Genomic DNA, 58500 nt, shown 5'->3' with positions numbered 1-58500 from the left:
GGAGAGGATCAAGCAAACAAAGAGGAAGGAGAGAAAACATGGGGGAGGGTAGAACATGAAAAATGCTTCATACAAAACAAAACAGTGGAGATTTATTTTAAAGTTTGCTGTACTTGAAGGTTTCATCGATGTTTTTGCTTTAGAGATCGGCTACAGTTTTCAAGTCCTGTTATTTTAATTTGCACCAAACATAAGCAGTGAATTTAACACCAAAGCAAGCAGGAAATCCAAATTGTTCTTACACTATACCTCTTTGATTATTTTTTCTTTTTGGGGGGACTTTTTCACATCCCATTGATCAGGGCAAAGGTGTGAAAGGTGTATGAGTGAAATACACAACAAATGAGATGGGTATGAAATCTAGATGTTGCTTGTGTTAATGTCATAAGGGAAGGTGGCTCAGGTGGCTTCACATAAAAAAAGCTCTTATCTTTTTTAGATGAGAATGAGAGCATTTGCCTTAAAGCAGGAGCTCAAGAAGTTAATAACTACTCCCTCATATGGAACAGATCATACAGATCACTTCCTTGTTTACAACTTTCAACTGCACATACCATCCATTAACATGCATGGGTCGTGTGAGGGCTGAAATGTGTGTTGCCAAAACAACATAAGTTCTTATAAATTACCTCAGAAGTACAGTCTTTAAGTTTATACTTAGATGAACACTGGGCTGGCAACGTGAGACCCAAGTTCAGACCTAAAATAGAGATGCACTGAAAGAAAGACACACACAGTGTCATCAGTCATCAGGGATGACCATGTTTCATCAGGTACCAATAACAAAATGGCACACAATCCAGGAAGCCCAGTTTGCATAGCACATTTATCTGTCACTCTGCATCTCCCCAGTGCAATTTCAGGGAAAGTTGTTTATCCAAATCACGTGCCAAAAAGCCTTTTGCCAGCTCTCTTGCAAAACCATTTCCTTCCGCGACCCCATCTGTTGATTTTACAGAGATAATAATACACACATGAAAACAGCTCTCATGAGCTCAACACCTGGGTTTTGTGTGGCACCCAAGCTGTCTCCAAGCAGTAAACTCAAGTGAATAACTGAGGAGGTACAACTTTTTTTTAAAAAAGTACTTTAACAGCATCAGAGCCATTTATTTACACTGAATACAAACAAATCATGTTACTGTTGATACAGTTTTCACTATCTTGACAGTGTCCCGTCTGTAAAGAACAACATCCTTTTCAATAAAGTGCACATTCCATTAATAATTTCCATTATTCCTTTATGAATTGAACATTTGTCCAAACAGACTCCAGATACAAGAAAGAAGAATGAAAGACCTCTGAAAGAATCTTCTAGTCAAGCTAGCTAATATAACCCGAAAATCCCCTTCAATATCAAAGAGGTCATTGAAAAGCCCCAAAACTTCTTTTTGAGTGTCAGTTAGCCTAATAAGTTTGACTAGTGTACCAGGCCACATCAAGGTGCATGCACTAATCTCTTATGTTCCAGTTCTGTACTGGGATTACACACAAGAGGAAAATATCCCAGAGCCATACAGGGAAGGATTTTAATGGTCAGCACACAGAGAAGGCACCCACTTGTACTTAAAAACTTGAAATTCTTGAAAGCATTATTTATGAAAGAGGAAGAGACCACCTGGCTTGTTATCACCAGATAGCTCCAAAAGAGGCAGGGTGCAAAAATGGCTTATATTTCTAAGTCACAGTGAAATCAAAAAATACAGTGCTACTAACATTAAATGTACACAATTTTTGAGTTCACAAATCTACATAACAGTTGTGATATTACAGCAGATCCAGTCTGAGGATACAACAAATCATGTGGGTATTTAAACATAATGAGCTGTCAGCTTTCCAACGTAGTCTCCTTAGCCACAAATGATGGATCGGTGTTATGTCAGCTTAGCATGGATCCATGTCTCTGGAAAAGAGTGCTTGGTTGTGCCACGGGACCCGCAATCCAGCTGTGAATCAGAGCAGTGATTCAATTTCCTTGAACCTCTCTTCATATATGCACACCACATAATGCTCAAAACCCAGGAATCACTGCAAACTCTGTCCACCATAGATGCAGCAGAAAACTCACTGAACAAAGGCATAAGTATCTTAACCAATGAAAAACAAAAATGGTCTGTTTTAATGCAACAACTTTTAAATTCAGTACTACTTATAAATGGATCGGTCTGATCTTAGTGGCAGGTTCTTAGTGCCATGGTAATACATGTTTACATATAAGCAGTCAAGCAAATTAGTGGTTAACACTGTTACCTGACAGCAAGAAAGTCCTGGATTCTTGCTGTTTGGATTTTGCATGTCCTCCCTGAAACTGCGTGGGTTCTCTCATGTACTCTTGCTTCCTCCCACACTCCAATGCATGGGGTTAGGTTAACTGGTGGTTCTCAGGTGTTGATGTGAAAGTCAGTGGTTGTCTGCTTCTCTGTCTGTGTTAGCTCTGCAACAGATTGGTGATGTGTCCGGGGTGCTTACTGTCTCTCAGCCTATGGCAGCTGAGATTGGGCCCAGCACACCCGTGAAAATCAAAGAAAATGGGTTAATGGATGAATATGGATGGATGGATGGATGGATAGATGGATGGATGGATGGGTGGGTGGGTGGGTGGGTGGATCGAGCCTATATCAATAGAAATAGTGGATTTGTTCAGAGCAATGCAACTTTCAAAGGGTCATAATCAGGTCATAATCAAACCATAATCAGCTCAACTTATAACAGAGAATACACGTACAGCTGAAGGTAGCTACATCTAGAAAATGTGACCTATCTTGTTTTTCCATAGCAAGCTTAGGAAACACTATCCGTCTACAATTGTCTACAATATACCCAGTTTGTTTAATATACTATTCTTTTGTATTCTTACTCAAACTGATGCCAGTCATTTCTTTAAATGGCACTGGTTGGTCACTGGACAGCTACAGCTTAATAATGCAAATGGGCCATAGTTAAAGTAATTTAACTTAAGGAAGTAAAAGCTTAAACAAAATCAGTATGCCACACTGCAGCCTACACTGTGGATGAAAATGAGTGCCATGAAGCTATGCCTTCAGATGAATTTCTTGGGGACATCACAACAGTGTTATGCTCCTAATTTGACTTGGTATTTTCCAGTCAGTCTGTAAGGCCTTTTAATCATTCCTGCTCTCGTGAGGAAGTGACACATGGGTGTGCAGGGGAGCTTACCAGCTCTGCCCTGTGTGCTGATAGTGATGAATCCTGTTGGAACTCTGACAGCTAATGCAAAGTCAAGGACAAGCTTGTTTATTCCTGCACTCCCCACTGCCACCCACAATCCTCATATAACTCCTTCAGTCATTCCCTTTGTCTAGAATGGAAAAAGGCGCTAAAATAAAATCAAAGCACCTCTTTGTCAGCTTTTGTGGATCTGTCAATATAATTAATAGCACAGATAATATATATATACAAATGCACAAGTTCCTGGATGGTGATTCCTGGTTAAGAGTAAATAAAATCATAAAGCGTGACACAAGGCAATATTCAGTCACTGAGTCAATAATTCATTGGAATGATAAGAGTTTCTCTGCTGTTGGTGTGTATTTCCTTTTTAAAACTAAAAGATAAGGAAATGCAATAAACTCTCCTAAGTATATAAGAAAAACAATCTTTGGCATGGTGCTTAAATAAGGACAGAAAGTAATATGTGGCCAAAAAAAGTTAGGCTTTACACAGACTGATAGTACTGGGGGTGGAAAAAGGCTTATGTAAATAGTATCTTCTGCCAGTGGTTCTCAGGGGTAAGTTCATTTTAATCATCAGAAATGGTCACAAGAACAACAAAATTGAGACTACACTGAATCAAAATGCCAATGATACAAAATCCCAAGTAATACAAAATCTGAGCTGGCAATGGCCTTGTGTCGATATGACATGTGGTTGCTCAAACTGTAGCGGGCACCTAAGCAACCTGACGGATTTAACAGCATTATCTTCAAATACACTAACACATTCCTCAAGTACATTCCCGGAGCTACATGGAGCCCATTAGACCAAAGCGCAGTCACGTCCTACAGTGGGATGACAAAAGGGGAGAGGCGGTCTGCATAGTTTATCCCCATAAAAGTTCATGTTGCTGATGTCCTCCTCACTGATGATGTTAATGAGCAACATGGACATTCAGTTTTAGAAGTTGGAGGCCACAAATCATTGTGCTTCTGAGTGCTGAAGGTGCGTGCGTATGAGTGACAGTTTAAAATATTAACGTATTGCTTCAAAGAAAGCTACTCGGTGCACTGAGCTATGGCAGCAAAATCCTTTTTAAACTGGTGGAGACAAATGCATGCATTCACCAGATGCCTTGACATCAGATAATTGCAGTGATTAAAGTTGCTGTGTCCTCATCAAGCTGATGTTGAAGATAATGCTATGCTATGAGACGCAGACTTTCATGAGACAATCAGCTAGAGCGTAACGTCCCCCGCCCCCTACCCCCACACCCACAGGAAACATCTTGTCTATTTCTCTTAAGTATAAGGAAAGGTGTGGACAAGCCTGGAATCTCTTGTAAACATGTCATACGTGAGAAACTGTATGGTCAAACAGATCACTGGTAGTGTCAAAGTTTATGGTTCCATCTTTGTATTTGTCATCACTCACGTGCCTGTTTTGGAAATACTGGGACATGTTTATTGCCTCATTGTTATGGCTTAGTTTCTACAGTACGTGCAGCACATCAGTGCTCGGCCTGCAACAGCACGTCACCATGGGAACAGTTTGGAAGGGATGGTGCCCAGAGAATGGAGTAATTTAGGAGAAGATGCAGATTGGTTTTCCAAAGTAGAAGTACTAGTTTTTAAAAGAGAAATTTAAAGGTGTAAATGAAAAGTCAAATAAGGAGTTCACGTTGGACTCACTTATTAATATACATGAACACATAGGACACGTCGACGTCAGGCCCCTTTCGACATCTGTCTGGTGATCTGTTATAGCTCAGCTGACACATTTTTCTCATGTATAAACTGCCAACCAAGCCACTGCCAATACCACCCCTCCTCCCCCACACAACCTTACCCTTGACTCCTAACCTCCAGTAAACAACAACAAGTTAGATTTGTACTAACACTGTACACTGATACTAGCTCCTCAAGACCTGGAAAAGAAATTAGGTCAGATTTTTATGCTCCTTGTCCAGGATCCAGGTGGCCAGGTTCTGTCTGCAAGTGGGCTTTGGGTACAAGCCAAGCGGCCGCACCAAGTCTGTTTCACATGATCTGACCCAGACAGTCGCCAGTAGCCCGGCTCCCTCCAGCCCGTGCCCCACATCCTGACTGGCCAACCATCGCATCCAATTTTCGCTAAAGTTAAAGGAAAGTAGGTGTCAGTCTCGGACAAATGGACCAGAATAAATCAGCGCTTGGAGGGAATTATTGAACATCTATAGCTAGGGCAACCTATAACATTTAACACATCCTATCCAGTGCTGCAGAAACCCTTCATCATCCCATAAATCTGCTCTGCACTCACTGCCACCAGCGTTCATTTTGCAGCTTTGTGAAACATAAAATATATGTGATGATGATGATTTTCTGATGATAAAGGTGCAATATTTTTATCTCTATTTTTTATTTTGCACATTCTCTTACTTTTTTCCTTTTTATACCCAGTCACTGGAAAACATTATGGATATTTTTTGTGTCTGAACCCCCCCCCAATATACTTTCATACGTAAGATTACAAAGCATCCTATCAACACAGCAATCCTTGATGTTTTACTGCTCACTGTATCTGCACTCCAAATCAATGTCAACACCTCCACGATTTAAGAGCATGCTGCATGGCTCATGGTTTCTGATGCACATGCAAAGTCTGATGCACGTGCACAAACACACACACATGCACACAGAGATGCACACAAACAATCACAAAGTATACTTCACTGAAAAACAACAAATCAACTCCTCTTGATGCTAATCGCCAACATGTACATTCAGTACAAGTACTGTGGTCATAAGTTTAAAGCCACCATGCTTCCCAGTGCTGTAAACAGGACAAGTGCAAAACAAAACAAAACAAAACCACACACTGTCCACACTTAATTTGATTTTGTGCTGGTAAAAAAAACTTATTCAGCAGATAAGAAAAGTAATGGGTACTTCTTTGTTTTCATGAAATGCAATTTGAACCTCTATGCATGTTCTATTTTGCTTTCTCAAAACAGCAGCGGAGAGTCACAAATATTAACTGCCCTTGACTTCCAACTAAAATCTGGTCTCATGAATGCATTCTTTGAGGTTTACTATGAAGCTGAGCGAAGTTTCCAACCACGAAAATTAGTCCAAATGATATTATCTGTCTTAAACTGTGCAAACTTGCAGGACTTGTTGTGCTGGGCTCTTCCTGTACCTAACTGTACATTAACAAGTTGCATATAACCCAAGTATGCTGAGGTTGAGTGAAGGAAAAAAAATGCTTCTTAAAAACACCCCCTCGCTCCTCCAGTTCTACACGTGTTACACAAGATGTCACGTGGCTTAGAACCATCAAAATGTAGAACCATAATATTTTGATTTTCATGCACACACACGTGCACACTCAAACACATGAGGCATGATTAGTCTGAGCTCTGACTTGTGCACGCTGAAGAGTCAGCCCCAAAACAAACAGCGCAGGGATACAATTACCATTCAAGGGCTTTCATGAAACTCAAGTTTATTAGGGCACATGGAAATAACTCTTAGTTCAAACTGGAGAGGCATGACTGACTTTTTTCTAGTGGTGGTGAAAAGTGAATTCATAATTGTTTTTCAACTTCAAAAGCCATGTACATGAGTGCTCCTGCCGTGTGCAGTGGCCTCCTCACTACTCTGTGGTGTATACCAGTTTTCTTTTTCCAGGAAAAATGGGGTAAACATCATCTGTTAAAAGTCAAATTCAAGACTCCTCCCACTTGGCTGCACACAGTAAGGTTTTTGTTTTTATTCTGCAGATATAAGGGCTTCTGGAGTTCCCTTGCATACCAGTGGTGTCTGAGCTTGTGCGAGTGTGTGTATGTCTCTGTGTGGCACATGTGTGCATGCCTCTGGGTTTGTGTGCATGTGCAGCTGTACGTGTTTGAGAGGGAAGGAGTGAATATAGGTCCTGTCTTCTCATGCTGTGTTATGTAACAGTCCAGTAAATTCAATCTGTCTGTATCTGAACCCCATGACATTATATTGATACAAAGTGCAGGCTGTCCAGAGGTGGCAGCTCTACGAATTCAAAAACACAGCCATGCTGTTGCAACTAATTTCAGTCTTACCATTAAACTGCCTAACCTCTAATTCGTATATGCTGCCCCTGTCAATTCTGACAGTTCAAGCTGGGAGGAGTTTTGAGCATGACTTTGAGCGCATAATGTTTACCTCATTTTTCCTGGAAAAAGAAAGTACATATAGTGGTGAGGACTCGCGTACAGGACCTTTGCACTTTCATTTTTCACCACCTCCAAAAAAAGCAAAAACAGGATTTTATTTTTCACTGCATTAAGAAAAGTTTGGACAGCAAGCAGCCTTTGACAATGATGCAAGTCAAATGCATGGCCTCATGTATCAATCCAGTTAAATGTCTTTAGAACTGCGAACTTTGAAAGAATGTGAACCTCCAGAAGTTATCCAACTCCCTAGAAACTAGGAAATAGTTCAATATTTTGGTGGGAAGTCCTTAAAGGGAGATGCGTCTTAAAGGGAGCTAAAATGTTTCGTTTTAGCTCAAAACAGAGAATTAACTGCAGGGCAAAAAAAGATGATTTTGAGATTCAGAAAGAGATTGTGATGTAGCAGGTTAAGTTCATCAGTCAGCATAAAGGTTTGCTTACATGCCCTATTTTCCCATTTATGTATTCAGTTTTGAATTACATTTGAAATTTACTCAGTCATGTGATGTACTATAAAACTCTCGATGTTTAGTTAGTGACCTAGCCAGTTTGTACTTCAAAACTGAAGACTGAGTAGCCTGACGACTGTGAGAAACCATCAATACTCTATCACATAGAATGGCTTTAAACTAGGCTACTATTGACTTTGGTGCTGCATCTGCTTTTAGTCCTGAGCACTGAAACACACCAATGCAAAAGCTGAGAGTTGATCTGTTTACAGCACAAACCTACAGCCACAAGAAACTGCTCTTTTGCATGAGTCCATAACGAGTTGCTTAAGACATTGTCCAGATGGTGTTGGCTTTGTGGGGCTCACTGCCAATATCGTTCACATCAGCATGTATTTGAAAGTGCCATCACATCCCTACTTACTCTGGTACAAGTTAGAAAAAAAGAGACCAGGGTTCATATGTTCCCAAGGCTGCTGTCAGAAAAGAGTTACTGTGAAGCACTTTGAGAGCATGCATTCCCAAAAGTCCATCTCTGTTCCAAAAACTGAAGTGCAGTTCTTAGTATTATGTTTCTAAGAACTGAATGTTTTTAGTTTCATATCATAGTCTGAGAGTATATCAGAGGAATAAAGTAAAGTAAATGTTATCTGCCACTGCAGAGCATTTTGCTTAGACATCTCTAATCCTAATTCCAAAATAGTTGGGACACTGTGTAAAATGTAAAAAACAACAAAATGCAAATCTCTGCAAATGTCATAAAATTTCATTCACAATAGAACATAGAAAACATATCAAATCTTTAAACTGATAAAAGTTTGAATGTGATGACAGCAACGCTTCTTAAAAATGTTACATTGGGGCAACAAATGTCTGAAAAGTAGGTGGCACTAAAAAGAAATGGCTGGAGAAACATTTAGCAACTAATTACATTTATTGGTAAGAGTTCAGTAACATGACTGGATATAAAAAGAGCTTCTTAGAGAGACAGAGCTTCTCAGAAGTAAAACTAGGCAGAGGTTTACCAACCTGCATCCACAAATTGTGGAACAATTTCTGAATAATGTAAAAGAGTTTCAAAATGTCATCATCTACAGGATATAATATCAACAGATTCTGAGAATTTGAAGAAACGTCTGTATGCAAAGGACATGGCCTTGGCGTTAAGGCCTGCATTAAAAACAGGTATGGTTCTGTCATCAAAAGCACTTCATGGTCTCAGGAAAACTTCTAACACTAGAAATCGATGTCTGTGACCACAGTCTACTGTGCCATCTACAAATTCAGGTCAAAGCTATATCATCAACAGAAATGTTGTTGTTTTCTCCGGGCCAACGTTCATTTATAATGCACTGTCTGTTCTGTCAGACAAATCAAACTTTAAAATCATTTTTCATAAAAACACTGCATATTGCTTCATTACAACAACATAGCTTCACAGTGGTGCTGAAGGCCACACCTTTTAGCAACTGAAACATCTGGCACATCATTATATTACAAAAATGAAAAAGAGGACCCAGGGCTGTTGCCTCAGACAAGAATTCCTCATTTCTCTGCCAAAATTGTTAGCACACATGCTACACAGATGCTACACAGTGGTAAACATTTCCAGTTTATCTAACAAGCAGCAAAATGTTCCTCCGGCTTTTTCTTTGTAGAACCTAGACTTGTAGTCAAGACTGCCTAAACCAAGACCAAGACAATACCAAAACCAGAGGGTATCAAGACCAAGACAAGACCAAGACCAAGACCATGACAGACCGAGTCAAGACCAAGACAAATTTGAGACGAGACCGAGACAAAAAAGTCTTTAAACTGCAGCCAAATGCTGCTTCGTTTACGGGTGTCAGGCATATTTATGTGTTTTTGCTTTGCACTCGCACAGCCCTCCTCACCACTGTCTACTGTCTCACTCACTTACTGAGAGGACAGACACACGCTGTCGCGTCTCTCACCTTCTCTGTTTTTCACATAATGATATTATCCTATATCCTCGCATGCGATTGGCCACAATATGGAGGGATTGGAGCATAGCTGAGCCACTGTGTGAGAACTGAGCATCGAAAGGAAATTAAGTGAGGAGCCGGCTCTTGCTCAATGGGAGTCGACTCTTCTGATTCACTACAAAGCACTCTCTAAGCACAGCTCTTAGAGCTGAAGCTTTTGCGCATGACACATTATCGAACGTCATGTCATAGATACTGTTGACTCCAAGTCTCCCGACCACTATGTCAATCTGAGACAGCAAGACCGAGACATCGAGACCAAGACAAGACCGAGACCAAAGTTTGTCGAGACCAAGACAAGACCAAGACCACGTAAAAGTGGTCTCAAAACCGGTCTCAAGACCAAGACCAGTCTCGAGACATCCAACTCTAGTAGAACCACTTACTGTTCCAGCCCTCTGTTATCCCAACCCAACTTTTTGGAGATGTGTTGGAGCCATCAAATAAAAATGTTTGTTCTTTTTAAGTTTAAACATATTTATGATTTTATGTTCTATTGTGAAAAGAAATGGCTGCATGAGTTTTGCAGATCAGTGCATTCTGTTTTTAGAACAGCCAATTGTATTTCAGATCTCAATGTAAGTTACATGCGCTTAGTAACTTAACTCGAGCTCTTTGCAACATGAATTAGTTTTGTGGAGTGTTACTCTTTCATTTTCAATATTAAACGGTCAGAGCCTACTTTATAACACACTGATTTTAGTTGAAGAAGTAACCCCATGATAGAAGTAAACCTGCAGATTTCAGAGGTATATGTACTGCTGTGTCCTGCAGCAGCATCACACAAAGTTAGATTTCTCTGAACATCCCTGAAAGTGCTGACTCAAAAGCAGTACTTGACTTACCTGAAGTGCGAGTCACTCTTGAAACAAATTGAAACAGGCCAAAAACAGAACTTTGATTAAGGAGAGTGAGTGGCACTTAGGACTTAGCCTCATTGCAAATAGTGGTATCTAAAAAAAGTGGACTGAATGAGAGCTGGCACAACACACATTTTGTATTCACGTGTCACAGTCCTCCCCTATTTTCTAACTACTTGCCAGCCCATCTGCAGTCTGCATGTTGTTGCTCAATAACACATTAGGTTAGTTACTCTGAATCAATCTGTATGCTACAGTGATTGTTCTGCAACACTGCAGTGGCTTTTTTCTGGCCCTGTGTTTTAATGTCACGTTGATATCTAGCCACAGTGAATTGTTCTGTTCATAACTTTAATGGACAGAATACACAGGTGTAGATAAGTGCTCAGTGGTCCTGGGATCAAGTCATTGCTTTATGTAGATGATGTCGTCCTGTTGGCTTCATTGACTGATGACCTTTAGCTTGGGATGGGCTGTTTTCTTTTCAGGCTGCTGCAGCATCTGTAATCTGGGTATCTCTGAGCTCCTGAGCACTTACATATCACTCTAATTGAGGTAAAAACCGAGCCACTGATAAACGTGTTTCCAACCTGGTGCACAAGTTACAAAAATCAACAAGCTAATACAACACCAAAGCACAGTGGGTGTCAATGATGTCATTTTTGGTGCATAGCACTGTTCACAAGCGTGAAAAAAACCAAGTGCTATGAGTATGCATATTTGAAGTGTGGAAATAAGTGATAATAAATAATATAATGAGTTCAATTTACAATCTAAATCAATCTAAGAATCTAAAGAAACAGCTGAGAAACAAAGTCCCTGACATTTATCAGTCAAAGAGTTACAAAGACATTTCTAAGGTTTTGGGCCTTTGGTGAATCACAGCGACAACCATTATCCAGAAACAGAAAACAAAACTTGGAATAGTGGTGTACTTTACCAGCAGTGAACAGCCCACAAACTTTACTCCAAGAGTGCATGGACAACTCATTCAGGAGGTTGCGAAAGAACCCAGAACAACATCTAAAGAACTACAAACCTCACTTAAAGGGAACCCTGGCTAATACCACATATATGTTATTGAAAGCACAGTGCATATTTTAGTGCAAACATGTCTTAATAGCCGGGGTTCCCTTTAAGGTCAGAGTTCATGACTGAGCAATAAGAAAGAGATTGGGCAAAAATGGCATCCATGGGAGAGCTCCAAGGAGAAAATCACTGCTGACTGAAAACGACACAAAGCAAGCAAGCCTCTGTCTGATCTGTCGATGTGCGGTAGAGGAACTCTATAGGGGGCTTTGCTGTCTCCATTCCTGTTCACCTTGTACATCTAAGGCCTTCAGTACAACTTTAACCTGGCACACCTACAGCAATACTCGAATGTTTCTATTGTGGTTGGATTTTTATTGTGGTTGGAGCACAAAGCGCTAGTGGATGATTTTGTGTAGTGGTCTGGGGGGACTCATCTGCTTCTGAGTATGAATAAGGCCAGAGAGAGATGGTGATGACCTGTGTCTTTTATGGCACAAGATGTTGATGTGGTGCACACTGACAACAACTGGAAGACCAACACGGAGGGTGTGTAAGCCCTATTTCCTAAGGAAGCTGAGATCCTCCAAAGTGTGCAGCAAAGGGATGATTGAGATCGACTCAACTGAGATCAACTGTTTTTCCATAACAATCCAGCACTGTCCAACGTGCATGGTTGTCGCCATAGCAATGCATCCCAGTGTCTCATGACGTAATTAATATGCAACATGAACACTACAAAAAAGGTGGAGGTCACGGCAAGAGTATACCTGCTGCTTGGTGTGTGGCTTTTCGTCAGACTCGGAAACCACGGCGTTGTCTTTTATAGTCATTTTCCTCATTGCCAGGTTTCACAAAAGGCGGTTTTAATTTTTGTGAACGAGATGCTCTTATGACTTATCAAGTGATTCTACTGACCAGCTAATCGGTGGCACTGAGTTTGACAATGTCACATTTTAGTACCTTCTCAGATCACTTCGAACCCTGCAGGTACTAAAAAAAACCTGGTACCAGGTATGTGGCGAACTGTGCTGAGTCGATCCGACTAGGTACTACTGGGAAAGGGGCTATTGTGACATCACTGTTACAGGTCTTTCAAGCAGTCCTAGAAGTGTGCATATAATACCAAATTCGCATATAATGGCAAACATCCTCTCGGCAATTCTCAATGTCAGCAATGCCAATTAAGATCTAGCCTCAGCTCAGTACACTTACCCAATTACAGGACCTTGTTTCCATTTTCATATCTTGAACTTCCATCTGCAAGTTTTGGAGAGTGCAGCAACTCGCAAATTTCTCCCTTCCTTGGTTTCCATGTGTCTTTAATGTGGGCAGAAGAATTCAAGAATCTGCAAGGTAAAATCTAATTTAAATGGTCTCTTGCTGCAATCCCCATTCGCCTCAGTTTATTCATAGCAGTTAGCTATGATTAGTCACTTATCTAGTGCTATTTAGCGATCATCTTAATTTTGTCTGGAATTTTCTCTTGTCAACACTAAAAAACCCACTAAATTTCAGTTCAGTTCAATACTTGCTTCAGCTAGTCACTCCTTGTTAACAAACTTAAATTCCTTGTCTAATCATTCAGCCCAATCAATCCAACAGCCTGATCATTCACATTCATCTAGTGTTAAATCTGCAGCAATTCTAGCTAAAACGATTGCATTTAACCCTCCGGAGCTTCCTCCTCGTAAACCTTCTAAAATTTCAGTAGGGTCATGTTTTGAATTAACTGCACAGATAAATGCCTTTTTAGTTCTAAGAGTCATGAGGTGCATTTCCTTAACCCTAACCTGTATAAGCCCACTACACTGCAATAATTATCACATTAAAGCTTTTAAGTTTTTCACTACCAAGTTATATGAAGTAGTCAATGTTTATCTGCAGAATTCAGTTGAGGGGTCCCAGCAACTTTATCGGGTAGGTCTGGATTCCAGAAGCCTCTGTATATCGCAGCTTCAGCCTGTGTTCATATCCTCGTTTTAATCAGGAACACCTTGTTTCCGTATATCCTGATAGGATGATATGTTTAGCTTTGATTTTTATATCCACATGAGCCATTTGTACAGAAGTTCTTTCAGTTCAGTACAATGAGCCTTACATAATAATAATAATAATGATACTTTTCTGTTAGTCTGAGAAACATCTATTAGGTAAATCTCTCTTGTTGTTCACATGTTGATTATTGGCTTACTGACCCTTACTAGCCAATTCAAGCTTTCACCTCATCTTAGGCCATCTTATTTCTTAGATGATTTTGCATACCATGTGTGCAGTTTCTAGGCATTTTAAGTATCCTAGATAATCTTAATGAGTTAACCATCTATTAAACTTTAGCTTCCTCCCCTGTTTGGCCATCTGACTCTCTTTACTCAAGCCATTGTTTGTCTTCAAATCATTGCCGACAATCATTTTCTCGTGATTATTCATCCTGGCTCTCCAGTGCGACTTCTATTACTTTCTGCCATTAAAGGTTATCTCGGAAGGTTTGCCATACCTGCTCAATATTTTGATTTGTATGTCCTTTTCTATGTCTTCATATTTCCTCTGTCTTTGGGGTTTTAAACATTTAGCACCATGTTGCAGGGGTACTATTGTCAGTAATAGTTAGAAGGAGTAGCCCACCTGAGTTTCTGCTGTTTCCTGTCCTCCACAGGAATTATTCAAGCATGCTTCTTATAAAGTCAAGCTGGCAATATGTGCATTCTAAAGATGGATCCTCGAAACGACCTGAAATTAGAACTAGTAAATCAGTATCTCCATCTCTGCTGTTTCATGGTGAAATTTCAAGTTCAGCCTCAGCAGCTTTACAAGCCTTTCCATCCCATTTATTTATATAATGCCAAATCACTCAAGTCTAAAACTCTTGGCACATCAGCACATAGCTGGTAGTGGTATCGCGGTCTCTGTCTTTTCTCCTGCTTCGCCAACTCTCAGCCTCATTACAGTCTCTGTGATCTATCCTGGCCAATAGTGGCCTTGAGCCTTAATACAGGCTCTTTTTTCGCCTCTTCCTTTAGCAACTCTCAGTCTTATCGCAGGCGCTCTGCTTTCTCTGCCTTATTGCATGTTCTGGCTTTGTCCCAGCCTTCAGTGGCCTTGAACTTTAAACCAGGTTTTCCTTTCTCTCCTGACCTTTGCCAAACTCTCAGGCCTATTGCAGACCTTCTGCTCTTGCTGCTGTTTTTGCAACTCTCAGCCCATTCAAAGACCCTCTGTTGTCAACTGGCCTTCAGCGGCCCTGAGCCTTAGTGCATGCTCTTCTCTTTTCTGTCTTGCAACTTGCAGCCTTTGGCAGGCTCTCTGCACTCTGCTGTACATCAGCTCCAAGCCTATCAAAGACTCTCCCTCTCTGTTATGCATTTTACGCCTTGCCCTGTGCCATGCATTACTGCCAACATTCATGCATTAATTTCCCTGTAGGTAGGATCTTCCTGCCACGATAAGACTGCTTTCTTTTCCTTGGGAGTCCTGGTGGCTAATCTAAGGTTTATATCACTTCCACATTCCCACACTGTCAAGCTGATTGTCACAATCAAGCTGATTGTGACAATCAGCTTGTCACAATCAGTATGCAGAGTGAAGACTGATTGGCCTTCTTCAGGCCAATCAGTCTTCACTTTGCATACTTTAAATCTCACTGCACATTTGTCATTCTTCCTTGCAGACGCTTTGTGGAATCCACCTCCATCCCATCACTGCCTCTCTCTCCTGGATCAGGTTCCATTCAAGTCTCCACCTGAATAATAATATTGCCCATAAGTTAAATATCTAAATAATATCTGTGACTATTTGCAAACAGGCTTGCAATAACAACCTGAGGTGATAAGTAACCACTGGACTCATGAGTTCACATTGACTAGAAAAAGTAAAAGAAAAAAAAATCCAAAATCACTTAATGTAGTTTAAGTTTTCATTGAGATACTTATATAACATTGGACTGAAAATCAGCTTGTAGGTTTTTATGGTGACCCTTGTGTTACCATAGGCTGCTGTATTATTGTGTATTTTATATCAGTGGTAATGGTGTGTATAGGACACCTGCAAATGGATTAGATCTGACAGACATGATAAAATGCACGATGCACATTTCCAATAATCTTTGTGAGTAGTCTTAGCATAAATTCTGGGGGCTTGGATTAAATCTGTAGCTAAGTGTTTGTGGGTGCCAGCTCTAAGCTGTAGTGCTAGGGCGCTGCAGTGTTTTTCTGCTTATTCTCAAAGCACGTGATGATTGATGCACGTTTCTGCAGAGGCTGTAGCCAAAGAACTACATTTTCCTATCCCTCCATCCCTCCATCACCCACTCCCTCAAGGTCTCTCTTCCTCTTTCTGCTGATATACAGGACTCCCTCCTTTATCTCCAAAAGTATTTACATAAATTAACATGATTGTTTAAATAGCTCAAAAATCTACCTCTGTCTTCATATCCCTGTATTTTATTGCATAGTATCAAGGTGAGATAATGATAACAAAAAACAAAACAAAACCTTTTTCTCAGTTTTGCAATGTAATGCATTTCAACATTGTTCATTGCATTGCATCACAGATAACCAAAAGCCCAATTTCTTTCTTTAACTACTGTCACTTATAATATTTTTATCATTGAAAGTGGTAGCATCCTCCTACGATTTATTGCAAAACCCACAGCATGGATTACTTCTTTCAAGCATATTCTATCCCATCCCACCTGCGTCTCCCTCTCCACTGCCACCCCTCGCTCTGCTGCAGTGTGGAATTTTCCAACCAGAGCAAGTGCTGCAGTGCCGAGGCTCAGACTGATGGTGTACAGGAAGATGAAAAGGATAGAGGAGGAGGGCAGGGTGAGCGCTACTTAGCACACATCACAAAAAAACTGAGCCATTGTGAGGATAGATCCATCACCTCACCTCCCTACATGAATTCATTGGAAAAATACCAGACACAGAAGCAGCACTGAAGAGTTGGCGAGCACCCACAACATAGGATAATAGATGTGAGCATATTGATGTAAATTGAATAATAAGTATAGCACTATAATTAAAAAAAATGCACAAAAATAGTGCATAATATCCTCATATATATGTGAAAGTAGTTGTAGTTTTCTTCCTTTTTTTATTTATTTATTTTTTTTACTTGCTAACAGGGCCTGCATTTTTTTTTTGAATGCTTTTACTTCTGGCAAAATAACTCCATATGCATTTGTCACATATGACAAACCGCTCACAGATTTATATTATGTCATAAAATTCAGCATCACTATGCGGCCGGAGGATGTGCGGTAATTCTCAGCACTGGTTAGATTAGTTGTTAGGGACGACGAGTTCCCATCAACTGATCTGACGAACAGCAAACAGTCAGATACTGCAGCATCTTTGGTGTAAACGTGGAGGAGGTGATTGGAAATGTGTTAATGACAATCTGTGACTGTGACAACGATGCAGCAGTGAGCATTTGAGATAACGTGGCAATGTCTGCAACTCCGGGTATTTAGTGGCTAAATCATAAGGGAAAATTTCTGCTGCAGTCTGTTGGGCCAGTGTTAAAATGATGACGTTGTAAAAGGTCATCAGAGTGGGAAACTGTGTGTGGGTGTGTGTGTGTGGCTACTCTTTAGATTATTGCCCTGCGTCACCAGATGTGTAGAGCATGACATCATTTACCCAGTGGACATCTCCAGTAACCTCTGTGGTGACATTCTCATACTTTCTGTCCTGCACACGACGAGGCATGCACTCACCCCAAAACATTAACTCTGTGCAGTTAACCATTAGATGTATCATTCTCCGATGAGAGACATGGCAGCATACAGGATTCCGGGAAAATAAAATCAACTTATAACAAGTGAATAAGCTGTCAGTGCAGAGATATACGCAAAGAAAAATCAAACCTAGAAGATCACGCAAAACTGAATATGCCAAAAATACAGTTATCAAATACCACTAAAGAAAGGTTATAATCAGCAAAATATCATGTTTTCAACCAAATTCAGTCCAGTTGCAATAGACTGCTGTGGTAGTGGGTATTGCTGAGTAAATGTATCTGTAATTTGCTTACACTTTCAATTTCTTTATAATAACGATATCATTTGTATTTTTTTCAAGCAGCCTTTTAAAAAGTCTCCATCTTTCAAAAAAAAAAATCATAAAGATGCCAAATGAATGCCAATATTAACATGTAAACAGGGTTACGTTTAAATTTGTGCCACTCTGTTGCTTCCCAGCCTTCTATGCCTGCACTGTTACCAGTGCTCACATAAAAGAAAGAAAACACTGACTTGTTTGGTAATGGTGGAGCAGGACTACCCACTTTAAAGCAGACAGTGGATGTTATTGCCAGTTCTACCAGCCTGTTGTCTATAAAAGAAAAAGGCAGCTGATAGTGAACCTGTCCAAAAAGCTGAGCATCAGGAGGGGGATAAACATTCCTCACACTGTGGCCTTTATAACCTAATAATGCAACACAGGTAGGTTACACTCATCTACAGAGAGAAAATTGATTTAATATTATTTCTGATTGCAAAGATTTGTAATCTACTTCTTATTAGATGGCATCTTATTCTTATTTTAAGTAAACTAGATTTCAGGGCACAGTGTTGAAAGCTTTGATCCAGTCTGCAGTAGTGTATCCTGCAACATAAACTGGAGCTCAGTGGAATATAAAACCAGTCCATATTGGATTAGAAATGTCAAGGCAACTATTTGGCAAACAGCTAAGCTTACATCACATTAACTGAAAGTTAATTAATAAAGTATGACATACATGAGATCTATCCAGGAAAACAAATACGCACCAGTGCGGATATGTATGTATGTATGTTTGAGAAAAACCAGCCACTCCCCCTGAGTCATCCTATCATTTGCTGCTCTTTTTCTGTCACTTTCTGATGCCAAAGGAAACTGGACCCAGTGAGCCTCAGTGACAGGAGAAGTTTTATGAGAATCCTGAGAGGTTTGGGACCTGGGCCAGTCTAGGCCACTGCCACAGATGCCAATCATCTGTCCTTGTATGTAAAAAGTCTGGGACACTGTCAAAACAACCACAAAAGAATGGAAGAGTGGAATGAAACTCTAGTTTAATAAGTAAGCAGTAAGAAACTCACATGTTAATTCATACTAACTTAAGAACAAATCCCTATGTTAGCCCTTTACATACACGGCATAAACCATAATTGACATCACCATCTCCTCTAAGCTTTTAATATTATAAAGTGTATTCTTTTCAGTGATGGCTCTACAGCAATGTTATCTTAAGCCCTGGCCTATGTACAGTCCTTTCAGCCTGTCTGACTCAATTTGTCCCATGTAATAATCGCAGGGTTGCATAACACTGACCCGCAAGCCCATCATCACAACTACGAGCGGTAAATCCCAGAGATCAAGAAAGGGTCCATACAAAAGGAGGACAAAAAGAACAATGAAGAGATAGGATGAAACAGAAGAAGTCATGGATGTAAAGCCGTTTGACTGGCAGGCAGCAAAGGGCATTTGGCTCTATTCCCTGAGCATACAGACAGCTGAGAACATTGTGCTCAGACGAAGGGCACTGCCAGAAAAGATAGCAGCTTACACTGTGAAAACAAATGTCAACACAAACTCTCAGTGAACAGCGTTCCCAGTTACCATTTGCTGTCAGGAACACTAAAGTGACAAGGCTTAAGGAAATAAGTCAAGTGGTAATTATGCCGACAGGTAATGCACTGCTGGGATAATGAAATGAGCTGCTTGAGGAGTCAAGAGATTCTCTAAGCTAATCCGTATTTCCCACCTATTCTCCCTGATTGGGTGCATAGTCTTCATAAAAAGCTCTGCCAAAAAAAGCGCTGGGAACTGGGACAGGTTCTCCCAAGGTGTAAGAAAAAGTATGTGAGAAAAATTAGAAATGAGATGGAAAGTTTTACTAAAGCTTCACATGAAGGAATGAAAGACTGGTAAATTAGTGGCTGTGCAGGAGAACATTTTCTGTTAATGAGAACAGCTTAAATATAGCAGCAGAGGAAGAGGAAGTTGAGACAGAATCCCCCAGAGTTTCCAGTCAGCATGTTTTTCATCCGTGGTCCTGATGATGAACTTACGTATATGTCCACAGTATACCATGTTAGACTTGGAGCAGGACATGGGGATCTTGCACTGATTTGTGTTATGAATGTAACAAATGATCCACATGCAATAATTTTTAGTAGCCCTAACACAATCTCTGTGCCTGTGTTCACTAAATAAATGATCTGAATGGAGGTGCAGATTTGTAGCACAAACAGAGATTAAGACTGTCGGGGTCATTTTATGCTGTCAAAAATTCCAATTCATTACATCATAACTGCTTTTTAGATAGTTAAATAATGTCTGAAGCCCTTGCCAACGACGCCTCTCTGATGTGAGAAAGTAGCAATTTCAGTAGCTTTCCACTGCAAGCAGAGATTTATCAAATGTGTGGAGGTGAGAAAGTGAGAGTGGTTTGGCTTTTTATCTACATCTTCATTCTGTTTATGCCACTCCTTCCTCCCATTGAGCACACTCAGACCCACATAACGTTAGCTTCATAGAATAAGTGCCTAAGTCATTGGACTAAGTCAATGACTTAGGCACTTATGCTATGAAGCTAACGATAAGCCAGTGAGTGCTACTCAGACCTTCTCTTACATAAGTGAGATGTCAGGTTTTCAGCCCGTAGTCAACACCCAGCTTTGTTTTGCTTTAATCATGTCAAGACACTTAAGCCAAGCTTGTTGCATTTAATTATTTTATTCATATAAATGTCTTTGAAGTGTTGATGTTTTTTTTTTCCATGGGTGTGAGTGATTATCTCGTCTAAGTAGAACTTAGCTGACGAGGAAATTTCGGAAGTATCACCACAAGGAGCAAATGTAAGCACAAGCCAAGGGTCAGGAATACTGCTAACATGCCTCCACAGAGATCCTTTGCCTTACATAACGTCCAGTGAATGTTAGTGCTGCACAGTTTGTGACAGATGCACTGAGAAAGATCCTTGATTTTTTTTTTCTTCACAGCCTTGGCTTAGAAAAGAAGAATGAAAATAGCGCTCTGGCAGTGGCTCAGTAATTTTCTGTTCTTTCTACTATGGAGCAATGGAGGATGAGAGATTTTGTGAATAGAATAATTATGTGTAAGACATGTCAGACTGCCTAAATCTAAATACCTGAAGATGATTCTTATGAGAGGGGACTAAAATTAAGAGTAGTTCTAATGGTTATCATACTATATACACAGACAAAAGCGTTTTACAGCAATATTCCATCACATTACATACCTGATGCTAATCCAGACTGGAAGTTATTTCACTTGTCAGCTCCTCTCTCATTGTTCTTAAATAAAGGCATTTTACTGGGACATGCTTTTAACAGAGAAATTTGTTTTTCCATCACCTCCAGCGTAATGCTAACTACTGTTAGCTTGCCTGCAAACACAGATGAATTGCCAGCTGCCTAAAATCACAAAACTAGTTTCAGCTAATTCTCCGAATGGATGGTGTTACATGTTAATTAGCTTCTAACTGGCTTCTTTGTGCAAAATATTTTAAAGTTACATAGTAACCAATGAAAGATTCACACTTTTCATTGCTCAGTAGCTACCCCTCAGCATGCTTACTTGCTAACAGCTTCTGTGCGATGGTCTGGCACTGATCCCGCTTGATAACAGTAATGCTAACAAGATATCTAATATGAAACCTGATCAGTTTTTCTTTTTTGTATCGATATGCAGTATATGTTGGTGGTTTTTTTGTATGCTGTATATGCTGGTTGTTCATTGACCTAAGCTAACATTAGTTTGAAACACTGTTGCAAGGCAGTAAACAAGAGCTAGATAGACATATATCTGTCAAGTCTGTAGATCTCTTTAAAGACATATGCAAATGTTCAGTTTTGTATGTCTGAGTTCTTTCATAATAATTCAATTAAATATACAATTGTTGTAGCCAATCCAACTAAAGCTATAAATTTGTCTGTTTCATCTACCCACCCTGTGACAAGAAAAGCTCAGAATATATTTATAGCGAGCTTAAAATTACAACTCTATGCCCTGGGTACTTTTTTTTGGAGTTGTACTGTAGCTGTAATGGTACAGATGTTTGGTGATATTGCATGTCATTGTGTGTCAGGACTCCTCAGGGAGTACGTGTTTCATTTGTTCATCCTAACCCCTTCACTGTGTGTCCTGAGATCCTGGAATGTGGTAATGCAACACTACACAATCTCGTTGTGTAGACTCAACCAGCTGCTTAACACTTCAGGGCACCTTACACAGTTAACGATCCTGTGTAGGACAACGTGTGTTTCTGCCAGTGAGTGGAAGATAAAATGAGTTCAGAGAGATAATTATACCAACCCTATGGGCTCTTTTGATGCTCTCAAGAGAAACTGTAAGAATAGAATAGAATGATCTCATCACAACCTCGACCTCATTTATTTTCCATCACGTGCGAAAGACGAGAGGACCTCGAGGGTGTTACAATTATCCCACTACTCGGGGTGCCCGTGCTGTCAAGTAGTGATCTTAGCACCAATCTACTTTCAAAGAGACTGGATCGACGTGTAGTCTGCAGTCATCACAGTTGGAATATATTGTGAAGGAGATTAATTTCACTGGATGGAAGTTATATGGAGGACATTCTCTTAACCTATAATAGACGCACAAAATCTAATAATGTTTACTGCAAGAAGAAGTATAAATGAAATATTCGGACTCGACCTAATATTGCCAACTTGTATAGTTTCTTTTTTTGTGTTTAATGAGACAGGCTTAGCAAACTCCCAGCCAAGTGTCTGCTCCTTTCCCTGCCTCTAGAAAATGTCTGATCTGTGTAAACAGCGGGAAGGGCCGGATTACGCACGACATTAGGTCTACATAAATGCATGTAGAGAGAGGGATGATTGGTAGGCTTGCGAAGATGCGGTTGCTTCACCTGGTGTTTAGAAAAGCTTGCTTCTGCTGAGCTAACAGTCCTGCCACACTGTGACCCAGCAAAGACAATGCCAAATGATGGCCCTGACTCCCTGATGGTCGGAGGTTTTTAAGAGATGACATCCCTGTCTCTGCAAATCCTGCAAACATCACAGTTGGAACATCATTGGGGTGCGATTATACCAGATTCCCTATCATCAGAGGACTTATAGGAATAATCACCTTGCTGTCAGATGATATATGAGGGTTTTGAATATAATTTTCTTTTTGCTGGAGTCAGGGCTGAGTAAGACTATCTTACAAAGACCTGCACATGTGCCAACGCCCTTGATGTGTTCCCTCTCGATCTGAGCAACAGGGCACAGGTAGAGAAGAACACGTCGATCACGACAGCAGTCACCCCCAGAGCATTGCAACACTAATTGTGGAAGCACTCCTTTAATGTTCATTCCCATTCTATAAATAAAGATTTTCCAATGCACTAGTCAATGGGAATTCTTACCCTGATATAGAAGAGTCACTCCCGCTGTGGTATGTGTCTCACTGGATTGCATTACACTGTTTTCCATCAACAGCTAAGAGAACGGTGAGAAAAGGGGACAACCTGTAAATAATAACATCAAAGGACACCTCCGTACAGTCAAAACAGACACAAAGTTACCTCATACTTTTATTTGCTCTGCAAACATGCATGGCAGGAGTTTGACCTAATGTTCTGTACCTTTCTAGTTTTAGCTCAAGGTTTGTCTATGGCATTCCTACAATTGACATTTTTTTAAGATGAATTACATCTAAGTCAGAAAAACGATAGAAAGCAAAGGAAATTAAAAAATAAAGACAAGGACGTCTTCTTTTTGTTTCATCTGATAGATATTGCTTCTGTTTTGTTTTAAGAAGAATACACTTACATGTCAAATATAACAACAGCTTTCACTCTGTTGACCTTTAATACAAGTCTATTATGGAAACAATCAGTGGACTTTCTGTTTTTTCCCTACTTCAGTGATATAAATACAAAGCATGATTACAAACAGGTCTTCTGCTGATACATCGGAAACAGCTGCACTTACCAACAACTATCCCACTTATTTCTTTATTTAGTGTTTTTTTCATTGACAGGTGTGGTTGAATTGGATGAATGTTACTTTCTAACATCCCTTCTTAGAAAATGAAACATAGAGCAAAATGAAAGGGAGTGTTTACTGCATGCATCGGTGGTCTAGTTTCGTTTTTAGTTTTCCCTTGTGTCTCCAGGTGTTTTCCTTTCCCCTCCTTCATTCTCTGTCTTCCCGTTTCCCAGTCTGTCTGAGTCACCCCTTGTCAGGGTGCCTGTTTCATTATTCATTATTCCCATGTGTGTGTGTGTGTGTGTGTGTGTGTGTGTGTGTGTGTGTGTGTGTGTGTGTGTGTGTTGGGGGTGGGGGCAGTTACTCTGTTTTGGGTTTCGATTTTTTTTGTTGTTGCCTGTTTGTGTTTTCTTCTTAAGTCACCCTTTGCACTGAATTTAACACTGAGGTGGAAGATTTCTGTCACAAAGAAATTAACAGGCATGTGATAACTTGAACATACACAAGTTGAAAAATAAATAGATGAACACACACTTAAAAAATCTCTTGTCAGTCCCAAAGGAAACAGCTACCCACAAGGTATTTTCAACAATACCACATAAAAATATACACTACTATTACATTAGAAACACATGATATGGGCCACGGTGGCTGTTAGATGCCATTAAAAACTTTAACAGCCAGATGAGTTTAATGTTTACTTGGCTTGCTTTTTCTCTATATGGAATTGTTACCGTGGCACCATTATAATAGCAGACCCAGGGGTTGAAGTGGGACAATCCAGGCATTCGGTCCCCTTCAAATAATGAGCAATTAATCTGATAGGCAGGTGAATGCATATTTCTGTTCAATTATTCATTTTTGGTGTGATGCAGCCTGGAAGTGACTCCAGTAATGACACGAAGATCATCCTTGCATATGGACTGCGTGGACTCTCGATACGTGCTTTTTTTCTTCTCACCTCTGTGATGCGTTAATGGTGCAGATGTAAAGTTGTGGTCATACTACTTTGGTATATGACCACGAGCATAAACAATTACATTTTTAAATGCAGCTTTTCAAGCAACTCAAAAAATATCAGCAAAGACTCAAACTCTCCCTGAAGAGTTTGTCATAAAATGTGCCTGCTAGCTAAAGGTGCACACACTTCATTTAACGGGGGAGAAAAAGAAGTTCAATACTGACAGAGATAGAAAGATGTAAGAAAGAAAGGCCACGGGAGGAAGAAGAGAGATTGTTTTCAAAGCAGGTGAAATTTGGTAAACTGGAAATTTAAATCTTACTGTCCTAATTTACTTTAAAGTTTTCAAATCGGATCTATAGACAATGTGTTGCTGTTATGTTATGTTGTGTTTTTGTGAAACTAATTGCAGTATACAAATGGGTAGAAAATATGATGTGATTTGATTCACTCAATGAATTTGACATTTTATGCCAGCCTTACAGTATCTAGGTTGGAAAATCAGCCATGCAGCTCATGAAACATCTACTTATATCTAGTTGAACTCAGGTAGTTAAATCCACAAAGCACGGGTCAGCTGAAATAAATTACTATTTGACTTTTTTCTAAGTGATCCTTTTCCCCCTGTTGAACGTTACAACCGATCTTAAGGTTCCTTAACCTGCCAAATCCCAAGTGTTAGATAATATGTATTAAAGTCTCAAGGTGGATAAGAAAACCCATCACACAACCTGTCCTTTTGCTTTTGTTGTGATAATGGCAATTTTGCATTTGTGGTAACATGAAACAGCTGCTGACTATCTGGAGCAGGTGAGACTTGAACAGGTAGAGACAGGAAGTCAGACTGGCTTTTGTGCATTTGGCTCCATGTCTGTAACTAATAGACAGGCCAGTGTCTGTGCTCAATGATAATGTGTTGAAAGTAACAATATCAGTGACTGGCTCTTTTTCAGTGTCTGTTTTTCCACTTTCTCAGAGGTCAGTCTCTGTGTTACTCTGGGTTAGAAGTCTGATTTCTTACCCAGTGACTTTGTCATTTCTCTTTTTCAGAGGATCTGAGGTCTGGAAAGAGGAAGCACACTGTGGGAGTGGACTGGGTAAGTACAGGAAGTTAGCAAAACAAAGCACTCATCCTGTCCTCTGCCTGCAGTGCTGACATTGAAATTCAACACAAATGCTGAGTAAACATTTAGATTTTTTTTTTATAGGGGGAAACGCACGAGTGCAGCGAATAAGGATTCCCAACTGCTTTCATTCAGGTCACCTCTGGGCCAGACTTTTAAAAACTGAACACACTCCTTGTCTTTTTCACACAAGACAGTGGAATCAAATCACAATCTAACAGTTTAAGGTGCTGCAGTGTGTTTTGCTTGCCTTTCACTGCTTACTGGGTCATTTCAAAGAAAGTGGCTTATAGTCCAATTTAATGAGTTACCCTGCAGTGACATGTCCAAAGGTCTTCAGTGAGAAAGGCTAAAGCTGAGTCAGAAATTTCTACATAATACAGTACACATCAAGAGTTTATTTTGTTGTTAATATATAATGACTAATCTGACTAACACATCCACAAGCACACAGACACACACTCACACTTCTACCTGACCATAATTGTCCATAAAGTGTTGAAAAGGGGTGAGTTGCACAATTTCTGAGTCATCAGTTTGTTCAGTGTGTTATTAAACTCGCAAAAGATTTGCATCTTTGGTCAATACAACGCTGAGGTAAATATGGGTTAGGATACCACTAAACAAGTAGTATATCTTTCTTTTTTTCAGACTGTTCAGGAAGAGCATGGTTTAGCATAAATACCTTTTTTTTTTTACTCAGGCACTTCCTTGTTATATAATACTCTGTTATATAATAACACTAAAGTTAAATGTTAAAACGCAAACCACTTAACTATTTCCCCCAAAATTCATATGATGCCCTTTTTTGTATCTGTATATCAGAAAAGGGTTGACTTAAACTTGTCAGTTCAGTTCACTGGAGTTTTATTTATATAGTGCCAAGTAACAACAACAGTCATCTCAGGGCACTTTATACGGCAAGTTAAAAACCATATAGCATTAGAGAGAAAACACAAACAATTTGATGACCTTCTATCAGCAAGCGCTTGGCAAAAGTTTGAAGGAAAAACTCCCTTTTACCAGAAAAAAACATCTGGCAAAACCAGTGTAAACAAACAAATACATTTACACAATCCATAAAGAAAGTCTGATTTTAATAGTTCATATTCACTGTTAACTTTTTGAAAATGGAAAAACAATCCTGTAAGCTGGTAAACCTGTTACAAAACATGTTCTGCAAATCAAAATCAAGTACAAACATGAACTCCCTTTTTTTCTTCATGAGCACACAGACACGTGTATTAACAAAAAAGCAAAACAAACCCCCCCCCCCCCCCCCCCCCACAAAAATGCATTCCTATGTCATGTTTACAGAGCACTGGGTTCAGAGTTTTAAGGGAAAAGTGTGTATAAATAAACTAGCAAAGAAACAAAACCAGTTGAAGCTGAAATGGAAGTGAATGAGTTTAGACTTTGATAGAGCCATTTCTACTGTGTACAAAGGTCAAAAACATGTGGTAGATGGAGAGGAGGCAGTGACAGGAAGCAGGTGCCCAGGGTGTGTGTTTACACTTTTTTAAATGTACCAGAAAGGTGAACTCTTTTTTTTTTTTAGGAAAATAAAGAGAGAGGGGAGACCTACAAATTGTAGGAAAAAAGTAAAGGATTCTGTGTGCAGGATATTGTAGGTTTTCCAAGGATTGCCTGATCCTAAATATATGGACATGGTGACTGTGAGAGCTGTCTAAGTGATACCTTCATGCACACAGATTAAAAGCTTTTTATCTGGATCCCATTTGAAAACCCAAAATAAGAAACAGTGAAAATGATAAACAAAAGTGACAGAGATCACTACTGTGTTGAAATACTGAAACAAAAAAAATGAGTGGCAGTAAATTCCAGGTATTTAACGTGTAAAGTGATGTCACAGAAGTCACGTGAGCGACTTTCTTTGCATATAGCTGCTGATAATGGCGCACCTTTATACCCTCGACGAGATAACAGGTCCACAGTGTAAGGAGCCGCGTTGGCATGGTCATATTTCTTCATTGTGCGAGATGAAAGATGAAATATCCAGTTTCAGAAATTTCTGAAGACCACACAGATCCTATAGTTACTGAGGAAAGACTGAACACTTTTAAAACTTTTTACAGAGAAGGTAACTGGCTGCACGGAGGTCGGTACATGATCCAAAAAACTAAAAGAAGAAGAAGAAGAAAAAATAGGATGTGTCTATGCACTAAAATCTGTAGACCAAATCTGTAACTTTTTTTAAACTGTCTGTCATGCCATGCTTTTTTTTGTTGTTTCTACATTTAGATTGAATTGTACTGCAGAAAAATTCATGATCAGCTTAACCCAAAAATGATTCCCACCTCCTGTTCGTCAAATGAATTGTTCTCCATGCACTGAATAAGTAATGCAGGGATGTGAATATACTATTACATCAATGCATTCCACCAATAGATCCTCAAACACCCTGTACTATGACAAGTTTTATGCCTACCTCTAAAAATATGTCTTTTCTTTCCTTCTTTAATATCCTGTCTTCATGCTTTGCCGTTGAATGGTTGCATACATAAATTCTACATTACCTTGAAAACAATAAATTGTAAGACAGAAATAAGAGATGCTATAATATATATTCTTTGTAGCTGGCCTTTATAGCTCACACCACGAGAAATTTGAAGAAATTTAAGTAAACTTAGTGCCTAAACTGTTGCTTTAAAGCAGACATATTATTCTACAAACTATCTATATGTAGACAGGATGGATAATATTAATTAAAGTTAAGTACACGGGCTTTTCCAGATTCTGAATATTCCCAGGAATGCTGGAAATGAATTACTGTTAATCAAAACAAGTCTGTTATTTGAATGAAATTATCTTTTTTGGCGATAAGCGCTTGTACGCCCCTTGTTTACTGCTCTTTATGAGTTTGAAACTTGCTAAACTAACTGTTAATTGCTTTGAGCTCTGCAAGTAAACACTATGATGTTGAGTGATTTGATGACCAAGACCGCCCTCTAGTGGAAATATCTGCGAATTGCAGTGCTGCTGATTTGCGTCGATGCCTAAACATTAGATTTCATTTGTCGGTCGACACAGGACAGAACAAACCCATGCAGCTGGCACATGAAAAATGTGTTCAGATACTAAGATCGTACACTTTTATGTTAATTTATAACTTGTTAGTATAATTAAATGCTCCAAAACTACTGAATATTATTCAGTTAAAAATGATCCAAACCATAAAACAATGCATATTTGTGAAACCTAATATGCTTAAAATAAACAATTTAAACATTTTTATAAAGCTGTGTAGGAGTGAATATGGCATGTGGCTCTTTTGTATTTTTTATGTCGATGAAATGAAAGTTGTTGCTAATACTTAAATATATGCTATGTCATGTTAGGCAAAACGTTACATGATCCACTTTTAGTGGATGCTCATATTTAAATTAAAGTCCTACTAAATAACGCACTGAATGGTCAAAAAGAGGTAAAAAGTCAACACTATTACTGCCGAAACCCGGGATCGAACCAGGGACCTTTAGATCTTCAGTCTAACGCTCTCCCAACTGAGCTATTTCGGCGGTATGTGCTGCAACGTCGTAAATCTATACCAAATGGTTTTTTACCTATGTGACACGTATGAAGTAAATATGTTTGTATGTGAACTTCGTATTCTCTCCCAACAGCTGATAGTTGACGTAAATAGAGCCATAAAGCTATCTAGAGGACTCAGGTAACGGTAGAATTTCCCTTCAAGCCGCTAGACGTCATAGTCCTGAGCCACAGGGAGCCATAAAGCAGTACGAAAATAAAGGTTTTAATAATACCGCCACTGCTATTACAAAGACAGTGAAAAGAACGAAAAACGACGGAAAAGTTTCAGATAATGTTGCATTTCAGCTGTGATCAGTTACAATTGTTCCAACGTTTGGACACAAGATGGCGCCATTGGCGACCATAACATGCTGTTCCCGTTCATTATTATTATTATTATTATTATTATTATTATTATTATTATTATTATTATTATTATTACTGTTGCTGTTGCTGTTGCTGTTGCTGCTATGCTGTCTATGGCTCGTGATAAAAATAGCTGCAAAGTAAAACGGATATCCAGCATCGTAATGAGCTTATTCTGTTCATTTTGTTGGTCAAATCACCATTGACTAGATGCATCATCAATTTGGGACTCTACTTCAATCAGGCCAAATAGATTTTTATTTACCTCAGACTGCTCAGCTGGGATGGGGTGGGATTTATATGAAATGAAGGCAATAAAAATAGTACATATTTACTAGGGAAAAAATAAATATATTTAACAAAATAATTGCAGCATATTTTACGTTTACTAGCATGCTGTATTCCAATGCTCTGACATAGCACTGGATTATTTTTCTGCAATTTGTCCTTCACTGTCTTTTTTCATCTAAAGCCCACATTTCTTCATTCTTAAAGTGCTCCTGATACACATCCTACCAGATATTAATTACATTTACTCTTACACACATTAAAGAAGGCCTTTAGAAAAACTGTGTGAGACTTTGTCATAAAATTGTAGTCTGAAGCAGTATTGTGGGACTCCTCTTGGCCTAAAGTAGAAAACCATAAAGCCTGCTAATCTTATCGTTCTACACTTCTCTTTTTTTCCAACAGGGTTCTGCAGTGATGCAGTGCTGTCCCTTTATTAGTCATACAATATCACAATGCCAGTTTCTCTGCCTCCCGTCCCCTCTCTGTTTTCCCCCTAATCTCCCCTCCATTCTGCCTCTCATTCTCTCTCAATCTCTCTCTCCCATTTTTGTCCCTCTGTCATCCCTCAAGGTGACTTTCCTTCCTTCACAGACACTGCAGCTGTTCCTCGCTTTTGTTCTTGAAGGCCTGAGTGTGGATAAGAGATGAGAGAGATGCAGACCGGCAGAATAAAGAGAAGGAGAGCCAAAGAAGAAAATGGAAGTGCGAAAGAGGAGGGGGACTGATGAGATTATCAAGCAGGATGGAGGAATGTACAGTTTTGACTCACTGCTCAAATCAGTAAGGCAACAAACACAAGTGCATGCGTGACGCGCGCAGACCAATTTGTTCTGGTAAAATTAAAAATTAAGTGTCAACATCAAGCGATTGAGCCGCCTTGACAGATGCTTACCTGAATAACAGGTTTCATCTTCATTATTATTGGATATTAGCACAGTTGTCACATGAGAGTGATGCATAGTGAGGGTTCACTACAGTCAGCACTAAATACTGCAAGTATCTGGGACGGAGTTTCTAAATTTAGGAATCAGAGAAACAGGGAGCGGAAACAGGAGATGTCGAAAGGGAGGAACAGCTGAGGGAAAAGAGACAGATTTGGGTAGTGGGGTCCAGAGAAAAAGGGATGGAGGAATTCCCAAGTTGTCCCGATGAATCCAAACAGTTCTCTGTTAAAACTGCAGATAACTGGGTGCAATTATGATAAAGCCCAATCACATTATTCATGTCTTTCTTTCATTTGTCTTAAAAGCTTTTGCTCATAATTAAAGTGACGCAAATGTCATATTTTATTCTTCTCTTTACAGATCACATCCTTGTCAAATGTTAAACAGTCTTGAGATTTGAGAGACATCACTTGAAGTGAAGACTGTTTGACCTTTCAGTATACTTGTCCGCAATAATTCTGAATGATGATCGAGTCTGTCTGTAGTAAAGGTCTTCTTGGTTGTTCGGTTAGAAATCTGTATCATTTCTATATGATTTGCTCGGCTTTGTGTTCACATTTTCCTCTCCTAGCCAAGTACCTCTAACCAATAGAAAGTTTTCTTATATCAAATATTAGAAACGGACTACTATTTGTATGGTTAGTTTTGCGACAGAATGGCAGTTTGTCCGAGGTGTACCTCGCCTCTCGACCTACGACAGCTGGGATAGGCTCCTTTCCCCCCTACAGCTCTGTTAAGGATAAGCTAAGGAGAATTGATGCATGGATGGATACTACTTGAATGGTGCTTTTCTACCATTTCTGAGCAATCAAAGCGCTTTAGACTACAAGTCACATTGACACAGACATCCCTTAAGTGCTTTCTACCTATCACACTCCCTGTTGATGGATAAAGTAGGGTCATCCCGACTGCACTGACCTTTCAGCTGCTAGACGACCTGCACTACCTGCTGAGCCATAACCACTTTTAAAATAACTCGACGCAGACATGTGGGAAAACAGCTTCTCCCGTGTAACTAAATTGGCTAATAATAACAGTTCAATATTTGAGTGTTGACAAAAACAATCACCTTGGACATGATATGAGTATTGAGTGACACAGATGGACTTTGATCACCTTTTTAATACAGATGCTGTTCTGCTCTATACAATGACACATATTATAAATCTTATACAATACTAATATTTCTCTATACACATGGTCATAAATGTACAGTACAGTGTACACACATACAGTATTAACACAAATTCACTTACATGTATCTTCTCTTTACAGTAACTTTCCAGCTCACCAAGAGTTTATCACAATGGCTGATTTTCTGTCCGGCAGATGATTGTGGCCAAAGTAAAAGATTTTATCATTATTATTATTATTTGGACTAAAACCTAACTCAGACTCTTTATTATTTACATCCCTGAAAAAATGTACATGAATACACAATAATTACTGCCTTCTGTCTGTCTCACAAATAGTGTAAAAGGGGTGAGGATGAAAGAGGAGATAGCCCAAAGCCCTCCGAAGGAGCACTCCAAGTCTTGAGTCCATACAAAGTTAAAAGTTAAACTAACTACTTAGTGGACATAAATCTTTACTTACTGCAACACCCATAATACAACAGTTGATTGAGGGCTGGCTTATTGGTTTTTTTTGTTTGTTTGTTTGTTTCATTTTTTTATTTTTTTTGGTTGTTTTTTTTTTGTCCAACAAGTCTGGGAATTTGACATAAAGCCCTGAGGAGAAAAAGAGACACCAATATTGTGCAACATGTCCAGGACTCAGTCCAGAGGCGGTCTGTCTCTGTGATCATTCAAACCCCTAACCAAAAGCAGTAACTCTGCTAGCCAGAGAAACAAACAGCTAACACAAAGAGGTGTCTCACGTCTGCGGTGATTTCACCATCGTTCTGATCTCTCAAGTTCATCTTGCTTGTTAACCTGCTGTGACTTGAGAGCCTTTTATTATTGAAGTTTTCAGAAAATATTGCCCTTTAATTATCACTTTAAAAGTGAAGTTGATCCTTTTTCAGCAGTATTTTTAGCAGTTTCCTGCCATTTATACATAGTTACATATTCTCTATATCGTTCACTTTTATGTTCAGCTCCCCCCCGTTAATCAGAAGATTTCCTTTTGCCTTTCTGTTAAACATATGTTGAAAGCCAAAAGGTCTTTGTTCACACTCTCTTTGTTCACATCCTATGGGTCATTGCTTTGCTCGTTTATTGCACATAATCAGTGACACACGCACACATTTCTTCATTTACACAACCACGCAGCTTTTGCAAACGCACATGCATACATGCACACTTGCAAACAAACGCTATCATACAAATATTCTCCATAACCGTGGTCATTAAAGTTCATTTTTCCTTAAAAACAAACAAAAAATAAAAACTCATGCCTTTTAGCTTTTGCTTGCACACATTCTTCTAAAACATGGTGTTTATTGAAAATCAGGTCTAAATCAGTTTTTTGTCTTCTTCATTTTTTGCAGTTTCCTGGTTTAGTATGAGCCTGTAAACTTTGAATCTCAATGCTTGCATTTATCTGCCTTTGATTCTCTATATGCAAACAAGTTTACTCGAAGTTGATACATTGTTGTAAACATACAGCAGGACAATCAGCACCATAAGAATACTAATAACTCAATTAAGGCATGAAAAAAATAAAGCAAAGAACGGGAAACAGAGACTTCCATTAATAATTTCGTTTTTGTCACTGAGAATATCTGTGCAGGTAGATATTGATGTGCTTTCACAGATAATGATTAAATATAGATCAATGTGCAATAATTGGATGAGTGTGTGTGTATCTACCTGTGCATATGTACATGCACATGCAAGTTGAAAGTGCACGCAGGAGCAACACTGTACTGTATGTATTCGCGGTTATCTATCCTTTACCCTACATTTGGGGTGGATGTGAGTATTATTAGCAGTCATGGCTATGATGTTGTCATAAAAAGTTTTGACTAGTATTGCCACAGAGACACACTGGCCATCTTGTCAGTCAGAAAGTGGACTAATGACAGCCTTGGTAAGGAGAGCAGACTCTAATAGAGCTCATGTTTCTCCACATCTGTATGTAGCAAGAGGCCAAGAGACTTTCTCCTGACCTTTATATGCTAGCTGGTTGTCAGTTTTCCTCACACCCCATGGATCATTACACTTCATCTATACAATCCATCTCCATTGTCTTGGTAAGATACACATAGTTCTTCAAATTCACACACATATTCATACATCCACACTCTAAAGACCAGCCTCATTCCCTCACTGCCTCTGTGAGGCACCGATCAGTGCCATCACTGCCCTCCACCCGCGATTTGCGATTCTTTCTTTTGCCTCCTCCCTCTACCCAAGAGTTATGAATAACTGTCCCTCCACTAGGAGCTGGGTCCACTTGCAGAAGTGAAACGACCCTTTTCTTAACACGTGTTTTGAGTGCGCGGCGCAGTTTCTGCCTGGTGAAAGCATAGAGCAAAGGATGAAAGATGGTGGTTCCATAAGCCATGGCCAGGAAGCACAGACGGAGCCGCACCAGGCTGTCGCTCGGACCCATACACAGGATTAAAACATTGACTGCAGACAGAGGAGCCCAGCAGCCGAGGAATGTGGATATGATGATTAGGGACATTTTTAGGACGCGACGCTGACGTTCCCGACGGTCCCGGTGCCGCCGCACTGCTCGCCGCAAAGCGATGATGGCAGAAACTGAGGCCTGTACACCCATGGAGGAAGCTGGCAGTGGTGTGTTGGCGTGGGTCTGAGCTGAGGCTGAAGGTGGGGTTGGAGAAACTGGGGTGGCGGGTGTGGTTGCGATGGGGGTGGTCGCTGCAGTGCTGACAGTGGTGACTGTTGCTCCACTGTCAGACATCCCTTGGGGCATGGAGGAGAGTGGCGGGGGTGATGTCGGTGTAGGCGTGGGGGAGGGAATGAGGGAAGGATGACTGAGGTTCTGGTTCTGGTTGGAGGACACTACCTCTGTGGGCAGGCTTAAGTTCTTCTTCCTCTGCCTCCTGCAGCGTATCCTGCAGGTGGAGTCCTTTGCACGGGTACTCCTCATCATGTGAGAGCCGATGCGGATGTTGAGAGCCTGTAGGATCCTGGAGTAAGTGAACAACATAACTGCCACAGCGATAAAGAAGCAGGGCACTTGGAGGAGCAGGTGGTAATACATTGCCAAGCCTGTGTAATACCCCTGCCCTCCAACACAAAGCAATGTCCTGTTCTGCCATACTGGAGGCAGGTGTTGTGAAGGGGATGGAGGTGTAGTTGTGGGTAATAAGGAAGGGAACAGTGAGGAAAAAGTGGTGGTCTGTTCAGTGATGAGCTGAGAGTCATTGTTCTGCCTTTCCAGCTCCTCATGTTCACCATCCTCAGCCCTTGAAGAGAAGAAGTCCCCCTCAAGGAAGGGCAGGAAGAAAACGGCCAGAGACAAGGCCCACACAGTTGCCAAGAGTAGCGCAGCACGTCTGGGGGTCAGCAGACGACTGGCTGGACGCACTGAGATGTCATATCGGTCCAAGCTGATTACTAACACGTTGACTGCCGTAGCCACGCTAGTGAACGTCACACAGGCCTCATGGAAGCAGCAAAGTGTGGCCAGGCTGCTAACTCCATTTTCATTTGCTGGCAGCAGGATCACAGCCACAGTGAGTGGCAGACACAGCACACACACCAGTATGTCGAGCACATGGAGGTTGACTGTGACCAGGTTGCTGACTGAGTCCACCAGGTTGGACTGAGCACAGTACAGCACAAGAACGGTCAGGTTGCTGCTGAAGCCCAACACAAGCTCCAGCATCAGCACAGTGGTCAGAGACACCTGAAAGCCCAGAGGGTAGGGCGTGCTCCAGCCCTCCTCCACGCCCACCTCACTCCCTCCATCCAGCAGGCCTACCCCCTGGCCATCACTGGTCTCCAGGAGGTCACGATAGCCTTCGGTCTCCATTGACGCCGCGGCAGTCCTTTACACATAGCAACAGAGGCCGGCGTACCTGACCATGTTCCCTTCTTCTCTGGCTCAAAGGAGACAGCGATGGAGGAGATGTGGTTGTATCTAAGAAAAATAAAAAGAACAGACATGGAGGAGAAAAGAAAGAGAGACAGAGAGTGATCAAGCAGTTCGGCAGTCAGTTTACTCAAAAATAACGCTGCACAACAAGTACAAGTCAAACTTGTCAAATTTCACAAGCGAGGGGAAGCTACTAGCTGAAGCTACGAGGGAGGTGAAAGTGATCTCGGCAGTCGAGCGGAGTCGTGGGGTGCAGTTCAAGCTGCTGCTGATGACCCATGATGTCTCGCTGGCCTCAACAGTGAAACAACAACATGCTTCATACAGACAGTGGTAACAACTCAGGGAGGATGTGGGGCAGGATGTGTCTCGGGGTGTACGTGAATATACCTATAATCCACATAGTATGCAGAATTAAAAAGAAAAAAAGATTCCCTCATAAACATGAGTGGGCGAATGTTTGATTCATTCTTATGCAACATACATTATGTGGGTCAGAAAGCTGGCTGGATAAAGCATATACAGATAAACAGGAATAAACCAACACACCTGCACCGTCAAGATGTCAGTGACGTACTACGTGTTGTGTCTAACATCTACCTCTACGAGTACCCATTCCTAAGTGATTAACAACCCACCTTGTGAATTTACGACATACCCGTACAAATCCAATAAGTGTCAAGCTTTGTTGTTAAATCATCTTTCTGTTTTTTTGTTTTTTTCACCAGCTATATAAAATCTTCAGCTTCTACTTTCAGGAGCAGAGGTGGCAGGAGCATTGGTAGCAAGGACATTTGCAGTGCATGTCAACATTGCAGGCAGCCAACTGAGGGTGGCAGCAGTTAATAGTTCTCACAGGGAAATGTAACGAAGACGAATAGATCAATGATCCACAGACAGTGGCGCACAAACAATGCTATCAGAGAAAGACCAGCTCCCCTGGCATCCTCTCTCCACACCCCCTCTTTCTCCTTCTCCTTCCTACATCCTCCACATCCCTTTCTACTCTGTTGCCTTTCAGTTTGCTGGCTGACTGCTTTGCATGTACAGCATGTTATTCACGGCTGGTTGAACGCTCTCTTGCATTAGAGGGAATCATACAAAGTGATTAGGTCAAGAGAAGATGCCTTCATGATTTGCTTTAAGGAATTAAAGTATTCCCTCGAGTGTCTGTCTAAAGAGGAGCTACAGATCAGCGGCAGCGCTGACCCAAGCTTTCCTCTGCCACACTTTTTGTTCTCACCCTCTCGTTTGCCCTTTTCTCTTTGTTTTATTTCACAGTTTCCCTCCCATTTGTCATGTGGAAAGCACCTGCAGGCAGAGCAGGACTCAATGCGGAACAGTGGTCTATCTTAATTCGCTAATGGGTTTCATGGGGTTTGCGGTGGTGCTGGAACATTGATTTAAAGCATCATCGATCTGCCAATTTAACAAGCCTGAGGCGAGGGAGCACATAAACACACTTCCTGTCACACCCTCCCAAGTGTACCTGTGGTCTCATTTTGATTTTGAGAGGCCGGATAAAACAGTTATGAGTGACTGTGTTCAATTCCTGTGTTTTAACTACAGTTTAAGATGTTTTCTTTACTTTATCATTATTGCAAGGCAAAGTATCACGCATGGCTCAGGGGACCGAAAGTAAAATGTGGTGTTTCCCACTTTTATTACTGAAGTTTTTATGATTTTTTTTTCAGAATCATAAAAACTGAATCAATTCACAGACCTCATCACAGGAGTGAAACTTTAAAACTAAGTGGGCTTAGATCTTTTAATGTTAGCGATATTGGTTATGTTTGTCTTTGATCAATATGGCGAACAACATGCTGCAACAGAGTGTCATGGAGCTAACACTCGCTTAAACCAATCACAGTGGCAACATTGTCAGCATTGTGCTTTCCAGCACATGTGAGTGTTGTTTAACCGCTGTGGCAAATTAGGGTTGGGAAAGACTTTTAAATCAATAAATGGCTGACAAAAACTGAAAGGTGTAACACAACAGTCACCTGTCACCTAAACTGTATTTTTCACAGACATTGCGACAACAAAACAGAGAATAAAATTATCCACAAGTCAATCTCGTTCAGCAAACACCAGGTCATCATTTTTTACTCTTAACTGTCCTGCCAATAATTACAAGAGGATGACTGTGTAGCGGCCCGGCAAAAAGGCAGACGACATAGCTTTCAACAAGTGCAATTTATCCTTTTCTATGGCTAATGACTCCTGCGACAGAGGATACTTGGGATGAAGCCGTAAGAGTTACAAAGGGACAGAGGCAATAGAGTAGAAAACATCAAAGTTAGCATGTGTTTGCTCCCAGCAAGACAAAATGTCAGAAGGCCTTTATATGAGCAGCTGTGACTTCGACCTGCGGGCACCAAAACTGACAATAACCTAGTTTTTACAGGGACGTGGGGAGAATAAAATTAAAGCAGACAGACGGGTAAACTTTGGGGAGTTTTTATAAAAATCACAGGTGTTTCTGTTCTTTTAGTGAGAACTTAAAACACTAAGGTTCACCTGAGGTTGCTCGTGCAAGTCGTTATCACAGTAACTGAAGAAAGTTGCAAGAATCATCATCATCAATCAATTTATTTCTTTAGTTCTAACAAGTGTTTTGTGTTATTGTGGCATCCTTTTTGCAATCAGTCACAGGGTGTGGGTGTTGTGAGAAAGTGGGTTGTTGGGTTGAGCGAGTTGTGGCAACAGAAGATGGCTGTAAACAAGGGGAAACTTTGCCAGCTGAAATTACATCAACAGTGTGATTGCCAATTTAGACAGGCGGGGGAACGACAGGAAAAACAAACTTAGAGGTACAAATTGTACGATTGCTTGAAAGTTTGAAAAAAGAGGTGAAAGTTAAAGAAAGGAACAGATTTTTGGATTGATTGTAAACCCAACATTAACTGCTAGGATGTCTGTGTATTGTGTTGCATAGATGTCCACTGAAGTTAACCAGCTAGTGCCAGAACCATAAACATAGCCAGCATGACATTACTCGAGCACACACGTAACTGTTAACAACAAGAAAAAAAATGACATAAAATATTAAGAAGATGATAAATAAAATACAGATGTCTGATCACAAAACAATAGGTGAATGTTTTTTGCAATGTCCAAGGCTTGTTTACTTTTTATGTTTCATGTCTTCTTAAAAATCAATCATGTTATTCCTGAAAATTATGCCCATTATTTAAGAAACACCATCTGTGGATAAATTGTTTGGCCATAATAACAAAGATGTGGTACAGTAATTCCCTTTTCCTGTCCATCATTTTAAGACCAAGTTTAATATCGTTAAATTCTAATATGGGTGCTTGATAGTATTTTTCAGAAAACCAATTTTGAAGTGTTATCCAAAAGGTTTGAGTGTAATTACAATCAAAAAACAGATCCTTTGAAGTTTCAATCTCTAAATCCCAAAAAGTACAGGTATTTCTGTTAATGTTGAATCTCTGTCTCAAAGATTAATGTCATTAATGATTTTAAAGTAAGTGGTAGACAGTTATACCAGATACCCTTTCTGGTTTTCAGCTGGGCTTGAACCAGCATCATTTTGATTAACAAAGCAAATACGTAAGCCACTACTGAGCACAACAAAGTGGGCTCAGGCGACGTGGCCCGAGCCCATGGACTCAGAAGGACAGTGCTTACAGAGGAAGACAGAAAGCCATTTCCCTGTATAGAGCTAGCAGTCTTCCTGAAACCACAGCTATCGTCTTCTGGTGGTCTTCAGATCGAATGCAGGGTTAATGCACTTCTGCACTGGCTTAATGTTTGTGCTCCAGAAGCTACGTCAATGTTTTATAGAGTCCATGGCCTGAACATACCCTTGTAGAACACCACTTTGTACTTAAATATGGGACAGTAAGTCAAGTGTCCACTCTGCCCACAATCGAGGGAGGACAAGCGGTTCTGCCTAGAGATAAATTCTTTCCATTGTCTCTGATTTCAACCTTTTGGGCCATCGTTGTGGAGAGCAGGCAGTTGATAAATTAAACAGTAAATACAACAATGTTTGAGAACAGGGTTAAAGAGACAGGGCTGTCTGTCTCTGGTCTGTTTTTCCCTGCGCAACTCTCGTCGCACTTATGCCTCCTTGCACACCACTTACCACATCCTCTCCTCCCAGCCATCATAGTCAAGCCATCAGATCATGCTGTAGCACTGTCTGGCAACACAAACACCAGCTACCCCTACATTAATGCCTTAGAATTAAAGTTTGGCTAAGAAACTTTTTTTTAAGTATTTCTTCAGCCCTGAAACAAAGTATCCCACTTATTACATTTTTAAGGCATGTACAAAATTTTACATTGCAAAACGACTTTGCCTTTAGTGCTAAACCAGGCAAATAAATCTGAGAAGCAATTTTAAAGTTTAATGTAGCAGCACTGTTCAATTCTGCTAAATTGGTTTGGGTAGCCCCATGGGTCTTCTCTTATCAATCACCAGCAGAATTTACAATCATGTACTGAAAGCGAAATACAATGACTGCTTGGTTCGGTGCGGAACTGAATGAGTAGCTGTCATCGGGAGATTTTACTCAGGCTTTACAGATGTTTTCATCACATCTGGTCTCTCATTTACTGTAGCTTGTATGACTCTCTCCAAAACAACAAACTGTGTCCTAGATTTCACAGCTTCCTGGGCCCTGCTGTCGGGGTCGTTATAGGTGTTGGGCAGGAGATGACAAGCTGTCAAGCCTGTTCTCACATTATCAGAGGGTGAATAGTAAAGCAGATCCCGTTAGTGCCAAAAACTTCACTTTCCTCCTTTCTTTTCGAACTTTCCTCCTGCTTTGTGATCTTGCATTCACTCTGCACACAGGTACAAACAAGCTCTCCATGTATTTAATTTGTACTCCTGACAACAAGTTTGCTGCCAGAGGCTTAATTACTTCTTCCCAGCACAAGACAAACAGTCGGCATGCTTGCGTCCCAGGCATCATCTAAAACAACATGGCGTGAGGTGTTTCTTGCCATATTTCTTACTGTGAGAGAGCGAGGAGAAGGAGAAAAATAGATGAAGAAAAGGTTGTATATAAATAATTATAGCAAGAGTACAATACATTGTTCCAATCGCAGCCACCAGGGAGCTGACAAAATCCACTTTGCACAAGTTCAGAGTGAAGCAGTAGCTCAGTAGAAGTCAAGATAAAATTCAGGTTCCAAGTTAATGGCACAGCTCTTTGCCACCTGTGTTTACTCAACCGCTGTTTTTATATTTTTTACTGCTTTCCTTTCATTGAACTTGGCTTCGAGACCCAACTTTGTAAAAACACTATAAAGTCATTTCCATTATGCTACCTCAATTGGTAAAGTCACTTGACATTCACTTCAAAACTAGTAGAACTCCCTGGACATGAACCACACACACATTTTCCTTGCAAGTCTGCAGTGAAGCACAAAGAGTTTATTGAATCTGGTCCTGCGTGTCGTGACCTCAGTCCATCGTGCTGCTGCGTGGCAGGGTATCTGCAGTACCTGCTGCTGCTGAAAGTGCTGATCTGTGCCTAGGATCATGTTCCAATTTTCACCTCAGTCCTAGGCAATATAGAAGTGACAGTGGTTGGTATGTATGAGACTTGGGATGATGGGCCAATTATGTAAAAAAAAACAGAAAGCTTTTAGTGCTCAAACTGCATCTATCTGAGGAAGAAACTAATTTTTACAGAAGACAATATCCACAGAATCTCTGCAGAGAGTTTGTTGTCTTTGGATGATTCATGAATCTGAGTGTTGCTGTAAGTTGGAAAAATAAGACAAAGGTGTCAAAGGCTGAATATGAAGTGGAGGCACTTCAGGATGACAGATATACAGCTCTTTTTTTCCCATGCAGTAAGCAGTACTTTTACTGGCACTGTGGATTGATTTAAGTTAGTCAACTTGGTGTCTCTTACTGCAAGAAGTTCTTAAGTTCTCCTGATGGACTTAAATATCTCTTTTAATCTGTTTAAAACTATTTAACTGTGCTGCGTCACATTGGCGACCTGTCCAGGGTGTACTCCACCACTTGCCTTATGGTAGCGAGGATAGACTCCAGCCCTTCCACAGCCCTGATAAGAATAAGTGGATGAGAATGGATGGATGGATATTTAACTGTGACTCTCTCCTCAAGGATGGAGATCGTCAGATTGTCAGTGTTCTTATGTAAATGTCGAGGCTCTTACCAAAAGCGATGAGAGAAGGAAAATGTTATAATATTAACCTGTACCAAGAGAGCACTGCCTCTGAGTACAAAGATGGAAGCTTCATTGTACTATGGCTTATTTAGATTCCTATCTACAATATGGAAAAACTGTTATCTCCTTTTCTGATGGATTTTTCCTTGTAAAATGTCAGTACAAAATGGTAAAATGTGAACAAAGGCTTTGTTCTTTGATTTGACAAGACTATCACCAAAAGTTGACATTTAGGGAAGAAAGTAAATCAGTAGGGAGAGTGATAGGACAGGGGAGGAGATAAGGAGGGGGGAAAGTGAATGCAAACAGGATGATGGCGGATGCGGCACGCTGACTCATGGTTTTCTTAGGTATTCCTGATGTCCGCAACAAGACAATCGATCAAAGGCTTAACTTTCCCATGTAATTCATCTCGCAGCACTAAGGGCAAGCAGCCACCAGCTGGGCAGCAGCATCCCTGGCAGGCTCCCAGTAAAGCAGCCTGGACAGGCCAGCAATAGATCCAGTTCAGTGAGAGCACCAACCTACCTAATGTGCTCCTCATCAGGACAGCTTTCGGAACTTCGGGAGAAAGGCACACAACAAGATCATTACTGTGTGCTTGTTACAGGTGGAAATATCCACCTGTAACTCAACAACACTTCTCTTAAGTGAGGCCAAACAATCACAAACCCATAAAAATTTCAAAATGGGTTATCATAAATCCTGCCAAGCTTACCAAAGACATACAAGCACACGATGTAGTCCACAATGTATTACTAACTGCCACCCACTGCCAGCCCACGTCTCTGCTTGCTCTCCCTGCCCGTCTGCACTCCACAGATACAGTGAAAGATGGATTGCTATCTGAGGTGAATGACATGTTGTGTGCTTAAGAAACTGCTGAATCCCAGCCACACAAGTGGAGGAGAAAGGTATGGGGGTAGCAGGAGGTAAGATAAAAGCAGGAGGTAGGTGCAGTGAGGGACTGATGGATAGGAGGGAGGCTTAGGGGTGTGCAGATGGATGCTGAGTTGTGTGCTTGCTCGAGGGGAAAGTCTGCTCCCCGCTCACTACCACAATCCATTTCTCCTTTGAATAGTTACACCATCAGCCCCCTACACCATCTATCTTACAACCAGCACATGGCTCTTTGCTTTTATACTCTACAATATCTTTGTGTAATCCCCCAAGACTTTCAGGACAGACTGTGATTTTTAATATTAAACTAGCTTTATAATGCAACTGTGCAAGGAGCCTCCCATGGATTACACAAATTACATCAGAGACGCATAAAATAACACAACACTAGAATATCCAGACATCTTCTATATGATACATTATTTCTGACAGGGTGCTACCTATAAAGATGCCATGCTAGGCAGGTATGTAATCTATTAGTTCAGCTCTGTATAGAAATAAGACTCTGGTCCCTAAACAGCTCTGGTCCACAGGGTGTGAGACATCATTACCACCTGACAGAACGTTCAATGGATTTCATTTGGCCCCCCCCTTTTGTTAAAGATACTCCTCTATATCATCTATCCAGCTCTAAACTGTCAAGCCCATAATTTTGTTATTGCACACACCACCCATCAATAAGCACTAATCAAGGCTGCTGTGCAATCACAGCTTTCTAAAAGAAGCAGCGATTAAAATCAAGTGTGAGAGCTGGTCAAAGCATAAATAAAACACAATAATAACAATAACAATAATAATGATGATGATGACGATGATGAGGTGGAGGAGGAGGCTGTCCACTGCCACATAATGACAGAATGGAAAGGATTAGCAATTATATAAGACAACAAAACAGGATAGATAAATGCCCCTTCATTTCTTATGTGCTCTAAAGTGATTGTGATTAGCAATGTGTCCCTCCACTTTTCCATTTCAGCAGCATTTTCCACCAGGAATAATGGCCAGTCTGAATGGAGTCATCACGCTCAAGTGCTGTGCCCACCTCTCATGATTTATATTGTACTGGAGTGTTGTGAATAAATAGTCAAGTCACAGTGTGAGCTCTGCAGCCACTTTAATGACACTCTGGTAATGCCAAACCAGCAGCTGTGTGATAACAGGCTTAGCGCCACTTATTTAGCACAGAGTAGCTTGAATCCATGTTATTTTACACATATCTACATTGCCACACTAAATGTATCAATTCATAAATGCTCCAAGTCTCAGACAAGCATGAGCTTTTATCCCAGGATGGTGGGATTGGTCTTTCTTCATCCTTTAATAAAAGGGTGACTCTTATTTTATTTATTGCTGAAAACTTGTATCAGATTTACTTACCAAATTATCTAGTACATAACCTGGGGAAACAGTTAGATTATGTCTGCAAACTCAGAAAGAAACATCATCATTTATATCTTAAAGATGACAGGGCTTCGGGCATACATAGCAAAAATTTTGCATTCAAAGTTTTATATCAGGGGTTCATAAATAGTGGACAGTTAAAGATGCTGTTTAGCTGCCTTGGGGGAATCTGGAGTTCCCTAATATTTGGATATTCAGTACGAAATTTCTGTTTTTCTCTGGGAAGGCATCCAACATTGTTTCAACAGAGTAAATCTTGACAAGTGCATTAATTGGGTTTGCACACTTAAGTTTTTCCTCCATCTGGAAAGATTGCTTAACACAGCAGAATAAACAATAGTGTACATGTAAAGAAAAGTATCCCCACACACATGAAGGCTAATTGTGCAAGATTTGAATCAATGATGCAGTGATTGTATTTTTGTTTGTTAACACAAAACAGCAAGTTGGATTGTGGCTCCTTTATTTTCTTTGCATTTGCAAAGAGAGAGAGATAAGATCTTTTTCACTGTGTTCTGTGGAGTCGTATGCTAAACAAGCATATTTTAATGTTATCAATCCTGGCTAGGCTCAGTTTACTGCACAATAACATCGAATTTGATTAATTCTTTTAGGCTTATCGAAATGTTTTGCATGTTTCCCTGCAATCGTTGGCTCATTAAGGTTGTATCAGTGGAAAAGTATAAAAGCATGAGACCATTGTCGCTCTCTGATTTGTGCATGAGCAGCTTTGTACAAGCAAAAACAGCAACTCAAGCATAACAACACTGCTCCACTGCACTACTAATGGTCAAAATCTCAAAAAAGGGTGTAAAAGAAAGTGACCCACTGAAACTGTGTGTCAGCAACAGAGCAGCTTTTTTTTTTAAATTTATTTATCATTCAAAGCTAATGGGACAATTTTGCACTAATGTAGTGCTCCCAGTCAGATTAAACTAAACCTGGCCTTGCTTTCAATCAGTGGCTCTCTCTGTATACAGAGAGCGAAATCTCTCTATGCACTCTCTCTCTCTCTCTCTCTGCTCTTTGAAGCAGATTCACACTCAATGTCCACTCAGTGCCTGAGCTTAGGAGAACTGGGGAGCAGCTCAAGAGGTCCAAAAGCTGAAAATGAAAGAAAAAAAAAGATTTGAAAGCATTTCAGTGCAGTGGAGTAAATCTAAGTGATGATGAAGTTGTCTGCACCAGGTTAAAATGATTGAGCTATCTCACTCTAGAAGGCAATTAAATCTCAATTAATTTCATTCATCTCCTGCAGACAGGACATGATTGGCCAAGAGGGGAAGGATTCACTGTAAGCATCTATATTGATGACATTTAGAAGTTTAATCTGAGAAAGGGAACACAAACACATGCTCAAACATGGTGTACATAACACCATAACTTCTATACACACCTTCAGCCAATGTAGCAGAGGTATATGTACATGTAATTATATTACATCATAAGCAAATATGTTATGTAAGCAAAGCAAAAACAAAAACCTGCAGTGTTAGTATACAGACGGGTGGAATAATGGAGTTCTCTTCCTTGTTGCCTCTGCCTCTCTTTACTTGATAGTCTATTTACACATGCTCACTACATTCTGCTTTTCTAATGATGTATTGTTCCATCCTCACTCTATATTTGCTCTTCGTGTGCTGTGCTTCTACTATCATCACCCTCATCTGCTTCACCTATCTGTTTTTCTGCACTCGCACACATCAAGGAACAGTGTTATTTGGAAATTAGGTTTAGTGTGGATTTTAATTTCACACAGTGACCGGTGGTGCACTGAAAAGAAGGAAGAGCAATCTCAGCCATCATTTATCGCTCTGTGGACAAGGAAGTTAATGGCATTTATTAAGTCTTGAGTTTTCTTTGTTGTGCTATTCCCAAGGCTGCTTTTCTTTAAAAAATATTTTTAATTTCTGACAATTTTATGCACGAATGTGGGCGCATTTATACCTCATGTTCAAAAATAGCACAGAGGTCTGACAGCTTTTATCAATGATTCAGGTTAACCGAAAAAAGGATGTGACCAGTGCAGTGGAAATATTGTTCTAATTATGAACATACAAATATAGACACTGTTTGATTAATTTAACTACAGATGTCCTTAATTACAGCTGCTTTTAAACCTTGCTGGAGGCTTGGACAGCAGTAAATTAGATTTTCAGTGACTGCAAAGTGATTTTGCACACATCCATCAAAACGTATTCACGACAAACAAGCAAACAAAAATTGAATGTGACACTTAAGTCGTTGAAAGTTTCATTGACAATTAAACACAAATTTGACACATTCCTTACATATAAAAAAGTAAAGGGATATAATAAAACAATCAGTTGTGTTAAAACAAGATTCTGCCAACAGAGAAAATGGGAACTTACTATAGCAAAGGAACAGCTCTCCCATAAATCTTGTGTACTTTTCCCCACACTGATGTTGTCCTGCAGTACCCTTTAATCATCTCCACTTCAGTGTTGATATATAAATCAGCATGTCAGATTATAAGTACTCCATTGGTTATTGCGCTGAAACAAATTATTGCTGCTTTTGACTGTGCTGCGACATCTAGAGTGACATGCGTGATGCGTCCCCACCAGCAGCATCAAAGCTCCTCTATAAATACACGCATAATCGCAAACACATAATGACCCATATGCAAAGCAAACATACAAGCTGCTACTATATAAGAGTGAATGGAAATGGAAAAACAATTAGCCCTTTTGAGACTCACAGCGGGGAATGCAAAAGAAACAGAGCTCTTAAATGAGCACACATGTACAAAAACAAGGTTTTCACTCGTAGTTTTTTGCATGCTTGTACTCCTGATACATGACACTCAACATGAAGCTACATGTGAAATACATTTATCTGTCTTGTGTAACATACAATTTAACAACAGAGAGAGTTCATCTTTTTTGTTATTACAAGACTTTTTAAAAACAGGTTTTATTGTTATGTTCCAAATCAAGTTACTATATATGCATCTTTGTCCAAAAAAGGGTTAAAAGTTACCAAAACTGATATGGTTGTGTTCCTGAAGAGTACTCTTCAAGCCCCTTTTTTAGCTGGATTTTGAATGCGTTTTGTTTATCTTTGTAAAAAAATAAACAGTGACCCCCCTTTTATATGTATTTTTTTCTAGTTAGATTCACTGAGGTAAAAACAATGCCCCAGTATTTTAGGCTGAGCTCAGCAGAAATTGTAATTAGCTGACACATTATTGCAGTATATATAGCGCTAGGTGTTACAAGTGATTACGACATGTCAGAGGGTGTTTGAAAGAGGAATTCAGTGCAATAATGCAGGAGAATGTGAAAAATGAGTGAACAAAAAAGTTCATAAAAATTCTTAATTCATATTAATGAATTAATTAATGCAATAATAAAAAGCTTCCTGCTATGCACAAATATGATGCTATGTAGCAAAATATTTTCCTTCATTTTTATCATGCAGATGACTTCTTGCAAACGGGCAGCACCACTGTAACTACTGGAAAATGTGTTGCTTTGCAGGTGCAAAGTTGTTTGGCAGACAGAAACCTATCTCACAAGACCAGCGTACCAGTGCTCTCCTATTTTATATCTAATGAAGAAGAGAGGAGTGTTTAAAACCGTCCTGCTCCTCACTCAAAGAGACAGTCTGCGGGAAACTATCAACATAATAATGTAGACTTTAAAAAAACATTGCTATTTCCTCCAGGAAATTTAAGGAAGACCAGGGAGCTTAACAGTGAGACATCATCACATTTTTTTTTCTTTTTAAATAAAATCAAAACTCTACAGCACAAACCATCCAGTCATTAATATTGATATTTTTCGCAGGCTTTGATGAAGGGCAGCAGCTCGGCCAAAAATATTATGCTATTAAGCATATATGCATAAATGTAAGATATGTAAATAAATGCAGGAGAGCCTTGATAAACTATCTTTTGAAATCATGATATCAGTGGGTTATAACAGTTGGAGACCAACAAAGCATGTTTAATGTGGAATAATTTTATCTGACTAAAACATTAAACGTCAAAACGTTAGTTTATGCACCGAGTACTCGCTCTTAAAACGATCAAACGGTGCACCTTCACCAAGCGTGGCGCATGCATGTGGCTGAAGCATAACAATCACTGTGGGTCTCTGAAAAATGGGGGACTTGGAGGATGAAAATCATCATCTGATCATATTCAAAAAGAATCAGAGAAAAAGAGCAAAAAACAGCACAGTGACCCCCCCCCCCCCCCCCCCCCAAAAAAAAGGAAGAAGAAAAAAAGGTTTGATTTAGATATATTTTTTACTGCAATACAAGAAACTTATTGTCTGCTGTTACTGAACAGAACGATGAAGCCTATCTACACCGTCACAAACTGAATGATTGCTGTCCTGCTGATCACTTTATATTTGAGAGCGAAAAAAAGCGATTAAAAAGATCCCCCTAATGTGCTGTTCTGACACCAGGGTGATTTGTTATTGTTGCCTGTAAGATGCAATAAAACTGTCTTATCCCGCCATAAGAGACCCAGCATTTGTTTTATTTTGCAGTATCCATTTGACAGCCAAAAACCTTTCTAGTCAAATGAGACTAGTATCTTATCCCTAAGATACTAGGAATTAATAAAAGCAAGTCTAATGAGAAAAAGTGCCTTAGACAGATGTTAAACTTACCAGCTTGGTTAATGGGAATTCCCTTTACATCCTACTGCAGGTGTCGGTGCGCTGCGCTTTCTCGAGCACTGGACCCCCGATTCACTCCAGCGCTCTCCAGGACAGCCGGCTGTCAGCCAAAAACGTGACCGGAATAATTTGCCTCCGTTTTGTCATAAATATTACAACGGGAGGGGGGGGAAACCCTTCACGGCTGCAGATACGGGGCGCAGCCAGTGGCTGCTGTGCGCTCACGAATAAGGTAAGATGAGAGTGTGTCTTGGCGTTTTTCTTAGCCTCCCCCATTCAACAAGGCGCGTTACACCTGTCCACTTTTATTCCGCGGACTTGTACAGCATCCCACGCAAGGACCGGCCAAACGCATGATCATGCGCTAACCGCTCGCTGGAGCGCAGTCGCCGCTCCATCCCAGCGACCAATACGGTGATCTGCAAGCGGAGGGTGGAGGGAGGATGGAAAGGGGGGTTTTCGTTGGAAGGGGTGGAGACAGGGATGCAGGGGGAGCGGTGTGTGTGTGTGTGTGTGTGTGTGTGTGTGTGTGTGTGTGTGTAAGATGGTAGCCTTTCACAAGGACGACCTGAAATTCCTCAAGGATGAGCGCTCTCCTGTAGTAATTCAGTGAGATTTCCCATTCTCCTACCCTCCCTCTCGCAAAACATTAGGCACACTTCACATGTCTCCCTCAAAGGAAAATGACTGGATATATTCTTGACATGATAATATCACTTTGCCCCGCCACCATTGTGAGGAGGCTATTTGAGGGTCTGTCTTGGTTGCACTGGGGGCTGTACAGTGAATGTCTGCACAGCTCATATCAGATTCAGAATTTTCATGTGCATGGTGCTGCTGGTGCAGCTGGTAGATAAGCTGGTTAAAGAACAGATTCATGAAGTTTGACATCATAAATCACACAAGACTGCCATCCACTGTAAGCCACATCCTTCTATCTGCTACACTGTGAACAGTGTGCCATTAGCTCTGTGCAGGGATCAAGGTCACCCACTGATAAATGTGCGACCTTGAGCACAGAGTCGATATAAGGTCCCTTGACAGCGCAGTTCTCATGGCACTGTTTGTTTTAGGGGCTTAAATCACAATGCAAGTATCTGTAACATAATGTGCAAAGGTGGATTTAGATAAAAGGTATGTGCACTTGGCAGTCTCTAAAGGGGAGCTGGGGCAGCTGATGTCAGCTGTTCTTTGTTCATAAACTCCCACAGGGCGAAAAAAACAAACAAACAAAAAACATTAAGGCGCTTTCTCATGTTCAAATGTGTTAGGAAAGCAAAAATAATTACTAAACACACTTTGAATAGTTAAGTGCTTCTTGAACCTTTTACACCTGCGTCTGAAATTTCAGCGATGACTCATGTATGCTAGAGGCATACAGATGTAACAGATGGTGGAATCATTTCTGAATGACAAACCTTTAATGTTTCAAAAAAAAAAACTAATTAGTCATCTGTTGGATCAACATATTCTTTAGAGAAGAGTTTAGTTTTTCTTGTTTGAAAATGTTTAGGTTAGTTTGATTTTATTAGTTTTAGTCATTTCATTCAACAATCAAATACTAAAAATAAGAATATTGCATCAATATATTAATTTACTTTAGTTTTCCAAGTTAACAAAATTGTATCAGATAGTTAACGTTGTTTTTTTTTAAATAACAAGATGTGGATAACAAGATGTATACAGCAAATAAATGGACTGGTTCTTATAAAATACTTTTCTGCCCTGTTTGAGCACTCAAAGTGTTTATTACAAGCGCCATTCACACCAGATTTTTTTCTCTATGCTTAAGTGCTTTCTGTCTAACATTCATACACATTACACACATATGGCTTAATAGACTGGTAAGGAGGGCCAGTCTGTCCTGGACAATTCCCCTGATTACATAGAGGTGGTGGGTGAGAGGAGGATGTTAGCCAATCTCATATCCATTATGAACAACACCTCTCACCCGCTGCATTCGACTGTAGAGGCCCTGAGCAGCTCCTTCAGCTGTAAACTGCAGAGTGCTATCACAGCTCCTTCATGTGCATTACACATATTGAAGTTTTTGCCTTTTAAAAAGATAATTTATACCTTTTTCTTATTTATTTACATTTTTAATGTGTCTAATATATCCCTAATTCACTTTTTCTTGCTGACCATTGTGCTTCTGTAACAACTGAATTTTCCCAGTGTGCGATAAATAAAGTCTATGTTATTCACACTCTGATGAACACTATGGGAGCAGGTTGGGGTTCAGTATATTCCCCAAGCATGATTTGGTATGCACATGCACAGAGGGATCAAACCACCAGCCTTCCAATTACTTCCTGAGCCACAACCACCCCACAAGCGAACCGCAACAGTTCACTTAGCTCACGACAAAGGCTGACCTGACTGACCAAAATGGTTGAAGCTTTGTGCAATGACCTAGTGATCTCATTCCTTTTGGTCTGGGACCAACTGGTAACTGTTAGAAATCATCAAAAATCGCAAATTGATTGTCATTTACATACACAGAAACAAACGTCTTACATTCAATATCGAGGCAGAACCTCGTAGATCTGAAACAGAATTTCAGGAATTCCTCAACAAATAGTGGCACAGTTGCTGCGGGACAGCAAGTGCAAAATGACACGAATGCTCGGTAACACAATAACCACAATACAAATACCTGGCAACCAGCTGAGTTGAGTCACCTATTGCAAAGTGAGGTCTATCAGATAAATAGATATCATGTAGAGTCAGTGCAGACTGACTTAGTTTAATTGAAACATGTTGGAAATTGCATTTATCCTTAAATTAAATGGCAATTATTTGCAAACTGTCTGAGAGGGATTTCAGTGTGTCCAAATCAGACCGGGATGGTTCAGACAGAGGCTGCTGTGTTGCAAGCTCAACCTCTGGGTATTCACTTGGTTGCAGCAACTACTTGCAATATGTCACTGAGTGTGAAAAAAATCAGTGCAATCACCAGGCAAGTACAGATTGTTTCTAGTTGCAGTGAGCATGCAGTCTTATTTTTACTCTAGTGTGACTGAGCTTTTAGACAGCTGACTGTGTGTGGCTATTTCCAGATTTTACAAAAGACACCTCATGGTCTCAAAAGAAAAGGGTTGGGACAGTGTCTTTGTTTGTTTGTTTTATTTATTTATTTATTTGCATATTTGGTACCACCCACCACGCCAACCCTACCAAACACATTTAACTTCAGTCCCCTCATTTTTTTCAGTAGCCCACCTTTTCCTTTTCGCTGCACCCAACATTTTACAGGACACCAAAGGCACCCTGTGAGCTCACAGCTGCATCTTCTTTTTTAACAAACAAAAAAGCAGCAAATTGCCCTCGGTAGCAATCTGAATCTCTTGTGAAAACAGTCACATGCGAATGCAAAGCTAGGCAGTGATTACAAGCATCTGCCAAACACCCACATACCATATGCCTGTGTCACTTAGCCAAGGAAAAACAGACACCACACCTAAACATGCACGCACAACTCTAGAAAGCAAAATAAATATAACCATAAGTACCAAACCATAATTTGCATGCTTCTGTTTCCAAGCTGGGATGGGTACAGGCACATGCTCACACTCACATGCAGTGTGGCTCAGACATACTTGGGCCTATACAGCTGTATGATACTATGGCACAACTGCATTTGCCTGCATTCAAGCACCAATCAACTTATATTCTTGTCATTTCCAGGGCAACTAAAGAGTCATTACTATTTTGATCCAGTGTGTACCCCATGATTTCCCATACATCCACCATAGCTTCTCAGAACATTGAGGAAAGGGCTATGATCTTGCTGCATATAGCGGAGCCTTAAGAAGCTTAAACAAAAGCAGAGCATCACCTTGTTTCCAGTTGAGAAACTCAAAACATGAACTCTGGTCCAGCCTATAGAGAATTGCACACATCTCCTTCCTCTATGGAGGAGTCCTTTCCATTCATTTTTAAATGTCAGGTTCAAGACGATAAGACTAAAAATAAACCCTTTCTCTTTGATTTTAAGGGTTGATATCCAAATATGACATTTTTCTCTGATGTGTTAGAGAAAGTTTCCTGTCAGGCCTTTACTGTAGCAGACCTGGAAACATCTCAGGTTGTCTATCTTTGACTAATTATCCCCTGGAATAAGAAGAACAAAAAAAAGCCCCCCAAAACACAAAATGCCTATTTTTGTGAGTAGTTATAATAAGACACAAAATCATTTTAAATGCACATATGCACTAGTTGGTGAGTTTACAGTACTCTCATGTTGTGGACTTTTGAGTACATCCGTGTGTCCTGTCCGACAGCAGGCGGAGCAGCGAGGTGGTCTGCAACCCCGTCTGTCCAGTGTAGTTTCAAGGACACTGGCATGAATTCTGGTAAACCTGGAAAAAAGTCAAGACCTGGGGTCCAGCCTAGCTTGAGCATTGATGACTAGTCAACAGAGAAAGTGGGTGGGCCTGGATTACAACTGCCAGACTACAACACATATGCATGATAGATCCTGAAGAGACTATAATAGGAGATGCCTTTTATATTACAACGTTTTTCCTGTAACAAATAATAATACTGTGAGTCTTGTTTTATGGAATTATTTTAGTGAGACTAGATTTACATCAACAAAGTTTTGTAACCAAAAGGTGAAAGATCAAAGGAATAAAATGTTCATAGTTCATAGATAAGAATAGTGTACCAAATATTACCACAATCCATCCAATAGCTGATGAGACATTTTGGTAGGAAGTAAAAAAAAAAGGTTAGTCTAATGACGGTGCTTGAGGAAAAGTCAAGGGATCAGATGATTCAGTGGATAATAATTACTATAAAAAACATTTCTGGACTCAGATTTATCAGCCTATAGCTATTAATTCATTGAGGGATAGAGGACTGCATTGGGACTAATAAACATTCAAGGAGTGTATGGTTATGTGTACAAAACTTTGTAGAACTCTCTTGAGTATTAAGCTAATTCATTTTTAACCATAAACGTCAACATTATGGTGCTCCCAGGGAAATGGTGGAGATTGCAAAAGTTAGAATAATTTATCTGGGAAAATAAAGGTTGGGGGGGGGAAAGTTCACATAGTCAGGTTCATAGTTTGAGTCCGAAGTCAACAAAATTCAACACTCGTGTGTGAATGTGTGTGTGAATGGGTGGATGACTGGATATGTAAAGCGCTTTGGGGTCCTTAGGGACTAGTAAAGTGCTATATAAATACAGGCCATTTACCATTTACCATTTGAGATAGACTCACCAGCCACTTCATTAGGTACACATTGCTAGTAAAGGGTTGGACCCCTTTGGCCTTCAGAACTTCTTTATTTCTTAACAACACAGATTCAATAAGGCACTGGAATAATTTCTCAGAGATTCTGGTCCATATTGAGATGACAGCATCACCCGGTTGCTGCAGATGTGTCAGCTGCACTTCCATGATGCTGATCTCCCATTCTGCTGCATCCCAGAGGTACTCTATTGGATTGCAATCTGTGACTGTGGAACTCATTTGAGTGCAGCTTTGTGACATCAGAAGATGATTACACTGTGGTTGTAAAGGGATGAACAGTGTTTAATAACTATTAAAAACTCTGGAAGTGGTTGTTTTAGCTTGACGTGCTATTTACCACCACAGAAAGTAAAAAGAAAGTAAAATCAAGATAGTAGTATTTTTTTTCAGTATGTGAATACTGAATTTTAAACACACAGAAGAGCTGTTAAAAAATAAGAACACATTTTAGAGATGTTTAGACGCTGACTTACATTCAGACTCAGTTAGGTGTGCCTTTGAAAATCACTGAAACCTAATAGCTGTTCTTATTACAGCAATACTACTAAATTGATGCAGGCAAGCACATAAATATATAAGGACTAGGTGAAATTAACTTTCAGAATGCATAACCTGGTAACTGCATGCATGAGATGGAATATAGAGGCAAAGGAGACACGTGAAAGACAGTTGCATTGTTAAAAAATAAAAACTGAAGCCAACTGTGGCTTGACAAAATGACCTTGAGCTGAGGTTTGAGAAAAGCTAAAGCCAGGGCGTGGGGGAAGACATAGAGGATTATGGGTGAGGTGGAGTGAGAGTGAGAGCAGATGAAGAGAAATGAAGAGAGAGAAAAGTGAGTGAGAGAAAGAGAAGAGAAGAAAAGCCCCAGAGAAAGTGTTGTAGCTATTTGATAGAAGCCCAGCCAATTACAGTCCTGCATTATGAATGCGGAGAAACAAATGTACCTTTTGCCAGCATAAAGAAGGGGAAGCAGGGCTCAGAGAGGTGTCTCACAAAATGCCACCTCAGAAGAGTGTTTTTATAACCTCATGGAGTATTGCCTAAGGAGGGGGTAGACTGACAGGTTGGTTCACCCTCTCATTAGTGTATCCAGGAAGTAGCTTTGGACCTGCACTGTGGGCCTAATGACTGTGTCACCATGACTGTGTGACCTGCCAGAGCTGGTATTTGGTAGTACTGTAAACTATAATTTTCTTGATGCTGTATTCCCACTGTGAGTCTACTGGCTGCTTCTTTTCAAATAAGTCTAATGGGCTGTGAAATTAGTTTTTATCTCTGCACACAATATGGCTACAGAACAATTCTGGACTATCAAGTCTCCCTAAAGGCCGGGTTTGGAAAATGCATTTTCACTCTAAATTACAGTGCAGCCATTACAAAATACCCAGCTCCTAAGAACTTGCATACGCACAGTGAAGAACGTGCGTAGGCTTCAGTAGCAGAAGCTTGTCTTCTCATTTGATTGGAGGATATTTTTGTCCGGCATACACAAGTGGACACAGGTGTCTGCATGAATACCCATTCACCTGTGCTCCTGTAGTCAAATTCAGTCAAGACATTTGTGGTTTGATTGAACCACAAAGGGACTGTGTGATGGATGGAAGATGAGACGTGCACTGACCTGTCACTTCAATCCCCTCCCGCTTCTACACTTAGACCCTTTCTTTCCTGACCCCCTGCCTGTGCAGTCTGTTCTCCCTGTGCTGCATCTGACATCCACAGTCCTGTCTTCATTCCAGCCTCCTGTTCCTCATCCACACACATTGCCTGTCACTTCCCTCCAATCCTAACTTAGCTAACTTCCCAAGCACCAACAGCAGGCCTTTCTCTATCCCGTCTGCATGCCAATCCTGATTATGAAAATGTCTACACTACTACAAACTGGTGTATATATACACCAGTTTTTATACATGCACATATATATATATAAAAAAATTTTTTTGTTTTTACACCTTAGGGTGCTACTTGCTTCAGCGTGAAAATATTACTTGAAGCCTGCCACATATAATGTGTTGAATAAGAGAGAAGACGCCCCGGAGCCCAGTAATCCAAACTGATACATCCACTCAGACGACTCACATATATCCATCTACACAGACAAGGGAGAAATAATCCTCTGTCTCATCTCATCAGTCTCTATCCTGATTAAATGACAATGTATCTGCATCAGTGTCATCACTTTCTCTGTGTTTGATTGTTGAGTTGTTCCAAGGTCAGGCAATGGGAGCTTTACTTTTAACAAATTTAATTGAATCAATAGGCAATTACTTAGGGATGCAGCAGTGTTAGAGAAGGGAAGTAATGGGCCCAAAGCTTCAGCACAGTTTGGGTGTATGAGCGAGTGCATAGTTCACCTGATTGTTGTGTATGAAACCAAAATGGATTGGCAGAACAACAAACTGAGTATAAACTTGTCATGGTCCTGGGTTTGAGTTTTTATGGACTCTTACTTCTGACTTCAAGTTCTTTTGTATTTTGAGCCTTAGTTCTTTGTTTCAGTTCCTGCTTATTGGCGTTGGCCGAGTGCCTTGTCTTTAGATTACCTTACCCTGGTCTGAAATGTGAGCTGCAGTTGAAGGTTGCAGCAGGATCTCACTGACAAAGAAGTTTTGCAGTTCGGACTTGAGGTTAAATTGAGTCCGAAGTCAACAAAATTCAACACTCGTGTCTGAGAAACTGGGGGTGACATTGCTGGTATCACAAACTGAAGAAGGGGGTGGCTTAATTATTATTCTTTTTAATGCACCACTTTCCTAAGTAAGACATCTCAGTCATACTGGATGCACGTGAACCTCTACGTGTAGGTGTACTTAAAAGTTGCTCACTCTGTAACCTCAAGCTGTGATTTCTACATTTGCTGAGGACATTTTACATTCAGGGAGGCGTTGAATTGAAAAGCTTGATTCAGGTCTGAAAACTGTCATGTTGAAAGGACTGGTTTATTTTGACATGAGAGTGATCAAGTAGCTGAGTGTGCTTAAAGACCGGTGTTCAAATAGGTATTTGCAAAACCTACAAATGTCTATAATCTCTACACTACCTACAGCTTTTAAAAAAGGTATAGGTAGGGGGTCAGGGTTAGGGTATTTGATTTATCAAGTTTAGTATTGGTACATAAAGGAAGAATGTGAGAATCTGCACTGATGTGTTGACAGGTGAAAATTGGTCCAGTAGTAAACTGTTCAAAATATTGATTGTTATTTTTTTGTTTAAAGTGGACTCTTTTCTGTTTTGAAGTGTTTCTTTGTCCCTTCTGAGGGAAATATGATGCCATAGATCCAATCATACTCCAAAGCAGGACATTTTAAAACCAAATTTAGTGTAAGCTGTAGAAATCTAGAAAATCAACGAAAACAAAAGGAAGAGAGTATGTCTATTGTCAAAGTCTGCACCACCTAAAAAAAAGAAAAGAAAAAAGCAATGAATGCTAACTGTTGATTTCACATGGGATTTAAACCCCATGGTCCTGGCTGCTTTCAGCTGCTCCCTTATTCACAAGGGGTCACTTCAGTGGGCACCTGTTAGCTCCACAATGTTTACTTTGGCAGATTTTTATGCCAGATGCCTTTTGTGATGCAACTCCAAAAGGATTTGTGTCCCACTGTAAAAATGTAAAAGTAGAGAAAATTCTAACTACTAAGTTGGCACGATTCAATAGCATTCTGTTTTATCAGCTTTGTTATTGTTGGCTTCACTAAGATTAAGTTCTGGTGACTTCTTTTTCAGTTAATTATAATATGGGGTAACAAGAAAATCAAGTTGTTGTATAGTCAACAACAACAGTAACAAATTGTGAAAAATGTAAAAATCTATTGGATCATGATGCTTTGATAGTTTGTGTTTTCTCAAATTTACATTTACAGTATAAATCAAAATCCTCCACTTAATCCAGTCCACATTTGTTTGGCTCGATTTCATTTGTATCTTAAAGTCTCACACTGCAGCTTTAAGCTTTAACTTGGGGAGCATTTCTTTAAATCTACCATAGATTACCAAGGTCCTGGATATATTTTTTTCCTAAAACCTACATGTAATTTACTGCACGGTAAATGCTTACTTACAATTTTATCTGCAACAAAAATGACAGCTATATAAAAAAGTTATCATCTGATGGCTCACACTGTGGGGCCAAACAGGAGTCCATGCTGCCACACTGCTACACTAACACTATCA

General features: G+C 40.2%; 1 protein-coding gene and 1 non-coding gene across 2 annotated transcripts; both read right to left on the bottom strand.

Moving 5' to 3' along the window:
- Positions 1-29223: 29223 nt before the first annotated feature.
- Positions 29224-29296, bottom strand: trnaf-gaa (transfer RNA phenylalanine (anticodon GAA)). The gene has a single exon. It is a non-coding gene; the product is annotated as a tRNA-Phe (tRNA).
- Positions 29297-32014: 2718 nt separating this feature from the next.
- LOC113022519 (probable G-protein coupled receptor 22) lies at positions 32015-49471 on the bottom strand. Its single transcript, XM_026167996.1, has 2 exons — positions 49052-49471; positions 32015-35968 (listed from the first exon to the last, which is right to left on the bottom strand). The coding sequence occupies exon 2, from the start codon at positions 35858-35860 to the stop codon at positions 34172-34174; it is 1689 nt and encodes a 562-aa protein (XP_026023781.1). The 5' UTR covers positions 35861-35968; positions 49052-49471; the 3' UTR covers positions 32015-34171.
- Positions 49472-58500: the final 9029 nt, after the last annotated feature.

This window comes from Astatotilapia calliptera, chromosome 5 (genome assembly GCF_900246225.1).
Source record: "Astatotilapia calliptera chromosome 5, fAstCal1.2, whole genome shotgun sequence".
Taxonomy (NCBI): Eukaryota; Metazoa; Chordata; class Actinopteri; order Cichliformes; family Cichlidae; genus Astatotilapia; species Astatotilapia calliptera.
This window is presented reverse-complemented; position numbering and strand designations above follow the sequence as displayed.

Excerpts from the sequence above, each read along its gene's own strand:
- LOC113022519 (XM_026167996.1), bottom strand. The coding sequence starts at position 35,860 with ATGGAGACCGAAGGCTATCGTGACCTCCTGGAGACCAGTGATGGCCAG.